Source organism: Nerophis lumbriciformis, linkage group LG15, assembly GCF_033978685.3.
Source record: "Nerophis lumbriciformis linkage group LG15, RoL_Nlum_v2.1, whole genome shotgun sequence".
Taxonomy (NCBI): Eukaryota; Metazoa; Chordata; class Actinopteri; order Syngnathiformes; family Syngnathidae; genus Nerophis; species Nerophis lumbriciformis.
In genome coordinates, this window is record NC_084562.2 from 36,065,297 (window position 1) to 36,137,385 (window position 72,089).

At 43.4% G+C, this 72,089-nt stretch overlaps 1 protein-coding gene across 1 annotated transcript; it reads right to left on the reverse strand.

The window, feature by feature from the left end:
- Positions 1–12,598: 12,598 nt before the first annotated feature.
- On the reverse strand, positions 12,599–50,819 carry LOC133616245 (voltage-gated potassium channel regulatory subunit KCNG4-like). The gene is made up of 3 exons (XM_061975431.1): positions 50,518–50,819; positions 18,229–19,078; positions 12,599–13,476 (listed from the first exon to the last, which is right to left on the reverse strand). The coding sequence occupies exons 2-3, from the start codon at positions 18,985–18,987 to the stop codon at positions 12,646–12,648; spliced, it is 1,590 nt and encodes a 529-aa protein (XP_061831415.1). The 5' UTR covers positions 18,988–19,078; positions 50,518–50,819; the 3' UTR covers positions 12,599–12,645.
- Between the last annotated feature and the right edge of the window lie 21,270 nt (positions 50,820–72,089).

The following is a 72,089-nucleotide window of genomic DNA, read 5'->3' on the forward strand; positions in this document are numbered from 1 at the left end:
GGTGGAAACTTTACACTAGACTACAGGCAACGTGGATCCTGTGCCTCTCCTGTCTTCCTCCAGACTCTGGGACCTCGATTTCCAAAGGAAATGCAAACCAAACCAGCCATGTCATCTGCTGGTGTCGGTCCACTCTGTTTCCTGAGATCCAGGGTCAACGCAGCCGTCTACCAGCAAGTTTTAGAGCACTTCATGCTTCCTGCTGCTGACCTGCTCTATGGAGATGGAGATTTCAAGTTCCAACAGGACTTGGCGCCTGCACACAGCGCAAAATCTACACGTGCCTGGTTTACGGACCATGGTATTTCTGTTCTAAATTGGCCCGCCAACTCCCCTGACCTTAGCCCCATAGAAAATCTGTGGGGTATTGTGAAAAGGAAGATGCAGAATGCCAGACCCAAAAACGCAGAAGAGTTGAAGGCCACTATCAGAGCAACCTGGGCTCTCATAACACCTGAGCAGTGCCAGAAACTCATCGACTCCATGCCACGCCGCATTAACGCAGTAATTGAGGCAAAAGGAGCTCCAACCAAGTATTGAGTATTGTACATGCTCATATTTTTCATTTTCATACTTTTCAGTTGGCCAACATTTCTAAAAATCCCTTTTTTGTATTAGCCTTAAGTAATATTCTAATTTTGTGACACACGGAATTTTGGATTTTCATTTGTTGCCACTTCAAATCATCAAAATTAAATGAAATAAACATTTGAATGCATCAGTCTGTGTGCAATGAATAAATATAATGTACAAGTTACACCTTTTGAATGCAATTACTGAAATAAATCAAGTTTTTCAAAATATTCTAATTTACTGGCTTTTACCTGTATGTATTTAATATTTATTTACTAACTCATTTATTTATTCATTCTCTGTTGTGTTACAGATTGAGTAATGGGAAATGGGTTATAATTGTATAGCACTTTTCTACCTTCGAGGTATTGTCTCGCTCAACGACACAACGGACGTGACGAGGATGGCGGAAGCCGGGGATCGAACCAAGAAGCCTCACGTTGCTGACACGGCCGCTCTATCAACTGCAACGCCGTCCCCTGTACAAACAGATGTGTTAGAAATTGCAATGAAACCAAAAGAAGTAGGAATAAACAACCTCTGCTTCTAAATACTCCTACCATTATTAATCTGATACTACCCTGGCCTTAAGTATGGATTGAATATGGATCGATCCATCTGGCCGAAAGTGCCATGATGTGTCGTGTTTATTATGAAATATATTTAGTTAGAATGTGAATGCCAAACTAGAGAGATGTCCTCCACTCATCCTCCATACTTGGACACATATGCTGACATATTTTGCTTTAAAAGAATGTATATATACAACAAATTGCTGCTGGAATCTTGCTTGTAGTTTCTGACAGAACAGCCGGCCGTGCAGTTGGAGCTGAGCTAAAGAAGAAGTGGGAGGGAAAAAAGAACATGATTGTAGTGGACTTTGATACTACTGTTTTTTTCTGGATTGAGTCATCAAGGCTGCCAACCTAAGTTTCTAGTAAAACACACAAAGATATATTGATACAGGCATATTTAGACATATTTCATGTTTGGTTTAGTAGGATTAGGGTTAGGGGTAGGGTTATGTTTATTATGTATTAATGTAATAGATGTCAGGCTTGTCCCTGACAGTTTGACTGTTTTAGTTTTTTCTCTGTTTGTCTTAGTTTCCTGTCAGCGCTTTTATTTTGTCTTCATTTCCTGAGTGTCTCCCTGAGTGCTGCTTCCCCTCAGCTGTGGCTGATTGGCACCTGGCCACACCTGGTGTCAATCAGCCAGCTACTATTTAAACCTGCCTTCTCCTCCAGTCATTGCTGGATCATTGTCGTTCCTACCTGTCGTGTCGTTGTTCTTAATACTTGTCGTTGTAGCTCTGTCTACTTTTGGTTTCACTCTGCTCATGTCCTAGTTCCTTCGTGTCACAGTAAGTGTTTTTGGTTTCTTGTCCACAGTTAGCCTCTGTGCTATTTTAGTTCATAGCCAAGTTTGTTCTCCGCCTTGTGCGCGCCTTTTGTTACCCTTTCGTTTGTTGTTTTGCCTTAGTGTATAATTAAATCATGTTTTCTCGTACAATGCCTTCCGCCTTCTCTGCATCTTGGGGTTCGTCACCTACAAACTCTGACATAATGATCCAGCCAAATTCGAATCTCGCAGAGATGTCCATGGCGGAGAGGCTTAACAAAGTTTTGGACTTAGTGGCTAATCTGAAGAAAAGTTCGGCCGCTTTTCAAGCCCTCTCCCTCCCACCCCTGTCGTCTGTGGTCCTATCTGGGGACGTCTGGGACCCGTCCCTTGGGGGAGGGGCTATGAGTAGCAGTGCAGCTGGGGAGGCACAGCTACTTCTCGCCCCAGTGGGTCTGCAAGAGACTGCGCCATCATCTCCGGTGGGTCTGCAACCTACGGCGCCACCATGCACTCCGGTGGGCCGGCAGACGCCACCATGCAGTCCGGTGGGCCGGCAGACGCCACCATGCAGTCCGGTGGGCCGGCAGACGCCACCATGCAGTCCGGTGGGCCGGCAGACGCCACCATGCAGTCCGGTGGGCTGGCAGACGCCACCATGCAGTCCGGTGGGCCGGCAGACGCCACCATGCAGTCCGGTGTGCCGGCAGACGCCACCATGCAGTCCGGTGTGCCGGCAGACGCCACCATGCAGTCCGGTGTGCCGGCAGACGCCACCATGCAGTCCGGTGGGCCGGCAGACGCCACCATGCAGTCCGGTGGGCCGGCAGACGCCACCATGCAGTCCGGTGGGCCGGCAGACGCCCCAATGCACTCCGGTGGGTCTACAACCAACGGCGCCACCATCCTCCTCTCCGGTGGGCCAGCAGCAGACGGCGCCACCATCCTCCTCTCCGGTGGGCCAGCAGCAGACGGCGCCACCATCCTCCTCTCCGGTGGGCCAGCAGCAGACGGCGCCACCATCCTCCTCTCCGGTGGGCCAGCAGCAGACGGCGCCACCATCCTCCTCTTCGGTGGGCCAGCAGCAGAGGGCGCCACCATCCTCTTCTCCGGTGGGCCAGCAGCAGAGGGCGCCACCATCCTCTTCTCCGGTGGGCCAGCAGCAGAGGGCGCCACCATCCTCTTCTCCGGTGGGCCAGCAGCAGAGGGCGCCACCATCCTCTTCTCCGGTGGGCCAGCAGCAGAGGGCGCCACCATCCTCTTCTCCGGTGGGCCAGCAGCAGAGGGCGCCACCATCCTCCTCTCCGGTGAGCCAGCAGAGGGCGCCACCGCCATCCTCCCCGGTGGGCCAGCAGAGGGCGCCACCGCCATCTTCTCCGGTGGGCCAGCAGAGGGCGCCACCGCCATCTTCTCCGGTGGGCCAGCAGAGGGCGCCACCATCTTCTCCGGTGGGCCAGCAGAGGGCGCCACCATCGTCTCCGGTGGGTCCTCCCATGCCGGCGGTCGAGCCGCCTCGCCAATTGCGGCGGCGTTCAACTCGCCGTTGCCACCTAACTCTTCCCCGCTGGTTGCGGGGACACTTGGCCTGGTGGCCCACCTCCTTGTCCTCCCTCCACCCTCCCGTGACTTTGGACCTTTTTGGGGGGGGGTTCTAGAACGTCTGGTATCCGTTATAGGAAGGGGGGCTACTGTCAGGCTTGTCCCTGACAGTTTGACTGTTTTAGTTTTTTCTCTGTGTTTGTCTTAGTTTCCTGTCAGCGCTTTTATTTTGTCTTCATTTCCTGAGTGTCTCCCTGAGTGCTGCTTCCCCTCAGCTGTGGCTGATTGGCACCTGGCCACACCTGGTGTCAATCAGCCAGCTACTATTTAAACCTGCCTTCTCCTCCAGTCATTGCTGGATCATTGTCGTTCCTACCTGTCGTGTCGTTGTTCTTAATACTTGTCGTTGTAGCTCTGTCTACTTTTGGTTTCACTCTGCTCATGTCCTAGTTCCTTCGTGTCACAGTAAGTGTTTTTGGTTTCTTGTCCACAGTTAGCCTCTGTGCTATTTTAGTTCATAGCCAAGTTTGTTCTCCGCCTTGTGCGCGCCTTTTGTTACCCTTTCGTTTGTTGTTTTGCCTTAGTGTATAATTAAATCATGTTTTCTCGTACAATGCCTTCCGCCTTCTCTGCATCTTGGGGTTCGTCACCTACAAACTCTGACAATAGATACATTAATACAGGCATATTAAGGCATATTTCGTGTTTGGTTTAGGAGTTATCTTTGAAACATGTTTTTATTGCTTCAAACAAGTTTTCTCCGTATTCTAAGAACATTACTGTCATATTGAGTTAAAAACTAATTTTTGCATTTGAAAAACTTGCTCTATACTCTCGGCAGGGTCCTTGAGGGTGCATGGGAGTTTGCCCAACCAGTCTACATGTGCTTTGTGGACTTGGAGAAGGCATTCGACCGTGTCCCTCGGGAAGTCCTGTGGGGAGTGCTCAGAGAGTATGGGGTTTCGGACTGTCTGATTGTGGCGGTCCGCTCCCTGTATGATCAGTGTCAGAGCTTGGTTCGCATTGCCGGCATTAAGTCGGACACGTTTCCGGTGAGGGTTGGACTCCGCCAAGGCTGCCCTTTGTCACCGATTCTGTTCATAACTTTTATGGACAGAATTTCTAGGCGCAGTCAAGGCGTTGAGGGGATCTGGTTTGGTGGCTGCAGGATTAGGTCTCTGCTTTTTGCAGATGATTTGGTCCTGATGGCTTCATCTGGCCAGGATCTTCAGCTCTCACTGGATCGGTTCGCAGCTGAGTGTGAAGCGACTGGGATGAGAATCAGCACCTCCAAGTCCGAGTCCATGGTTCTCGCCCGGAAAAGGGTGGAGTGCCATCTCCGGGTTGGGGAGGAGATCTTGCCCCAAGTGGAGGAGTTCAAGTACCTCGGAGTCTTGTTCACGAGTGAGGGAAGAGTGGATGGTGAGATCGACAGGCGGATCGGTGCGGCGTCTTCAGTAATGCGGACGCTGTATCGATCTGTTGTGGTGAAGAAGGAGCTGAGCCGGAAGGCAAAGCTCTCAATTTACCGGTCGATCTACGTTCCCATCCTCATCTATGGTCATGAGCTTTGGGTTATGACCGAAAGGACAAGATCACGGGTACAAGCGGCCGAAATGAGTTTCCTCCGCCGGGTGGCGGGGCTCTCCCTTAGAGATAGGGTGAGAAGCTCTGTCATCCGGGGGGAGCTCAAAGTAAAGCCGCTGCTCCTCCACATTGAGAGGAGCCAGATGAGGTGGTTCGGGCATCTGGTCAGGATGCCACCCGAGCGCCTCCCTAAGGAGGTGTTTAGGGCACGTCCGACCGGTAGGAGGCCACGAGGAAGACCCAGGACACGTTGGGAAGACTATGTCTCCCGGCTGGCCTGGGAACGCCTCGGGATCCCCCGGGAGGAGCTGGACGAAGTGGCTGGGGAGAGGGAAGTCTGGGCTTCCCTGCTTAGGCTGCTGCCCCCGCGACCCGACCTCGGATAAGCGGAAGAAGATGGATGGATGGATGGATGGAAAAACTTGCAAAAGCAAGTGTTTCTAGTAAGACTCAAAAAGACACATTAATAAAGGCATATTTAGACATATATCATGTTTGGTTTATGAGTTTTCCTTGAATAAAACTTTTGTATTGCTTCAAACGAGTTTTCTCCGTATTGTAAGAACAAGCAAGCAGACTTAACACCTTTTTCACCAGCATAGCCACAACACTAGTTAACAAGCTGTCAAGCCTACTATCAAAAGCTAGGAGTATTCAACAACGATTTCAAGTTAGAAATGGTCTCTGCTGACGAGGTGCTCAAAAAATTGAGCGCGCTCCACCAAAACAAGGCCACTGGCCTTGACAATATCCCCTCCAGATTCCTCAGGGACTCTGCCACCACCATTGCCCCAATCATCACACACATAATAAACCTCTCAATTAAACAAGGCTAAGTACCAAAAGATTTCAATATAGCAACAGTAACTCCTCTTTTTTTAAAAGAAAGCAAATTAGAACCTGGTAACTACTGACCTGTTTCTATTCTCAGTTCCATTTTGAAAGTAATGGAAAAAATAGTTTATGAACAGGTCGATAGATACCTTGCCACCAAAAAAACTCATGTACGAATTCCAATCCGGCTTCAGAACTAACTACTCCACTGACACATGCCTTCTCTATCTGACCGACCACATCAAACGTGAGGTGGACGCGGGCAAATACTGCGGCATAATCATGCTGGACCTTCAGAAGGCCTTTGACACCGTTAACCACGCTATACTGTTGGATAAGCTTAAAGCAATCGGATTTGATAAAACCTCATCGAGCTGGATGCAATCTTACTTGGAGGGGAGGAAACAGGTGGTAGAAGTGAACGGCACCGTGTGTCCTCCCCCCCTCTCAGTAAGCTGTAGAGTCCCCCAAGGCAGTATATTAGGGCCTTTACTGTTCCTAATATACGTAAACGACATGTCATCAGCATGGGACTGTGAATTGTTTTTGTTTACGGATGACTCGGCTCTGCTGGTATCCGGCAAGGACAAGTCACAGGTGGAAAAAATTCTCAGTGCCGAACTCTGTAGAATTTGCACCTGGCTTGCTGACAATAGGCTATCCATACACTTGGGTAAAACGGAATCCATCCTATTTGGGTCCCAAATCAACCTTAAGAAAGTCAGTGACTTCACTATTAAAGTGGTATCATCAAGAAAGATGAGGTCACCTACCTAGGTTCCATTCTAGAGGATAACGTTTCCTGTGATAAAATGGCAACCAAGGTAATCAAAAAGGTCAACCAACGAACAAGATTTCTCTACAGAATCTCCTCTTTGGTCAACAAATGCACCATGAAGATTCTAGCGGGAACTTTCATTCAACCCATTTTCGATTACGCATGCACCTCCTGGTACCCTAGCACCTCCAAAACCCTCAAATCAAGACTCCAAACATCTCAGAACAAGCTAGTCAGGTTACTTCTAGACCTCCACCCCAGATCACACCTCACTCCTACCCACTTCTCCAAAGTGGGCTGGCTCAGGGTGGAGGACAGGGTAAAACAACTTGCACTGAACCTAGTCTATAAAATTCGCTACACCTCCCTGATACCGAAGTACATGTCAAACTACTTTCAGAACGTAAATGACCGCCATAACCACAACACCAGGGGGAGCTCCACAAACCACGTTAAACCCTGATTCCGATCTAACAAAGGTCTTAACTAATTCTCCTTCTATGCCACATCAATATGGAATGCACTCCCAACAGGTGTAAAAGAAAGTGCATCTCTATCCTCCTTCAAAACCGCACTAAAAGAACACCTCCTGGCAACTACAACCCTAGACTAACACCCTCCCCCCACCGCATCCCACCTCCCCGGATTGTAAATAATCAAATGTATATACTTGTTCTTATGCTTTCTGAGCTCACTATGTTCACTGCTCGCTATACATATCCTACGAAGTGAGACTTACACTGTTACAGTGTCTATTTCTCAGATGATAAACTTGTTGATGACAGAAATATGCTGATAGCAACCTAACCTAACCTACCACCCCCCCCCCCAACCCCCTCCACATCCCACTCCCCGGATTGTAAATAATTCAATGTATATACTCTGATGATTAACTTGTGTGATGACTGTATTATGCTGATAGTATATTTTTGTACCAAGAATTGATTAACGTGGACCCCGACTTAAACAAGTTGAAAAACTTATTGGGGTGTTACCATTTAGTGGTCAATTGTAAGGAATATGTACTGTACTGTGCAATCTACTAATACAAGTTTCAATCAATCAATTACTGTCATATTGAGTTAAAAACTAATTTTTGCATTTGAAAAACTTGCAAAAGCAGATGTTTGTAGTAAAACTCACAAAGATACATTAATACAGGCATATTTAGACATATTTTATGTTTGGTTTAGGAGTTTTCCTATAAAAAAATGTTTATTGCTTCAAACAAGTTTTCTCCGTATTCTAAGAACATTACTGTCATATTGAGTTTAAAACTACATTTTCCGTTTGGAAAAACTTGTAAAAGCACATGTTTCTAGTAAAACTCCCTAGTTATAGTACTGTTTTGTTAATTGATTTTGACATACCCACAAATCTGCTTTTGCAAAAACATGTCAGTGATAACGGTCAACATAACCAAACCAAATTTTTATTGAAATTATCCTTTTGGGTCAACATCTCAATAATATTGCTGTAAGGATAATTTCTGATTATTGATATGGCTGCAACAATTCATATATTACAGAAAAAAGCTTTAATTTGTAGTTTGTTGCTTCAATGATTTGTTTAATGAGTAAAAACAACAACAAGGCAGAAAGAGAGTAAAGGTCCCAAAGAAAAAAGACAGACATTGTGGTGAAATATTTAAAGTGTCAAACAGAGTTGGCACAATAGCACTGCATCAATGATGCAGCACATTACCAGAAAGCATTTTGCATTTTTAAGAGGAGGAACAAAGTAAAAGTCTAGTTTGGCAGCTAACGCCATCCTTTATGTTTGACTTGCATAATGGAGGTGTTATCACATGGTGGCATCTGAGGACATGTTAGCATCTACATTTTGTATGCTACTGCGAACAAGTTGTTTATTGTTACTCAAGTTATCATACTTTATCAGGGAGTCTTTTTGTTTGTTTACTTCTTTAAAATGTTTCTTAGGCTTTTGTTCTTATTTATTAAAAAACTATTTATGTAAGTAATATACAGTGACGCTCCCATGGAAAAAAAACAGTTTCAATGCTTTGTGCATTTATAAGAAGAAAAAAATAAAAATAATTAGAATAATCCTTGTAAGTAAACAATATACAGGTAAAAGCCAGTAAATTAGAATATTTTGAAAAACTTGATTTATTTCAGTAATTGCATTCAAAAGGTGTAACTTGTACATTATATTTATTCATTGCACACAGACTGATGCATTCAAATGTTTATTTCATTTAATTTTGATGATTTGAAGTGGCAACAAATGAAAATCCAAAATTCCGTGTGTCACAAAATTAGAATATTACTTAAGGCTAATACAAAAAAGGGATTTTTAGAAATGTTGGCCAACTGAACAGTATGAAAATGAAAAATATGAGCATGTACAATACTCAATACTTGGTTGGAGCTCCTTTTGCCTCAATTACTGCGTTAATGCGGCGTGGCATGGAGTCGATGAGTTTCTGGCACTGCTCAGGTGTTATGAGAGCCCAGGTTGCTCTGATAGTGGCCTTCAACTCTTCTGCGTTTTTGGGTCTGGCATTCTGCATCTTCCTTTTCACAATACCCCACAGATTTTCTATGGGGCTAAGGTCAGGGGAGTTGGCGGGCCAATTTAGAACAGAAATACCATGGTCCGTAAACCAGGCACGGGTAGATTTTGCGCTGTGTGCAGGTGCCAAGTCCTGTTGGAACTTGAAATCTCCATCTCCATAGAGCAGGTCAGCAGCAGGAAGCATGAAGTGCTCTAAAACTTGCTGGTAGACGGCTGCGTTGACCCTGGATCTCAGGAAACAGAGTGGACCGACACCAGCAGATGACATGGCACCCCAAACCATCACCCAACCATGCAAATTTTGCATTTCCTATGGAAATCGAGGTCCCAGAGTCTGGAGGAAGACAGGAGAGGCACTGGATCCACGTTGCCTGAAGTCTAGTGTAAAGTTTCCACCATCAGTGATGGTTTGGGGTGCCATGTCATCTGCTGGTGTCGGTCCACTCTGTTTCCTGAGATCCAGGGTCAACGCAGCCGTCTACCAGCAAGTTTTAGAGCACTTCATGCTTCCTGCTGCTGACCTGCTCTATGGAGATGGAGATTTCAAGTTCCAACAGGACTTGGCGCCTGCACACAGCGCAAAATCTACCCGTGCCTGGTTTACGGACCATGGTATTTCTGTTCTAAATTGGCCCGCCAACTCCCCTGACCTTAGCCCCATAGAAAATCTGTGGGGTATTGTGAAAAGGAAGATGCAGAATGCCAGACCCAAAAACGCAGAAGAGTTGAAGGCCACTATCAGAGCAACCTGGGCTCTCATAACACCTGAGCAGTGCCAGAAACTCATCGACTCCATGCCACGCCGCATTAACGCAGTAATTGAGGCAAAAGGAGCTCCAACCAAGTATTGAGTATTGTACATGCTCATATTTTTCATTTTCATACTTTTCAGTTGGCCAACATTTCTAAAAATCCCTTTTTTGTATTAGCCTTAAGTAATATTCTAATTTTGTGACACACGAAATTTTGGATTTTCATTTGTTGCCACTTCAAATCATCAAAATTAAATGAAATAAACATTTGAATGCATCAGTCTGTGTGCAATGAATAAATATAATGTACAAGTTACACCTTTTGAATGCAATTACTGAAATAAATCAAGTTTTTCAAAATATTCTAATTTACTGGCTTTTACCTGTAATTGCTGAGACATTGTGTTTGCCAACTATTACCACACACAGATTTTTACAGCACAGGAACCTCACACAGGGCTTGAATAATATATAATGAGCACATGCCCTCCCCTAAAAAAACCAAACAATTTAAGTAACAATTAAGCACAAATATCCACTCAAGGTCCTCACTTTCCTATTTAAAGCACTTACACACATAGCTAAGAGAACACTGGTTTCCCAACAGCTAAATAAGATGAATACATAATAATATCATACATGGAGCTGTTTCTAACAGGAAGAAAGAAGAGGTCAGGAAGGAGCTGGTTGAAACCACAAGATATGCCAGCCATATCAGCGGGGTGAAGATATATTGCGGCGTCACATAAGCTTATCCTGTCTGGGCAGATAGGCAATGTCATGTTACAAGATGTGTGCAAGTGTGTTCGCGGCTCTTCCTGCAGCAGCCATTGATGTGAATAGACAGGTGTTATACTTATCATATTTTTATTGTGTCGATTCCATTTTTGACTCTTTCATCTTCCTTCTAAATTATGAAGACAGCAAAATGGATTTAGAATATGTCAATAAAAAACGAAGGGGTTGTACTTTGACATCACTGCACTAAAGCATCTATTCAACTTTTATCAGAACTGGTCACCGTTTCTTTGTTTTCTAAACATGTCACATATATATATATATATATATATATACACAGGTAAAAGCCAGTAAATTAGAATATTTTGAAAAACTTGATTTATTTCAGTAATTGCATTCAAAAGGTGTAACTTGTACATTATATTTATTCATTGCACACAGACTGATGCATTCAAATGTTTATTTCATTTAATTTTGATGATTTGAAGTGGCAACAAATGAAAATCCAAAATTCCGTGTGTCACAAAATTAGAATATTGTGTAAGGCTAATACAAAAAAGGGATTTTTAGAAATGTTGGCCAACTGAAAAGTATGAAAATGAAAAATATGAGCATGTACAATACTCAATACTTGGTTGGAGCTCCTTTTGCCTCGTTACTGCGTTAATGCGGCGTGGCATGGAGTCGATGAGTTTCTGGCACTGCTCAGGTGTTATGAGAGCCCAGGTTGCTCTGATAGTGGCCTTCAACTCTTCTGCGTTTTTGGGTCTGGCATTCTGCATCTTCCTTTTCACAATACCCCACAGATTTTCTATGGGGCTAAGGTCAGGGGAGTTGGCGGGCCAATTTAGAACAGAAATACCATGGTTCGTAAACCAGGCACGGGTAGATTTTGCGCTGTGTGCAGGCGCCAAGTCCTGTTGGAACTTGAAATCTCCATCTCCATAGAGCAGGTCAGCAGCAGGAAGCATGAAGTGCTCTAAAACTTGCTGGTAGACGGCTGCGTTGACCCTGGATCTCAGGAAACAGAGTGGACCGACACCAGCAGATGACATGGCACCCCAAACCATCACTGATGGTGGAAACTTTACACTAGACTTCAGGCAACGTGGATCCTGTGCCTCTCCTGTCTTCCTCCAGACTCTGGGACCTCGATTTCCAAAGGAAATGCAAACCAAACCAGCCATGTCATCTGCTGGTGTCGGTCCACTCTGTTTCCTGAGATCCAGGGTCAACGCAGCCGTCTACCAGCAAGTTTTAGAGCACTTCATGCTTCCTGCTGCTGACCTGCTCTATGGAGATGGAGATTTCAAGTTCCAACAGGACTTGGCGCCTGCACACAGCGCAAAATCTACCCGTGCCTGGTTTACGGACCATGGTATTTCTGTTCTAAATTGGCCCGCCAACTCCCCTGACCTTAGCCCCATAGAAAATCTGTGGGGTATTGTGAAAAGGAAGATGCAGAATGCCAGACCCAAAAACGCAGAAGAGTTGAAGGCCACTATCAGAGCAACCTGGGCTCTCATAACACCTGAGCAGTGCCAGAAACTCATCGACTCCATGCCACGCCGCATTAACGCAGTAATTGAGGCAAAAGGAGCTCCAACCAAGTATTGAGTATTGTACATGCTCATATTTTTCATTTTCATACTTTTCAGTTGGCCAACATTTCTAAAAATCCCTTTTTTGTATTAGCCTTAAGTAATATTCTAATTTTGTGACACACGGAATTTTGGATTTTCATTTGTTGCCACTTCAAATCATCAAAATTAAATGAAATAAACATTTGAATGCATCAGTCTGTGTGCAATGAATAAATATAATGTACAAGTTACACCTTTTGAATGCAATTACTGAAATAAATCAAGTTTTTCAAAATATTCTAATTTTACTGGCTTTTACCTGTATCTTGACCATTTCAAAACAACTGCAACCTTTTTTTAAATCGTTCCCCTCCTTAGGTTCCTAGAAAGCTGTACATGGAAGAGTAGCGTTATTATCTCTGTCTGTCCCTCCATCGATGTGACCAACTGTGCAAAGAGATGTGAGCTTATTTGCTCTGGAGCCCCTCTGCTCCAACTCCTCTGCCATTTCCTCGCCTCGCTCCTCCTTGGAAATCCTCTCATAGTCCTGCTTTAATTCCTGATAGGAGCGAGAGAAGGTATGGAAGATTGAAGTGGCTGGAAAGGCCATGATGAGTATTCCACTCAGGATACTAGTCAATGCCACCATCTGTCCGGGTATGCTGCGCGGAACCATGTCTCCATAGCCGACTGTTGTCATAGAGATGATTGCCCACCAGTACGTAGCCGGAATGCTGCTGAAGCTGTGTTGTGGATGAGTGGCAGCGTACGGCGCGAGCTCGCTCTCTGCAAGGTGCACCAAGGGTGAGTAGAGAGTGACGGCCACGCACACAAACAGCAGCAAGAGGCCAAACTCCCTCATGCTCCGTTGCATGGTCAGTCCCAGTGTCTGCAGGCCTAAGGAGTGACGCGCCAGCCTCATCACATACAGGATGCGCAGTGCTCGCAGGAGGCGAAGAATGAGACTTAATTTGTCCAGGTAGCCTCTGCCAGCTCCCATGATGGCTTCCTCCCGAGAATCATCTCCGACATCCACCACCAGGGACACGTAGTATGGCAGGATGGCGATAGCATCTATTATGTTGAGGGGACCACGAGCAAAGGCCAGCTTGCTCTGGGCGTTTATGAATCGCAGCATAAATTCTAAAGTGAACCAGGCTACGCAGATGGATTCCACCACAAACATGCTGCGGCACTTCTGGGAGCACTCGCCCTGAAAGACACAGGTTGAAGAGGACACTCAGAGGGGGTTCTACCTATATTTTGCAGCAAGTAGTAACAAGATTTTTGTTTCACTTTCAACAATCCATCCAAACATCGATAGTATCGATACCAAGGGTACTGCAAGAATACTATTAGTATTGGATCGATACTGGCATGATGAAATTCATATTTTTCAGTTCTCTACTAGGGCATCACAATCAATCGACATTGTTTTAATTGCCACAATAAGCTAAAGCGTCTGGGTTTTTTAAATTTTCTCTCTTTCGTTTTCAAATTAGAATTGTCACGCCTTTACCCTTCTTGCCAATCAAAAGCGGTTAGAGAAAACAGCAAGTTTGATGACGCAGACCATTGTACCCCTTGTGTAAGGCTGCACGATTAATCGACATCGAATTGACATTAAGGCTTTATTTATTGCGATAAATAACCGCAAGAGGCTTTTTTTTTTTTTTGGCGTGACAGCCATGTTCGCGTTTGTTCGTCTCTCCCTTCAAACCGGTAGAAAGAGGTCTCACTCTGTGCATCGCTCTCAGCACTTTCCATCCATCCATCCATCTTCTTCCGCTTATCCGAGGTCGGGTCGCGGGGGCAGCAGACTAAGCAGGGAAGCCCAGACTTCCCTCTCCCCAGCCACTTCGTCCAGCTCCTCCCGGGGGATCCCGAGGCGTTCCCAGGCCAGCCGGGAGACATAGTCTTCCCAACGTGTCCTGGGTCTTCCTCGTGGCCTCCTACCGGTCGGACATGCCCTAAACACCTCCTTAGGGAGGCGCTCGGGTGGCATCCTGACCAGATGCCCGAACCACCTCATCTGGCTCCTCTCGATGTGGAGGAGCAGCGGCTTTACTTTGAGCTCCCCCCGGATGACAGAGCTTCTCACCCTATCTCTAAGGGAGAGCCCCGCCACCCGGCGGAGGAAACTCATTTCGGCCGCTTGTACCCGTGATCTTGTTCTTTCGGTCATAACCCAAAGCTCATGACCATAGGTGAGGATGGGAACGTAGATCGACCGGTAAATTGAGAGCTTTGCCTTCCGGCTCAGCTCCTTCTTCACCACAACGGATCGATACAGCGTCCGCATTACTGAAGACGCCGCACCGATCCGCCTGTCGATCTCACGATCCACTCTTCCCTCACTCGTGAACAAGACTCCGAGTGAGGGAAGCACTTTAACGCGTTTATTTAACAATAGATTTAACCGAACACAGTGAGCCCTCTTTTTAGTCATTCACAATCCTTGTTGTGGTGGGCAGATAGCGAGGCACCAGCTTTACACACAAGAAGAACAAACCCCCTACTTGCGAATCGCCAGTAACAAAGGCCGCAAAGTAACACAAATTAGTAGGAAAAATATCTGACTACAAAGCCACATGTCCCGTTATGGTAATAGTTCAGCTTCAAATTGGATGGGAAATGCACGCCTATCAACGCGAACGAACGAGCGAGAATAAACTAAAAGACATTGTCCGACATAGTTTTTCCAACTGGGACAAACATGCACTTTACGATGTTCAATATTTATTTATTAAAGTTAAGATTTTGATGAAATGATTCCATTTTATTTTATTGTTCCTTAATTTATTCAGGCTAACAAAGCTTTTTTACCTGCGGGGCGGCATAGCTCGGTTGGTAGAGTGGCCGTGCCAGCAACTTGAGGGTTCCAGGTTCGATTCCCGCTTCGGCCATCCTTGTCACTGCTGTTGTGTCCTTGGGCAAGACACTTCACCCACCTGCTCTCAGTGCCACCCACACTGGTTTAAATGTAACTTAGATATTGGGTGTCACTATGTAAAGCGCTTTGAGTCACTAGAGAAAAGTGCTATATAAATATAATTCACTTTCCCTTCCGATTACATTACAAAGGTAAATTCTACAGTAATGGCTGATAAAAGTTTACATATTTTTAAATGGTTACTAGCAATATTACTATATATTATGATTACATTACTTTATAATCACAGTATAGGTTTTAATCGGTTATTTATTCAGTTTAAGAGCATGATGTAGACAAGCGCTCGGAGTTTGTCTGCATAAATATTTAGTACATATCAATAAGGGTGCATGGGAGTTTGCCCAACCAGTCTACATGTGTTTTGTGGACTTGGAGAAGGCATTCGACCGTGTCCCTCGGGAAGTCCTGTGGGGAGTGCTCAGAGAGTACGGGGTATCGGACTGTCTGATTGTGGCAGTCCGCTCCCTGTATGACCAGTGCCAGAGCTTGGTCCGCATTGCCGGTAGTAAGTCGGACACGTTTCCAGTGAGGGTTGGACTCCGCCAAGGCTGCCCTTTGTCACCGATTCTGTTCATAACTTTTATGGACAGAATTTCTAGGCGCAGTCAAGGCATTGAGGGGATCTGGTTTGGTGGCTGCAGGATTAGGTCTCTGCTTTTTGCAGATGATTTGGTCCTGATGGCTTCATCTGGCCAGGATCTTCAGCTCTCACTGGATCGGTTCGCAGCTGAGTGTGAAGCGACTGGGATGAGAATCAGCACCTCCAAGTCCGAGTCCATGGTTCTCGCCCGGAAAAGGGTGGAGTGCCATCTCCGGGTTGAGGAGGAGATCTTGCCCCAAGTGGAGGAGTTCAAGTACCTCGGAGTCTTGTTCACGAGTGGGGGAAGAGTGGATCGTGAGATCGACAGGCGGATCGGTGCGGCGTCTTCAGTAATGCGGACGCTGTATCGATCCGTTGTGGTGAAGAAGGAGCTGAGCCGGAAGGCAAAGCTCTCAATTTACCGGTCGATCTACGTTCCCATCCTCACCTATGGTCATGAGCTTTGGGTTATGACCGAAAGGACAAGATCACGGGTACAAGCGGCCGAAATGAGTTTCCTCCGCCGGGTGGCGGGGCTCTCCCTTAGAGATAGGGTGAGAAGCTCTGCCATCCGGGAGGAGCTCAAAGTAAAGCCGCTGCTCCTCCACATCGAGAGGGGCCAGATGAGGTGGTTCGGGCATCTGGTCAGGATGCCACCCGAACGCCTCCCTAGGGAGGTGTTTAGGGCACGGCCGACCGGTAGGAGGCCGCGGGGAAGACCCAGGACACGTTGGGAAGACTATGTCTCCCGGCTGGCCTGGGAACGCCTCGGGGTCCCCCGGGAGGTGCTGGATGAAGTGGCTGGGGAGAGGGAAATCTGGGCTTCCCTGCTTAGGCTGCTGCCCCCGCGACCCGACCTCGGATAAGCGGAAGAAGATGGATGGATGGATGGATGGATGGATCAATAAATATTTTCTTAAGTAAATTATTTCATATTGTTCTAATGTGTGGCACCTTGAGACAAGAATTTGATGATTGACAGTCTAAAAGTAACATGTCTTTTTTCCCTTGTTATTTTCGCATTTTTATGTACAAAATATAAAAATTGCGAATCGAATTGTAATTGCAATTGTTTGAGAGAAGTATTGCAATTAGTTTTTCCACTCATAACCTTGCAGCCCTACTATTCTTGTGGATGTTCCTTAAAGTCACTGAAATATATTTACAGTCAAACCTCAGTTTTTGTTAACATTCTGTTTGAAATGATTCTTTCCATAATGTAAATCTAATTAGTTCAGACGCTCAAAAATATAAAACCCAACAAGCATCTTATAGAGAATAATTACAGTTTTACATGCACAAAATCTGCTCAGTGACCTTGTGGTTAGAGTGTCCGCCCTGGGACTGGAAGATCGTGAGTCGTACCAAAGATTATACAAATGGGACAAATTCCCTCCCTGCTTGGCACTCAGCATCAAGGGTTGGAATTGGGGGTTAAAAAACCAAAATGATTCCCGAGCACAACCACCGCTGCTGCTCACTGCTCTCCTCACCTCCCAGGGGGTGAACATGGGGATGGGTCAAATGCAGAGGATAATTTCACCTCACCTAGTGTGTGTGTGACTATCGTTGGTACTTTAATTTGAACTTTTTAACAAAACAATATGAAATACATAGAAATGATGAATTTAGTATAATTTGTACTTTTATTGAAGACTCTTGTTGGCAAAAACGACGATGGTGAGGGAAGAGCCACACGCTTTCGTACTTTGCTAAAGTTAAAGTTAAAGTACCAATGATTGTCACACACACACTAGGTGTGGCGAAATTATTCTCTGCATTTGACCCATCACCCTTGATCACCCCCTGGGAGGTGAGGGGAGCAGTGGGCAGCAGCGGTGGCCGCGCCCGGGAATCATTTTTGGTGATTTAACCCCCAATTCCAACCCTTGATACTGAGTGCCAAGCAGGGAGGTAATGGGTCCCATTTTTATAGTCTTTGGTATGACTCGGCCGGGGTTTGAACCCACAACCTACCGATCTCAGGGCGGACACTCTAACCACTAGGCCACTGAGTAGGTGAACTACAATCTCTTTCTTAAATTCAATAGTGTTGCTCACTTTCTTTATCAAAGTGCTGACACTTGCAACTTTCTTTGGACCCATGGTGGCTTATTTTAGTTGTACTCAATAAAAAAGTACAGAGACTGAGTCACCAACCTGAGATGGTATACAAAAACCGGGGGAAACTTTTGCTGAATATTTTTGTCAAAAAAACAAATCATACGAAAAGTGAGGCGTACGAAACCCAAGGTTTGACTGTATCTATTTTTAGCAACTCTATTTCGGGTGACTAGTTTCATGTTCTCTACTGTTTAGCGGACTACTATGTCTCAGGACAGTGGTTTGGAATTACTGGTAAAAATCAACCTTTTGTCAAAAACCCTTGTAAAAAGTTGCTTGAGAGAAAAATGTCAGTGTTGCATACACACCCTAGTTTCTTCATCTCTGAGATCTGGCATGGTGCTGATACACAGGCTGATCACAGTGACAAGCACCATGATGACCGAGAGGCAGGCAAATATCTTCCCCGCCAGCCCAGAGTGAGGGTTTTCCACCACTTCACGTAGCATCCAGATCAGCTTGCGGTAGCCTCTCTCCATTTCTGCTGGGCTTTTCTTCAGAATCATCCTCTTTTGTCTCCACTCCTCTTCCTTGCGGTCTCGCTCTGCCACCTCGTCCACACGGGTGATCATGCGACGGCGGCAGCACCGCTCCATATGACCCGGATCGACGCCCCAGTAGTCGAGCTCGTCGTGCAGGGATACGGCGCACAGTTCCCGCAGCAGACGCAGCTTTCCCGCTGCAAGGAAGTTAAGGATGACCCGGAAAGCAGTCGGGTTGCGGTCAAAAAAGTATTCCTTGCATGTCTCGTCATAGTCGTCACAGAGGTGCGCGATCTCTTCCGGCGTGGTGCAGAAGCGCAGGCGTCCCAGGCGACTCTGGGGAAATTTCTCCAACGTGCTCCAGGGGAAGGTGTATCGATTGCCCCCGACGTTGATGAGAACCTGAAGAGTGTGATCAACCACATAAGAGGCCTTGGGGTCACGCAGTAACTGGGCCTGCTGAAAATATACTCCCTTGATGGTCTCTGTCTCGGGGATCTCAGTGAAGAATCGGTCGAGGCTACTGTCATCAGTGCTTATCGAGTAGGTGCTGAAGTCGTGGTTGGCATTGCTTATGATCGGCATTCTGTCTTCAGCGTATGAGGTGGGAATGAACAGGTTTCTGTACGAGCAGCTGACTGGATGTTATGGCGAGCAACCACAAAGAGGGCAACCGCTGTAAAGATAAACAAACAAAACACATTGAGGAATACTGTTTTTTCTGTTTTTACTTTTATTATGTCCTGGAATTGACAAAAGATCTGTCCAGACATCACACTTCTAAAGCTAAGACTGTGTCTCATATACAGGTAAAAGCCAGTAAATTAGAATATTTTGAAAAACTTGATTTATTTCAGTAATTGCATTCAAATGGTGTAACTTGTACATTATATTTATTCATTGCACACAGACTGATGCATTCAAATGTTTATTTCATTTAATTTTGATGATTTGAAGTGGCAACAAATGAAAATCCAAAATTCCGTGTGTCACAAAATTAGAATATTACTTAAGGCTAATACAAAAAAGGGATTTTTAGAAATGTTGGCCAACTGAAAAGTATGAAAATGAAAAATATGAGCATGTACAATACTCAATACTTGGTTGGAGCTCCTTTTGCCTCAATTACTGCGTTAATGTGGCGTGGCATGGAGTCAATGAGTTTCTGGCACTGCTCAGGTGTTATGAGAGCCCAGGTTGCTCTGATAGTGGCCTTCAACTCTTCTGCGTTTTTGGGTCTGGCATTCTGCATCTTCCTTTTCACAATACCCCACAGATTTTCTATGTAGCTAAGGTCAGGGGAGTTGGCGGGCCAATTTAGAACAGAAATACCATGGTCCGTAAACCAGGCACGGGTAGATTTTGCGCTGTGTGCAGGCGCCAAGTCCTGTTGGAACTTGAAATCTCCATCTCCATAGAGCAGGTCAGCAGCAGGAAGCATGAAGTGCTCTAAAACTTGCTGGTAGACGGCTGCGTTGACCCTGGATCTCAGGAAACAGAGTGGACCGACACCAGCAGATGACATGGCACCCCAAACCATCACTGATGGTGGAAACTTTACACTAGACTTCAGATCCTGTGCCTCTCCTGTCTTCCTCCAGACTCTGGGACCTCGATTTCCAAAGGAAATGCAAAATTTGCATGGTTGGGTGATGGTTTGGGGTGCCATGTCATCTGCTGGTGTCGGTCCACTCTGTTTCCTGACATCCAGGGTCAACGCAGCCGTCTACCAGCAAGTTTTAGAGCACTTCATGCTTCCTGCTGCTGACCTGCTCTATGGAGATGGAGATTTCAAGTTCCAACAGGACTTGGCGCCTGCACACAGCGCAAAATCTACCCGTGCCTGGTTTACGAACCATGGTATTTCTGTTCTAAATTGGCCCGCCAACTCCCCTGACCTTAGCCCCATAGAAAATCTGTGGGGTATTGTGAAAAGGAAGATGCAGAATGCCAGACCCAAAAACGCAGAAGAGTTGAAGGCCACTATCAGAGCAACCTGGGCTCTCATAACACCTGAGCAGTGCCAGAAACTCATCGACTCCATGCCACGCCGCATTAACGCAGTAATTGAGGCAAAAGGAGCTCCAACCAAGTATTGAGTATTGTACATGCTCATATTTTTCATTTTCATACTTTTCAGTTGGCCAACATTTCTAAAAATCCCTTTTTTGTATTAGCCTTAAGTAATATTCTAATTTTGTGACACACGGAATTTTGGATTTTCATTTGTTGCCACTTCAAATCATCAAAATTAAATGAAATAAACATTTGAATGCATCAGTCTGTGTGCAATGAATAAATATAATGTACAAGTTACACCTTTTGAATGCAATTACTGAAATAAATCAAGTTTTTCAAAATATTCTAATTTACTGGCTTTTACCTGTAGAATACTTCTGTCAGTCCACTTCAAGATGTGTACACTGTGCACAAATCACTGACAATTGCTATACAATTGCAAGGGAATCTCAGCTTCCCCTAAATGTAAAAAAAAAAAAAAGTGGTCAAATGTGCTTTTGAGTTTGAATTTAATTTACTAAATAGGCCCTTGAATGTGTTTGAATTTTGTTCGGAATCAGCAACATTCGCCACAGCTGATGCAAATGTCTTCTCATTCATATTTGTGCATTAAACAGTGTTGAAGCTGAGCCTCCACTGAATTCAATGGGGGAGCATAGAGTGGGGTTTTCCACTGCAGCCAAACTAGAGAGTCATTGCGTTGAGCATCTCTGGAAGTGTATAGAAAGTGGGCTTGGCCTCATCTGGCCTGGACGCTTAGCTTCCGCATTATGATTGGATGATCTGTCTGAGGCTTAAACCCTTTTTGATTGACAGCAAAATGAGCAAATCAGTGATCATGAAATATAAACCAATGCCAAAGCATTTTTCAAGTTACACTCTGTTGTTCCGAATAGATATGGAGAATTTTGTACTTGAACTCCTCCACTTGGGGCAAGATCTCCTCCCCAACCCGGATATGGCACTCCACCCTTTTCCGGGCGAGAACCATGGACTCGGACTTGGAGGTGCTGATTCTCATCCCAGTCGCTTCACACTCAGCTGCGAACCGATCCAGTGAGAGCTGAAGATCCTGGCCAGATGAAGCCATCAGGACCACATCATCTGCAAATAGCAGAGACCTAATCCTGCAGCCACCAAACCAGATCCCCTCAACGCCTTGACTGCGCCTAGAAATTCTGTCCATAAAAGTTATGAACAGAATCGGTGACAAAGGGCAGCCTTGGCGGAGTCCAACCCTCACTGGAAACGTGTCCGACTTACTACCGGCAATGCGGACCAAGCTCTGGCACTGATCATACAGGGAGCGGACTGCCACAATCAGACAGTCCGATACCCCGTACTCTCTGAGCACTCCCCACAGGACTTCCCGAGGGACACGGTCGAATGCCTTCTCCAAGTCCACAAAACACATGTAGACTGGTTGGGCAAACTCCCATGCACCCTCAAGGACCCTGCCGAGAGTATAGAGCTGGTCCACAGTTCCACGACCAGGACGAAAACCACACTGTTCCTCCTGAATCCGAGGTTCGACTATCCGGCGTAGCCTCCTCTCCAGTACACCTGAATATTTTTTGTTGGCCAACAAAAAATATTTGTTTTTCAGCTTTGGCTCGTATGTGCCACAGCGGTACTCAGTTGTAATATACTTTTTCACCACCTGTGGCAGTAATGATAATCTCAAACAAACATAAGAAGTTTGGAGCTAATGTCCTAGAGGAAGTTTCTTAAGCGCAAAAATGATGACTAAATTGGTGAATCTGTGTTTTTATTTGCACTTTAAGTTTCTTGACAGTTAGTTAAGAAACAAATTCAATATTAATTGAGTTTATTTATTTTGTCACAACATAATTGTATGGAAATGTATATTTTGGTTTAAGTGTTAAATAAATAATCATATTTGTGAGTAACACTTGGTTTCATATGATTTGACAAGGTTGTAAACCAATTACACGACTAGCCCATTACATCGATCACAAGCTACCAGTCTACCTTAGAGGGGGTGTGGGGTGATCGCCAGGCACTAAAACCATAGACTTTAACCATGATCAATCTTCACTATGACATCACAATCGTCACTTCATTGGCATACACGGCAACAGGTCTTGCCAACAGACAGGAATGTGTGAAAAACTTTTTTTCAACGCAGGCTCTCTCTCCCAAACACGTGCCTTCAAAAGTGAACAGTTCCTGTCTTCACAATAAAAGTGCTGCTCCATCGTGCCTGTGTTAACAAAATAGGGTCTCAAAAAAACAAGTGCGCTCAAGCTAGCGAGCTACAGAGTTAGCAGCCAATGTATTTTTTATGAAGGTATAAAATCGAGTATGGAAGCTGGACAAATAAGTATCTTAAAACCGACTCCTTCCATGTGGTACTGGAAAGAGAAGAGGACTTTATTTTCCTCCATAATGTAAATTCGAAGTTGGGGACCTTATCAACAACTACTGTAAATCCTGTCTGATTCCAATCAATCCAAATCATAATACGCCAACATATACAGCATACTTGCCAACCCTCCCAAATTTTCCGGGAGACTCCCGAAATTCAGCGCCTCTCCCAAAAACCTCCCGAGACTAATTTTCTCCCGAAAATCTCCCGAAATTCAGGCGGAGCTGGAGGCCACGCCCCCTCCAGCTCCATGCGGACCTGAGTGACGTGTTGACAGCCTGTTCTCACGTCCGCTTTCCCACCATATAAACAGCTAATGATCGAGGGCGAGTTCTTGGTTTCTTATGTGTGTTTATTGCTAGGCAGTTTCATTAACGTCCTCCCAGCGCGGTAACAACACACATCAACAGCAGTCAAGTTTTCGTCCCCCGTAAAGCAGTTCGTCTGCCGTAAACAGCAATGTTGTGACACTTTTAAACAGGACAATACTGCCATCTACTGTACATGCATATGTGACCCACCCATAATGTGTCACATTTTTGTGTTGATTTATTTATTTTATTTTGTGGTTTGAATTCGTTTTTGGAGCTGTCATCACAGATTTATCAGTATTCACATTGGTCAGTAGGGGGCAGTAGGGCGTTTCTTCCCAATTTAATGCTATCACCTGCAGACCGGAAGTGTCTTGTCATTCTGATGAGCGCGACCAGTCTGTGAACAATTGAAACGTCCTGTGTGCTTTTTCCTCCTGTATAACAGGTTAGTTTTGGTGAATCAACTCACTGAATAATATCCATGTGATCTTTATAAGTTTAAGTACACATTCTGACGGTGGAGCCTAACTCTAAAGTGTTTGTGAGTTGTAGTTTGTATTTGTGAATGAATCCAGTGCACAGCTGCAGTAATCAATACAACGACGTGAGTGCGCAATGTTTATATAGGAACTTCTGATCCTAATTCAGACTCCCAAATTAGAGCTCCCGTTTTTTTTATTGATTTTATAATGTATATTAGTATAATGTGTGTGTTCTGAAATAGTGACAGAGAATAGAACAAGGATGGACAATTCAACCCTTAACTCAACAATGAGTAGATGAGTGTTATGTGTGTGTATATGTGTAAATAAATGAACACTGAAATTCAAGTATTTCTTTTATTTATTTATATATATATATATATATATATATATATATATATATATATATATATATATATATATATAGCTAGAATTCACTGAAAGTCAAGTATTTCTTATATATATATATATATATCTTAACCACGCCCCCAACCACGCCCCCCGCCCCACCCCCGTCCCACCCGCGACCACGCCCCCACCCCCCACCTCCCGAAATCGGAGGTCTCAAGGTTGGCAAGTATGATATACAGTATTCTTGTCTTCAAGAAAGAAGGAACTCTATATGAATTGTTACATGTTGGTACTTTCACTAACACCTTTGACATGTTAATAAAAAATATCTGAAGGAAAAAGCAGCTTAGATTTTATATATATATACATGTATATATATGTATATATATATATATATATATATATATATATATATATATATATATATATATATATATATATATATATATATATATACAGTATATATATATATATATATATACTGTATATATATATACAGCCTTTCATTTGTTAACAAATGTCTGCCGAAATAAAACGTTACATTTCTTCCTCTTTTTGTTGAGTATGACATAAGCATGTTGTCATGCCTTTAGAGTTAGCGTTAAATAAACCATTCGTCGAGGCAGAAAAAATAAAACATTTTAAAGAAGTAATCTGGTAGAATTAGCTTTAACTTAAAGTTGTGTAGACGTCACGATAGATGACTCACCTGCTGATGGCATGATAGAAATAAAAATAAAACGTGTCCGTTTCACTTTCTCCCAAGTGTACACATATTACGATGTGGAACATGTTAAATCCATACATATATGTTGGTACAGAGGTTGATTCATCAAACTTCCTTATCTCACCAGGAAAATCATCTGATTGACTCTCATTTGTAACTAATTCCCCACCCCACTTTCACATGACGCTGTTAAAGAGAACTTGTCCCACCCATCTACAAGACTATTATATATGACTGGATTTCGCTTGTGTCTACATTTTCGTCTCATTTTTATTCGTTAGCTAAAATTTCAGTTAATTGTGTTATCAATTTAGTCCACATGCCGTTGTTTTCATTTGTTAGTTTTATTTTTACCTGCTCCGAAAACTAACCCAAATAAAATAAACAGCTTTCAGTCCATGGCGGGCGTGGCTGACTCTGTGGGCGGTCATGGCCATGGACTGGGACTGGATGGTGACCTCTGCGGAACCAGACGAGGTCTGTTAGTTCGGCCTTCTTGAGCGTGTCCTTTTCTTCTTTGTTGTGTCTGCCAGAGAGGAGATGTTTTAGATGGGAATGTTTGGCGTAAGAGTTTTTGTTTAGCCAGCAGATGATGGCAAGTCTTGTTGCGGTGTCAGTAGTTGTCTTATCTTGTGGTGATTTTGAACTTTTTTTGGCTTCTGTGTCAGCTAGTTCATTGTACGGGAAATTGCAGTGTCCAGGGATCCACTCTATCTGCAGCTTTTTACACCAAGTATCTTGGAAGATGGTAGTCTGTAGTGCGAGCACAGAAGGGTCAGATGAAAAGGGATTGCCAACTGCTTGGACCAGAGATTTCTAGTCACAGGCAATAATTGCAGAGTGCCAGTCCTGAAGCTTGTTCATCCAGGATAATGCATTTTCGAGAGAAACTTTTTCTGCCTGGAAGGAACTGCTCCGGAGACCAGCTGTGGATGACGTTGTTTTGGATGAACACCATGCCCGCTCTACCGTTGCTTGTGCCTCTACAGTTGAACCATCAGTGGAAACTTGGGGGTCAGTTGGGCCCAGTTGATTGAGAGTTTGGCGGGCCTTCTCAAGTTGCATGGTTTGGAGCATCATGTTATTAGCATGAGTGATCACAATGGAGTTGGGAGGGGGCTGATTCCAAGAAAGTGGAGGCCACTTTTCCTCCATAGTCTGGATTGGGATCAACAGCATTTGGTAGAGTCTGTGTATGGTCGCAGATCACCAGTCTTTCCAGGCCAGGCGTCGTGGGACTCTGCTTGCAGCGGCCAGTCTATGTGGGTTCGTCTTCGCCACGTTGTCTTGTGATGCAGCTGTCAATGTAATGATGTCACAATGCTGCGTAAATCCACGGACCCCTTGTCCAAGGATCACCCAAAAAAGGTGTCTGTTTGGATTCAATTAATTCATTACAGTAATGGAAAAATCATTTGTCTGAAAAAAACGTGTCTTTTTTTGCTCAATTTAAGGGCCAGGTGGCACCAAACAGGATTAGTTTGTTTTTACAAAGAAATGTTGTTTGGAGTTATCTGTTTTTGCTGCAAAATGCAAAACTCCACATAAGCACGATGGCTGTTTCATAAAAAGCTCCAAAAAAAACATTGATTTACTTAAAATAAGGAAATATGTGTCTGAACTCTTAACGCAACAGTCTTGCCTTTGCTCCCATTTTTCATGAGTTGAACTGGAAGATCTAAAACTTTTGATTTACACACAAAAGACCTAATTCTCTCAAATATTGTTCACAAATCTGTCTAAATCTAAATCAAGATAATCCATCTCACCTCACAAGTGTTGCATATAAAGATGCTGATTAAACAGCATGATAATTGCACAGGTGTGCCTTAGGCTACCCACAATAAAAGGCCACTCTGAAATGTGCAGTTTTGCTTTATCAGGGGTCTAGGGCGGGTGAGAAAAGCAGTCAGTATCTGGTATGACCACCATTTCCCTCACGCAGTGCAACACATCCCCTTCACATAGAGTTGATTAGGTTGTTGATTGTGGCCTGTGGAATGTTGGTGCACTCCTCTCCAATGGCTGTGCAAAGTTGCTGGATATTGGCAGAAACTGGAACACGCTGTCGTTACACCGATCCACAGCATCCCAAACATGCTCAATGGGTGACATGTTCGGTGAGTATGCTGGCCATGCAAGAACTGGGATGTTTTCAGCTTCCAGGAATAGTGTACAGATCCTTGCAACATGGGGCTGTGCATTGTCATGCTGCAACATGAGGTGATGGTCTCGGGTGAATGGCACAACAATGGGCCTCAAGAATTTGTCACGGTGTCTCTATGCATTAAAAAATGCCATAAATTTAAAAAATGCACTTGCGTTTGTTGTGCATAACATACGCCTGACCATACCATAACCCCACCCCCACCACGGGCCACTCGATTGACAAAGTTTGGCATCAGCAAACTGCTTTCCCACACAACCTCACACACGCTGTATACCATCTGCCCTGAACAGTGAAAACCAGGATTCATAAGAGAAGAGAACCACTCTCCAACGTGTCAGACGCCATTCAATGTGAGCATTTGACGACAAACTGCCGTCAGGTCGAGAACCCGATGAGGACGATGAGTATACAGATGAGCTTCCCTGAGACGGTTTCTCACAGTTCGTGCAAAAATTATTTGGTTATGTAAGCCAATTGGAAAGCACAGTGGAACAGGGGTTAGTGCGTCTGCCTCACAATACGAAGGTCCTGAGTAGTAGTGAGTTCAATCCCGGGCTCGGGATCTTTCTGTGTGGAGTTTGCATGTTCTCCCCGTGACTGCGTGGGTTCCCTCCGGGTACTCCGGCTTCCTCCCACCTCCAAAAACATGCACCTGGGGATAGGTTGATTGGCAACACTAAAATTGACCCTAGTGTGTGAATGTGAGTGTGAATGTTGTCTGTCTATCTGTATTAGCCCTGCGATAAGGTGGCGACTTGTCCAGGGTTTACACCGCCTTCCGCCCAATTGTAGCTGAGATAGGCTCCAGCGCCCCCCGCGACCCTGAAGGGAATAAGCGGTAGAAAATGGATGGATGGATGGATGTAAGCCAATTGTTGCAGCAGCTGTCCGGGTGGCTAGTCTCAGACGATTACAGAGGTGCACCTGCTGATGTGAAGGTCCTGGGCTGGTGTGGTTACATGTGGCCTGCGGTTGTGAGGCTGGTTGGATGTACTGCCAAATTCTCTGAAACTCCTTTGGAGACCGCTTATGGTAGAGAAATAAACATTAAATTCACGGGCAACAGCTCTGGTGGTCATTCCTGCAATCACCATGCCAAATGCACGCTCCCTCAACACTTGCAAAATCTGTGGCTGTGTGATAAAACTGCACATTTCAGCGTGGCCTTTTATTGTGGGCAGCCTAAGGCACACCTGTGCAATAATCATGCTGTTTAATCAGTATCTTGATATGCCACACCAGTGAGGTGGGATGGATTATTTTGGAAAATAAGAAACGCTCACTAGCACAAATTTTGACAGATTTGTGTACAATATTTGAGAGGAATATGTCAGGACTTGGACTATGGCGTGGTTTGTTCTCCTGTGGTGCAAATGAACATGACAGAGCCCCTCCCTTAAGGACAGATACCAGATGTCCATAAAAAAACAAAAAAAAACAATGATCACTAGTCACGGGAGGGCGGGTGGGGGACATGGTGGTGGGTCGCCAGACCACGTGTCCCCGTATCCACCGAGGCAGAGTTAGGTGGCGGCGGCGAGTGGAACGCCGCTGCAGCAGGCGAGGCGGGCGCCCAGGGAATGGCCACATTCGTGGCCGACGAGGAGGTTGGCGAACTTGGCGTGGCGGGCGACCAGGTAGCAGCCATATCCATGGCCGACGAGGAGGCTGGCGCGTCGTCATCGTGGCAGGCGTGGAAGCTGCAGATGAAGCAGGCAGCGAAGCTCGGCGTGGCGCGTCAGGCGGCGAAGCTCGGCGTGGCGCATCTTGGTCTTGGCGTGGGTCTTGGTCTTGGTCTTGGCATGGCGGGTCTTGGTCTTGGCATGGCGGTTCTTGGTCTTGGCATGAATCTTGGTCTTGGCTTGGCGGTGCTTGGTCTTGGCTTGGCGGGTCTTGGTCTTGGCATGGCGGGTCTTGGTCTTGGCATGGCGGGTCTTGGTCTTGGCATGGCGGGTCTTGGTGTTGGCATGGCGGGTCTTGGTGTTGGCATGGCGGGTCTTGGTCTTGGCATGGCGGGTCTTGGTCTTGGTTTGGGTCTTGGCGTCGTGGAGCTGCGACTGGCGGCACTTGGCGTCGTGGAGCTGCGACTGGCGGCACTTGGCGTCGTGGAGCTGCGACTGGCGGCACTTGGCGTCGTGGAGCTGGTACCGGAGCTTGGCGTGGTGGGTCTTGGCGTGGTGGGTCTTGGCGTGGTGGAGCTGGTGCTAGCCTTGGTGCGGCGACAGGTGCTAGCCGTGGAGCAGCTACAGGTGCTAGCTTTGGTGCAGGTGGAGGTGGCCTAGCTGGGGGTTGCGGCTTGGCATGGCGAAGCTGAGTCACCCCACCTGTACAGTTCCCAGCCCTAGCCCCCCCCCCCCCCCCCCCCCTCAAGGAGCGGATACCAGACGCGCTCCCCGCGGTCGGGAACCGTTTTTAGGGGTGGGTGGAGGGAGGTCAGGAGGGGGGCATAATCCTCCCCACTAAATTGTCCAAAAAATATTTCTTTTTCCCCCACCTGGGGTTGTGTGGGCGGAAAAAAAGAAACATTTTGTGACGGGGGCGGGGCTTGAGTCTTGGGGGGCAACGGGCAGTCCCAGTGAGCGGGTCTGTGAAAAAAATTTCTGGAAGTGTCTGATTCTGGCAAAAAAGTCCTTTGCTGGTGGCTGATAGACAAAGTTAACAGAATTTAAAAAAAAATCTTGGTCTCTGACATCATCACCAGTGGGCGGGGTGACGTCATGACAAGGCGGCGGCGTGATGTCATCTGCGGGAAAACTTATTTGCTGGCGACATCTGTCAGGACTTGGACTATGGCGTGGTTTGTTCTCCCGTGGTGCAAATGAACATTTTGACCAGACATGGCGTGAAGGTGAAGACATGATTTATTTAAACACTATAACTACAAAAAGAACAAACTAAAGGCGCGCACAAGGCGGAAGTACAAACTTGACAAATGAAACCAATACTTGCACGTGGGCAAAAAAACTAAGGACATGAACAAAAGTTGCTAACTGTGGCATGAATAGAAACAACTTACTTGGGCATGGCATGAAGTGCGCAGAGGTAAACAAAGTGTGAAGCAGAGAGTCAGGGGTATGATGTCGCCATAAGACTTCCTGGCAACAATGGGTTTAAATAATAGTGACATGATTAAAGACAGGTGCGGGAGTCGTGAGGGCAGGTGAAAACTAATGGGTTGCTATGGTGACAAACAAGAGTGCACAATGAGTCCAAACGTGGAACAGGTGAAACTAATGGGTAACCATGGAAACAAGACAAGGGAGTGAAAAGCCAGAAACTAAAGAGTCCAATAACTAAACAAAACAAAACATGATTACACAGACATGACAGAATAGGTCTTTTGTGCGTATAGTAAAAGTTTTAGATCTTTGAGTTTCACTCATGAAAAATGGGAGCAAAAACAAAAGTGTTGCATTTATATTTTTGTTCAGTGTATATTCTAGGTAGATCACCTCGACTTGGTCATTTGATAAGTAACTCACCAGCTAAAAAAAAGTGTGCACTGTTGTAAACTGTAAGTAGGTTAGATTTGGTTATTGAATATTATTAAAATCAAGAGTAAAATTACTAATTCAGAGCAAATATTTGAGTGAGCTCCAGGCCCCGCTGTAGTGGAAAAGTTGGGTCTAAGAGGTTAAGAACCCCTGCTCAAAGTGACGTTTTCTGTGGAAAATCATCATCCTGGGGTCATGCCAAAATGTAACATGACAGTGAAAAATAGAAATGAAACCACCACAGTACGTGATTAAACTGATTGAAAATGTTTTATCGTTTAACAGCACTATTTTAAATTACTGTTCTGTTCAACTAGCATGTCAGAGCCTCCCAGAAAAATAAAAGGGCATTGTTTTTCAACTAAATATGTATGTTTTTCTTTTTTTCAAGATTTGGCCAGAGCGCCGTTTGAGCACCAGCAGTATTATCAGATAATATGTAAGCAATACCAAATCCTACTGACAATATTATTCTCAACTGTGCCTGTTGTCTGGGGATTAACTCTTATCCAAACTGGGAGAGTATCCAGCTAGCGCATGACCACGGCTGTGTCACAATACGCACACTAAAGGAACTGTTTGCAACCATTAAGCGGATGCCTAGAGGGCGCTAACTTTCCAATGTATTTTAGGCATTATATATCACGCCCTTTTAGGGCTTTTAGTAAGTAATGACGAGGGCTGTGTATTTTTTAAATCAATTCCATTTTGAAAAATCGATTACACAGTTTGATTCAAAGTGTGAACTCTTTTTTTTTCTGGCACACTTGACGCTGCCTCATGTGGGAGATGAAAATGGAAACAGAAGTACCTCCCATCCCATCCATTTTTCAGTTACAAATAAAATCAATAATAATAACTGTTTCAGTCATATGTTTACATTGTCTGATCAAAACATAGTATGGTACAGCTTTGGCTTGTGAAGCCGTAAATCTTTGCCAACAAAAGTTGCAATAGCCTCTCTTACTGTTTGTATCTTAGACGTCCGTGAAGAATTGGGTGACAATATAATGAGTTAGTCCCTCACTCTCTTTTGTTTTTACTAGCTTGTTGTTGGCAGCTAATGTTAGCATAGTCAGCTTGACACTGCTGCTGCAAACGCTCCACTATGGCTGGGCTGATAATACAATATCAATATATATCGCGATAGACACATACCGTATTTTCCGCACTATAAAGCGCACCGGATTATTAGCCGCACCTTCAATGAATTGCATATTTCATAACTTTGTCCACCAATAAACCGCCCCGGATTATAAGCCGCGCCTACGCTGCGCTAAAGGGAATGTCAAAAAAACAGTCAGATAGTTCAGTCAAACTTTAATAATATATTGAAAACCAGCGTTCTAACAACTCTGTCCCAAAATGTACGCAAATGTGCAATCACAAACATAGTAAAATTCAAAATGGTGTAGAGCAATAGCAACATAATGTTGCTCGAACGTTAATGTCACAACACACAAAATAAACATAGCGCTCACTTTCTGAAGTTATTCTTCATTCGTAAATCCTTCGAATTCTTCGTCTTCGGTGTCCGAATTGAAAAGTTGCGCAAGCGTGGGATCCAAAATGGCCGGTTCCGTCTCGTCGAAGTCATCGGAGTCAGTGTCGCTGTTGTTGTCCAGTAGTTCTGTGAATCCTGCCTTCCGGAAAGCTCGGACCACAGTTGTGACCAAAATATCTGCCCAGGCATTTACGATCCACTGGCAAATGTTGGCGTATGTCGTCCGGCGCTGTCTGCCTGTTTTAGTGAAGGTGTGTTCGCCTTCGGTCATCCATTGTTCCCACGCCGTTCGCAGTCGTGATTTGAATGCCCTGTTGACACCAATATCCAGCGGTTGGAGTTCTTTGGTTAATCCACCCGGAATGACGGCGAGTGTTGTATTTGTGTGCTTCACTTGTTTTTTGACACCATCTGTGATGTGGGCGCGCATAGAGTCGTATATCAACATGGACGGAGCTGTGTGAAAAAAGCCACCCGGCCTCTTCGCGTAAACTTCCCTTAACCACTCGCTCATCTTTTCTTCATCCATCCATCCCTTCGAGTTAGCTTTTATGATGACGCCGGCTGGAAAGGTCTCTTTTGGCAAGGTCTTCCTTTTGAATATCACCATGGGAGGAAGTTTCTGGCCATTAGCATGGCAAGCTAGAACCACAGTGAAGGACGACTTCTCATTCCCTGTGGTGCGAATATTCACCGTACGTGCTCCCGTTATATCAACAGTGCGGTTCACAGGAATATCAAAAGTCAGTGGAACCTCGTCCATGTTGATAATGTGCTCTGGCCGGATCTTTTTTTCAGCTATCTTGTTTTTACAGATGTAAACACACAAAGGAAATGAAACGAAATATCCGCGCGCTTCTTTTTCTTCCGGGGGCGGGTGGTAGCTTACAGTAGAAGAAGAAGCGCTTCCTGTTCTATGGGGGCGGGTGCTTACCTTGGCGGTTGCTTGCGTAGAAGAAGAAGCGCTTCCTGTTCTACCGGGAAAAAAGATGGCGGCTGTTTACCGAAGTTGCGAGATCGAAATTTTATGAAAATGAATCGTAATATTAATCCATATATAAAGCGCACCGGGTTATAAGGCGCACTGTCAGCTTTTGAGAAAATTTGTGGTTTTTAGGTGCGCCTTATAGTGCGGAAAATACGGTACTTGATATCGATATAAAATGTGTCCGATAAAATATTTTACATATATTTATATTTTTTGTTCACAATAAACCAGGAATTATGAAGCAAGATTCGTTTCATGAAGTCACACGCGTTTTGGGAACCCAGCGAACAGAAAACAGAAAGTGCCACTAAGCAATGGAAGGGACACGCTAACAGCCAATCAGTTAACAGTATTCACTGAGTAACGGGAGGGACACGCTAACAGCCAATCATGTAACAGTATGAACTACCAAGTGTTACACCTTTCCTGCTGTTCGATTCCCTGTCCCAGACCGTAGTCGAGGAGTGATTGGGAGAAGTTCCCTCCAGGACCAACGTTTTCGTCGGGGGTAACCCCCTTTTACTTTAACCAACAATGGGTCTGTTAAGCTCGGCTTTTGAGTTGAAATGACCAGGCCGTGACAATTTAGTCGCTTTATTCTTGATTTTACAGGACACAACCGGATACATTCGCCAGTCGCCACTAATTCTGCACGTGCATGCTACTGCTTGCTCTGTTCACTCCTCTACTCACTCATTGACATCACTTACCCAACAGTACACACTGCCAATCTTAAAAGAGCACACATACGCTGCTTTCATAACGCTAGTGTGGTTGCGCCGTCTTTCTGTCTTGCTGTGGATTCACTGCATGTGTGACCCACCCATAATGTGTCACATTTTTGTGTTGCTATATTTATTTTATTTTATGGTTTGAATTCGTTTTTGGAGCTGTCATTCCACATTTATCAATATTCACATTGGTCAGTAGGGGGCAGTAGGGCGTTTCTTCCCAATTGAATGCGATCACCTGCAGACCGGAAGTGTCTTGTTATTCTGATGAGAGCGACCAGTCTGTGAACAACTGAAACGTTCTGTGTGATTTTTTTCCTCCTGTATAACAGGTTAGTTTTGGTGAATCAACTCACTGAATAATATCCATGTTTTTTTCTAAGTTTAAGTACACATTCTGATGGTGGAGCCTAACTCTAAAGTGTTTGTGAGATGTAGTTTGTATTTGTGAATGAATCCAGTGCACAGCTGTATTAATCAATACAAAATGGTGACGTGAGTGCGCAATGTTTATATAGGAACTTCTGATCCTAATTCAGACTCCCAAATTAGAGCTCCCGTTTTCTTATTGATTTTATAATGTATTTTTGTATAATGTGTGTGTTCTGAAATAGGTTTGACATGCTATTTTGTTGTGTTTAGACATGGTTATATAAGTTAAGCTCTCAGGAATGGTCAATGAACATTTCAAGTACAGTAACTTAAAGCTGCTATATAAGAAGAAGAATATGAAGAAAAGTAAAGTATTTAAATGAATGTTGCTAAATTGTGCATTAAGTTAAAGGTGAATAATCCTGAGAAAGACAAGACAGTGAAATAATGTCTAATTGGGCACTATATTGTATGTTTTGGAGTGATGATATAGAAATATGAAAATATATGGCAGAGGCATACAGTATTGTTATGGTAATTATAACTCCAGTGATACAGTAACAGTTTAATGATAGTTTATTGAGTGTTTTGATGAAAATAGAGGTGAAGATAAAGTAAAAGACATTGACATGATAATACAAAGTGACAAAATATATGGGAAATTAAGTGAATTGTAGATTTGTAAATTCTGTTAATAAATTCTGATGAGAGCGACCAGTCTGTGAACAACTGAAACATTCTGTGTGCTTTTTCCTCCTGTATAACAGGACATTATTATCTGACTGCTTGTCCTGGTTACCTGGGACCTGCAACAGATATTTGGGGGCTCGTCCGGGATCGGCAACGCCATTGATGGTTTGACGGTTGCTGATCCAGTGATATATATGAACCCAAAGGCCAGAGTGACTGCACGTTACTGAAGTGAGGTGGCGTGTCTGCGGTGCGGCGACAGAGCAGAGGTGGTGTGTCTACAGTGCGGCTACAGAGAAGAGGTGGCGCGACTGCAGGACATCTACAGTGCAGAGGTGGCGTGACTGCAGTGCGACTTCAGTACAGAGGTGACGTGCGACCATGGAGCCAAAGCGACTACAGAGACTGCAGTGCGACTACAGAGACTGCAATGCGACTACAGAGACTGCAGTGCGACTACAGGGACTGCAGTGCGACTACAGTGACTGCAGTGCAACTACAGGGACTGCAGTGTGACTACAGGGACTGCAGTGCGACTACAGGGACTGCAGTGCGACTACAGGACTGCAGTGCAACTACAGTGACTTAGTGCGACTACAGAGGCGAGGTGAAGTGGCTGCAGAGCGACGACAGAAGCAAGGTGTCATCACTGCAGCTAAGGCCATGTCTGAAGGACGAAAATAACTCTTATGGAGCATTAAAAAGCAACTATACCATCTCTCAGGCACCGAAGCCTATGAGGTTGCGATGTCCATCGGAATTGATCATCCAGGCACAGACGAGCTGAGCTTAACCGATGAAGAAAGCTGCATCGACCATATCCTTTCCTTTATGCAATCTGATGATCTGTTTAATTCTAATGATGAGGGTATTGGTCGTTTGATGATATTGAATGATGTAATATTGAAGGTTATCAAAAAACATGATTGTTTTGAATTGCCTGTTTTTGTTTCAAATGATGAGCCATCTTGTTCAAATGCACCACCCACACACTCAGGTGATACTACATATCCACACACTAACCCCAGTACACACACCCACACAACCACACCAAATATGAAGCAACTACAAGCCATGTATGAAGAACTAGGCAGGAAGTTACAGGAATGTGTGACTCCCACCACATCTTCTGGCCTGACAACCACAACTGACCCACACCTGAACGATCATGATGCAAATGACCCCCTAAAGACTCAAAGAACCCCAGCACAAGGTGGCAGCCAGCCACGTCACCATAGTGATATCGAACCCACACCACGCCAAACCTCAGAGAGGTTGGTCTCCCTACAAGATCTTGCTTATCTCCAGCGAAAAGAGTACAGGATACATGGGGGCCAAATAAGTGACACTACATCTGATCTCAGCTACAACAGCTTATGCAAACAAATAGATGAAGGTCTCAGAGAGAAACACACTGAGGGTGAGGTCATTAGAGGCGTGCTCCGTACAATCAAACCTGGCAACTTCAGAGATATGTTGACAAACAAAGACGACCTGACTGTCACAGAACTCAAAAGCTTCCTCCAGTCACACCTAGGTGAGAAGGGATGCACAGAGCTCTTTCAGGACTTGATGTGTGCCAAGCAACATGAAAATGAGACACCACAGCAATTATTGTATAGAATGATTGGCCTCAAACAAAAGATTATGTTCACTAATAAACAAACAAGCTCAGTAGTTAAGTATGATACCTCCACAATACAGTGCATATTCTTGAACACATTATGTCAGGGAATAGGAGAGAAGTATGATGATGTCAGGCGTGAGCTCAAGCCTCTCCTTGCTGACCCAACAGTATCTGATGAAGCTTTGCTGCGACAGGTGATAAAGACCACCACAGAGGAAAGTGAGAGAAAGCGCAGATTTGGTCGCAGCTCTGCCCGTAAAGTAAGTCAGGCCCATAGCACCCAGGCTGAACCTGAAGAGAAAGTTAAGAGTGAGGTAAAAGTCAACACTGTTAATAAAGATGACACAATACAGAGACTTAGCTCCCAGGTTGAAGCATTGACCCAGGCAATGGAGACCCTGAAACAGCTGGTCACACAGGCTCATGCACCAGATCAGCGCTGTGCACCAACCTCTTACTGTGACCCTGAAAAGCCCAGAACTGAGAGAAAGACACAGAGACCCTATGGCTGCACACAGTGTGTCGCCCAGTCCAATCCAAATTGCAACCACTGCTTTGCATGCGGAGAAGAAGGCCATCGTGCAGTTGGGTGCTTGAAGAAAGAAAAACCGTCGGGAAACGGGGTGCGGTCAAGACAGAGGGACAACCTTTGACCGCTCCTGCACCCATGTCCCAACCCCAAATAGGCCTAAAACAAAAACCAGCTAAAATCAGTGATGCCAACACAATACAATCTCAAAATACCTCACAGCCATGCAAGCTAGTAGCCCCACTCATTGGCCGCAAATCCCTGCTGAAATGTAGTATGGGTGGCTACGCTGTCACTGTCCTGCTGGACACAGGAGCCAATGTGAGCCTAATTGACCGCACGTGGAAGAACAAGTATCTACCTAGCCAAGATATTCGACCTCTCTGTGAGCTACTGGACAATGAGCTGAATGTTTCGGCAGTCACGGGTGATGAAGTGCCTTACGACAGATGGGTTGAAGTGGTGGTAAACCTGCAAGGCAATGATGATCCAGACTTATCCATCCGTGTACCCTTCCTAGTGAGTTGCCTGAAACTAGACAGACCATTAGTTGGTTTTAATGTAATCCAAGAACTCATTAACAGTAATGAAGGCCGGCCTAAACTCATGTCCATTCTGTCTAACCTCCTTGCAGGTGCCATGGAGATTGATGATGATAGTGTTGGGGCCATAGTGAGTTTTATTCACTCAGAACTCCCCAAAAGAGGAAAATGCTGCTGTAAAAGTGGGTTTCAAAGAGGTCACAATTTGTTCAGGTCAGGTAGTTCACATTAAGTGCAGGGTTCCAGCCAATATCAACCCCTCAGAGTCATTTGTGTTGTTTGAACCCAACTTTGACAGTGTACAGCTGGAGTCATTGAGCATTGGAGCAGGCTTAATGGAGATTCACCAGACAGACAGGTGTTTCATTAAAGTGCCAGTGTCAAACCACTCCCAATATGATGTGACCTTGCCAAGCTTCACAGTCCTAGGCAGCATTGAGCCCATTGACAAAGTCATAGAGACAGACAGTCCCCACAGTGACCATAAGAGTATTCATGTTAACACTGTTGACTCCTCACCTCCTCCCAATTATAATCAGGTCCCACCCACTGCAGACCTGTGGCACCCACCAGTGGATGTCAGTCATCTGACAGATGATCAACAAGAGGAGGTGAAACAAATGTTGATAGAGGAATCGGGAGCTTTTGCTCGCAATGATGATGACATTGGGGACATCCCAACCCTCCATATGACCATCAGTCTGAAAGATGACATTCCAGTCCAAAAAACATATTCATCCATTCCCAAACCACTCTATCAAGAGGTCAAACAGTACATCCAAGAGCTGCTTGCAAAAGGCTGGATCGTCAAGTCAAAATCACCCTTTGCAGCACCTGTTGTCTGTGTCAGGAAACGTGATGGATCTCTAAGACAGTGTATTGATTACAGGCAGTTGAACCAGAAAACAGTGCCAGATCGCCACCCACTGCCTCGCATCCAGGATCTCTTGGACACCATGGGCGGCCACAGCTGGTTCACCATTCTTGACCAAGGCAAAGCCTATCATCAGGGCTACATAGCTGAAGGATCCCGCCACATGACAGCCTTCATATCGCCTTGGGGTCTATATGAGTGGGTGAGAATACCGTTTGGTCTCAGTAATGCCCCTGCTGCTTTCCAACGCAGCATGGAGGAGATGCTTGTCACCTTGCGTGACGACTGCTGTATTCCTTACCTTGACGACATCCTCTGCTACTCCAAGTCGTTTGCTGATCATGTCGATGCAGTGCGTCGTGTCCTGAGAGCCCTGCAACGTCATGGAGTCAAGCTGCGACCCACAAAATGTGAGTTGTTCAAGCCAGAGGTCAGGTATGTGGGGAGGTTAGTGTCAGCTAATGGGGTGAGAATAGACCCAAAAGACATCGAGGCTGTAATGTCACTGAGGGAGAAAAGACCCACTACAGTGGGGGATGTCCGTAAACTGTTAGGTTTTCTGAGTTACTATAGGATGTACATTCAAGATTTCTCCCGCATCGCTCAGCCAATATATAGGCTGCTACAAGTGAAAGGAAATCCTGATGCAACACAGGGGAAGATAAAGAAAGGTAAAGGAGCACAGTTGCCTTCAAAGACCCCCATACAGTGGACTGATTGTCACCAGACCATCCTCGAGCAGCTCATTAACGTCCTGTCACACCCACCTACACTAGCGTACCCTGACTTTGAACTTCCCTTTACTCTACACACAGACGCCTGTCAGCAGGGACTCGGTGCAGTCTTGTACCAGCGACAGAGTGGAAAGCTGAAAGTCATTGCATATGGTTCAAGGACATTGACCCCCGCTGAAAAGAACTATAACTTTCACTCTGGAAAGCTGGAGTTCTTAGCCTTAAAGTGGGCGGTATGTGAAAAATTCAGGGATTATCTGTTTTACGCCCCATCCTTCACAGTGTATACAGACAATAATCCACTAACATACGTGATGAGTACTGCAAAGCTGAACGCCACAGGCTACAGATGGGTTGGAGAGCTTGCTGACTTCAGATTCAACCTAAAGTATAGGCCAGGAAAAGCAATGTGGATGCTGACACACTGTCTCGTCTCCCACTGGACATAAACCGTTATGTTGAGGAGTGTACTGAAGAGCTCGACAGAGATGCAATACGTGCTACTTGGGAAGGAAGTGAGGCTGCAAAAAGGTATGACATCGCCTATGTTGCTTCTCTTAACCTGGCCCAAAGTTCAGAGTCTCAAGTTAAGTCCCCAGTACCGACCATTAGCCAAAGTGAACTAATCAGATCTCAGAGGCAGGATGCAGCCATCAGTGAGATAATCAAGCTGAAACAGACAAAAACAGCACTGACAAATGATGACAGGAAGAAAGCAGGTGTCCCTGTGAAAAGACTCATGCATGAGTGGGGTAAACTGTATATGGAATGTGGCCTACTGTACAGGAGTGCAGGGGGTCGACAGCAGCTTGTCCTTCCTTCTGAATATCGGCCCCTTGTATTGAAGCATCTCCATAATGACATGGCTCATCTAGGATCAGAGAGAGTCATTGGGCTGGCAAGAGATCGTTTCTATTGGCCCCTCATGAAAAAGGACATTGAGGTTTATGTCACAAAACAGTGCCCCTGTATCAAGAAAAAGAAACCTGTGGTCCACGATAGAGCACTAATGGGCGGTTATCACGACCAGTGCACCTCTTGAGCTTGTGTCTATCGATTACATGCACTTGGAGCAAAGCAAGGGTGGATACGAATACATCTTAGTAGTCATAGACCACTTCACCAGATTTGCCCAAGCATATCCAACACGAAACAAGTCAGGCAGAACAGCTGCAGAGAAAATATTTAATGACTTCATCCCTCGGTTTGGTTTTTTATCCAAATTGCACCATGATCAAGGCAGAGAGTTCGAGAACTCCCTGTTTAAGACCCTTCAGCAACTGTCTGGATTGGGACACTCTGCCGAGAGATTAAATCGGACATTGCTTCAGATGTTGAGAACACTGCAAGAGGAGAAAAAGAGCAACTGCACTAGACACGAGGCCACAGGTTTCTCACCCCACTACCTCATGTTTGGGCGCCACCCCCGCCTCCCTGTTGATCTGCTCTTTGGTCTGTCCTCTGAAGAGGAGGGTGAAACACCCCAAGGGTACGCCGACAAATGGGCTGTGAGAATGAAAGAGGCCTACCGCATTGCATCTGAGAACAGTCAGCAGTCCAGTGCACGAGGCAAGAGACGATATGACCTTCATGTGAAGGGGATTGTTCTACAGCCTGGTGACAGGGTTTTAGTTCACAACATGAGTGAGAGAGGAGGCCCAGGAAAGCTCAGGTCCTACTGGGAACAAACGGTAAACATTGTTAAGGAACAAATAAATGACAGCCCTGTTTACAAAGTGTCTCCAGAGACAGGTGGTGGCAAAGTCCGTACTCTACATAGGAATCTCCTCCACCTTGTAAACGACTTACCTGTGAGTGTGGCTGAACAGTCAAAGAACCAAGCACCGACTAAAGAGAGACAAAGGAATAGGAGTCAGGTTGAAAGGAATGCAGAGAGAGAGAGACATTCCAAAGCAGTGCTTCATCTGACTCTGATGAAGATGGCCCAAGACCACAGTACTGGCTCAGAGTATCAAGGCCAGCCGAGTCACAAAGGTCAAATATAACAACCACCCATGTGCCTCATAGAAACCATGTTACTTCTCCATCCTTACATGAACAAGCAAGGCTGGCCACACAAGCAGGAGAGCACAGACAGCCTCCCAGCTTCACAGCAGAGGAACCTGAACTGATGGAGCAAGAACAATCCAGTGAACACGAATATGAACAGAATGCTGAAAATGAACATTGCCAAGCCAGGTATGACACTAACCAGGACAGTCCTACTTCCCCTCAGTGTGGTTCAGTCAGGAATCCAGTGCGAGACAGGAGACCACCCAGGACACTGATTACGAGTCTCTTGGTCAGCCATCCTACCAGTCAATTGGGTCAGTCAACAATATTGGACTTTGTGGGCCACAGACATTGCCAGCATGGGGAATACAGTCAGGCCCAACACCACATTACCCACCCTATCCCACACTATACCCAACACTGCCATACACTGTCATGATGCCATACATTGTACCTTCCTTTGCATACTAACATACACGTTTTGATTTGAAAAAAAAGTGTATTGAAAAGAGTATTTTGTTTTGAATGCCGGGAGTCATTTTCTTTGTCGGGGAGCGTGTGACCCACCCATAATGTGTCACATTTTTGTGTTGATGTATTTATTTTATTTTATGGTTTGAATTCGTTTTTGGAGCTGTCATTCCACATTTATCAATATTCACATTGGTCAGTAGGGGGCAGTAGGGCGTTTCTTCCCAATTGAATGCGATCACCTGCAGACCGGAAGTGTCTTGTCATTCTCATGAGAGCGACCAGTCTGTGAACAACTGAAACGTTCTGTGTGCTTTTTTTCCTCCTGTATAACAGGTTAGTTTTGGTGAATCAACTCACTGAATAATATCTATGTTTTTTTCTAAGTTTAAGTACACATTCTGATGGTGGAGCCTAACTCTAAAGTGTTTGTGAGATGTAGTTTGTATTTGTGAATGAATCCAGTGCACAGCTGTATTAATCAATACAAAATGGCGACGTGAGTGCGCAATGTTTATATAGGAACTTCTGATCCTAATTCAGACTCCCAAATTAGAGCTCCTGTTTTCTTATTGATTTTATAATGTATTTTTGTATAATGTGTGTGTTCTGAAATAGGTTTTTCATGCTATTTTGTTGTGTTTAGACATGGTTATATAAGTTAAGCCCTCAGGAATGGTCAATGAACATTTCAAGTACAGTAACTTAAAGCTGCTATATAAGAAGAAGAATATGAAGAAAAGTAAAGTATTGAAATGAATGTAGCTAAATTGTGCATTAAGTTAAAGGTGAATATTCCTGAGAAAGACAAGACAGTGAAATAATGTCTAATTGGGCAATATATTGTATGTTTTGGAGTGATGATATAGAAATGTGAAAATATATGGCAGAGGCATACAGTATTGTTATGGTAATTATAACTCCAGTGATACAGTAACAGTTTAATGATAGTTTATTGAGTGTTTTGATGAAAATAGAGGTGAAGATAAAGTAAAAGACATTGACATGATAATACAAAGTGACAAAATATATGGGAAATTAAGTGAATTGTAGATTTGTAAATTCTGTTAATAAATTCTGATGAGAGCGACCAGTCTGTGAACAACTGAAACGTTCTGTGTGCTTTTTCCTCCTGTGTAACAGGACATTATTATCTGACTGCTTGTCCTGGCTACCTGGGACCTGCAACACATGGAGTGAGAATGCAGACATGTGGTAACATCCTGACACTTCCAATGAGTCCGTTTAATGAGTAGCTTCTCAAACTAGTCCGTGTAATGTTCAGTAGCTTTTATACTACTGCCATTTAGTGTCTCAAATCTGCAACTACCTTCAAATATCCTTTAATTATTTAAAGTTTTCTGCCATATCGCCCAGCCCTACGCTCCAAGCATAAGACTAGGGGTGTGAGGGAAAATAATATTTTGCCTTGTGAATCGATATTGTAAACACTTAAAGATAGCAATCTATAATCGATCAAATTGATTATTTTACTCAGCCCAAGTAATGACATTATCTACACACATATATATATATACTACGTGCATGTGCATTAACTTTGTCTGTTGTTAGTTAATGATAGCGATTTGGCTATATATATATATATATATATATACATATATATATATATATATATATATATGTATGTGTGGGAAAAAAATCACAAGACTATTTCATCTCTACAGGCCTGTTTCATGAGGGGGGTACCCTCAATCGTCAGGAGATTTTAATGGGAGCATTCGCATACCATGGTTTATATAGGGCACAGAGTGGGTGGGTACAGGCTGGCCTAGGGGCGTGGTGATTGGCTCATGTGTTACCTAGGAGGTGTTTCCGTCTATGGCGGCATGTTGTTACAATTTCGCTGCGCTTGTTGAGGGATGACAGGTCTGGACGGTAAATAATAAACAGTTTCTCTTTCAAGCATAGGTTGCATCTTTTATTACCACTATTGTAAGGTGTGCTGGATGCAAGAATTTGCCATGTTATTGAATATTCAACATTATTGTCTTTGAGGTCCCAAATGTGTTTGCTGAGTTCTGTGGTATTTCGCAGGTTTTTGTTCCTGAAAGAAGCCTTGTGATTGTTCCATCTGGTTTTGAATTCACCCTCGGTTAATCCTACATATGTGTCGGATGTGTTAATGTCCTTGCGTATTACCTTAGATTGGTAGACAACTGATGTTTGTAAGCACCCCCCGTTGAGGGGGCAATCAGGTTTCTTTCGACAGTTACATGCTTTGTTGGTTTTGGAGTCGCTCTGACTGGGGGTCGACGGCTCATTTGCAATTGTTTTGTTGTGGTTTGAAATGATTTGTCGTATATATATATATATATATATATATATATATATATATATATATATATATATATATATATATATATATATATATATATCCTATCGTAACAATTTGACTGCTGCTTTTCAGGAACTGCTTTAGTGTCTGTGTGCACATGCCGGTGTTATATGGTTTGGTTTAAAAAATCTAGTATGAAGAAAGGCGAGATTGTTTTATAGATATCTCCGCCATGCCTCCATGGTTTTATTTCAAATTTCTAGGACTTATGCAGATCCTCAATACGTAAAATTTTTTACAAGTGAGTAATAAAAGTCGGTTTTGCACAATAGGTCTCCTTTAAAACAAAGAAAAGAAAAATAAATATTGTGCTCGTCATTCCTGGTGAATGCACATTGACATTACAGTGTTCTGTCGCCACTTATCGTTCACTTATAGAACTGCGGTCTAAGAGCCTGATTAACTAAAGGTTTGCGTGTACTAAAACATGTGCAAACTTGAAAGCACACACAAAGATGATCTACTAAATGTATGCAAAGTAGACTGCATCTGTTAATTGAGCAGAATAAGGCGTGCAACCCATTTTGCGTCTCTGTCTTCATTAATATGCAAGATATACGCTAATCATCAAAACGCCCACAATACTGGGAAGAGAATAGGCAAATACAATTACTTAGAATGCGCAATTTTGCGAGCAATATTTAGCGTTTTATTTAGCGTGTGTCAGAAGGACGTGGAAACTGGCACTGTTCCACAACATGGCTGCAGAATATAGACAGCAAAGTCCTGTCTACACTTTTTTGAAGCCTCTTTCTCTGTGCTGTCCTCCAAATCTAAACATCAGACATGGAATTGATTAGCTGGATTCTCGACTCAATTGACAAAATCTTTTCGACGAGGAAAAGAGGTTCTGGGAGCCTGGCTGCCCTGACGGAACCATTGCTGCGGGGTACGTGAGAGATTCCTGGGACAAATGGAGAATCATGTGCCTCTCAGTCCCTTCCGTCGAGGACGTGGAAGACATCTACCTATTTAGAACCGTGATCGCAGGACATGTGCTGATCGGGCTATGAATTGCTCTGTTGCATCGTCAAATTCGTAAGACGATGGCAGCCACTCAAGGAGCCCAAAGGCTGTTCGTCGCAATGGAAGGCTTGGGTCGAGCTGTGGGATCACAGACTGTGGCGATTTCTGAACTGAATCGCAAAATGGATCACATCATGGAGAGGCTTGTTGAATTGCGAAGATTGGATATGAGGGCCAGCATTGACAAATAGAACAGACAAGCCATTGTAATGTCTGCTCGCTTGGAAAAACAACAATCCTAATCTACGATTTGACTCCCTCGAATGGCCTTGACGCTGCTCAAAACAGAAGAAGGCTGTTCTGAAAACATCCCCCGAAGACACCTCAATGATGAACGCTTTTGACCTCCCTCCCACCTCAACAACACCTGGGAGTCGAACTTTGCTTGCATGGCATGCAGAACGGCTCCAGGCCTATAGACACAACATCACTACACCCAGGACAATGGGCATACACACACACACATCCCTACCCCAACCCCACGCCTTCACCACAGCTTGATTCCCTTTCGGGGTGATGGACGGCTGAGTAGCGCTTTTTAGCGGCAGCTGGCCTCCATGGCTACAACTCTCCCCCTCTGTGCAAGTATTTGTGATTATATGTAGCATGTTTATGTGTGCTATGGCAAATTAGGTTTTTTCCCTTGGCCTCAGTCTGGACCCCCTTCCAGGTGTCCAGCCTTTGACTGATATTTTTTTTTTTACTCTTCCCCCCTTCCCCAATATCACCTGTTTCCCACCTTTTTTTAAGGAGCGCCGTAAGTGGCTGATCCATTGGCGGTCCTGTTCTTGTCTCCCTGTCTGCTCTTAGTGGGACTGTGCCGAAAATTTAATTTCACTTCTTATATGTCTTGTACATGTTAAATAATGGACAATAAACAGCACCTTGAACTTGAAAGACAGATGATTGACGGATAAGTATTCTCCGTCCTACATGTGTGTGTCAACATTTTGGACGGTCAGAAATAAAAAATATATTAGACACATTGTCTATTCAGCAACATTCTTTTATAATGTTATTGCTGCTGGATAACTTATGGGGCTGATTAAAACAAATTCAATTGATGCATGTTGGTGTCTGCTGGCGTTTTTCTAATGTACTTTTTTTATTTATTTAGGAAATATATATTACTATAAAAAATCTCCTACACGAAAAGACGTCTTTCATGGTGCATTTTCTTGCGCTTGAGTCATTCCAGACGAACAAATGCTCTGGTTATGTGATCCACAGCCTCACACACAGATTTAAGTGCAGTGTGCATACGTTTCTATTGTCTAGATTGCAATTCAAAAAAGGTGTTGCAGATTACAGATGTGTGCTGCTGGTTCAGCACATCGCAGACAGGTAGGAGCACGATAACGTGAATGTGCAGAAAATTATCAAGCGTCTCCATGGTATACATGCAAAATCCTCATTTAAATAATTTTCAATTGCACACACAGTGTTAGTAGATAACAAGCAACACGCCCACTCATAATACACATTATTTAATTTTTTGCACACGTTGTTTAGGACCTTAGTGTATGTAAAAGCTGTGTGGAGGGCTTATAAAGACTTTAGGGGGTCATATTATGATTTAAACCACTTCCTTGTGGTAATGGTGATTCCTTGGTCAAAATTTTGCATAGATAATGTTTTACAGAGCATCTTCAAGCCACATTCTGACCGTCTCTTCAGGATGCGGCGTTTTGTGGGCAGTCTTATTTACGTGCCTCCACTTCGACTGTGGCCCTAGTGTGTGGATGTGAGTGTGAATGTTGTCTGTCTATCTGTGTTGGCCCTGCGATGAGGTGGCGACTTGTCCAGGGTGTACCCCGCCTTCCGCCCGCTTGTAGCTGAGATAGGCTCCAGCGCCCCCCGCGACCCCAAAGGGAATAAGCGGTAGAAAATGGATGGATGGCACTTCGACTGCGTCTTCTCCCTGTCAGCCATGTTGTAGTTTTTAGCGCTTCCATTGGGAGTCTATTGACAGATATATACAGTATATAATGGCGAACTCGCGCAAAGCTCTTCGGTTAAAACTTTAACAAATATGGTGATATCCACTGACGTCACCAAATAGGAAAAACGTCAGAAATTGGGCAAATTCCAAACGGCTCATTCGAAAGAAGTATGAAGGAAGGCAAGATTGTTTTATAAATATCTGCGCCATAGCTCCATGGTTTGATTTGAAATTTTTGGGACTTGTACACATCCTAAATTGACAAAAAAACAGGTACCAAAAGGTAAGAATAATAGGTCTCTTTTAAAATGCAAATAATATTCATAAAAACTCTTAACTCTTAAAATAAATAGCATAATGTGTGCCCTCAGGAGTTACATACACAGTTTGAGAAACAGCCCAAGTCTTGCTTGTAGGTTTCTCCTTAAATGGGAATTATTCTTAAGTATAAATAACAATGTCACGTTTCATAATTGATGTCTCTTTGTGTCAAGGAAAATAAGGGTGAATATCATTTAACAGTGATATTTTCCAACAAGTGCTGTCTTTTCCACCACGCAATGTCATCTCTGTCACAACACATATTTTTCACATAAATTAATTATAATAAGTTAACTGTACATATGAATACATCAATGTGTGATCATATGTGTAACCAAATGTTTCCGAAACATTTTGCTTTTGTAGTCATTTAATTTGAATGATGTTATGGTAATGATACTTTCCTCTACATATTGGACTGAAATGACGAAAAATATACATTATTTTAGTAATTCCAACACAGCCACTATTAGAAAGTGAATCCACACATGATGTGAAGCAAAACATTGAAAAATAGATCTAAAATAAGTATGACTGTATTTATACAGCATGTTTGCCACTGTACTGTATTACAAAACCATGGTCAAAATACATCAATAATTAAACCTTGTGATGCAAGTATTTTGGTGAATACGTTAATAATTGAGGTGTTCTGAGTTCTCAATTCTAATAATACGCTACACACCACTACTGTAAGTCAAAGGTGTAAGCGAGGGTTGAATGCAGAAAAATTAAATGATGCGATTGGCAACTTTGATACATTTCGTACATTAAAAATGCCATCCATCCATTTTCTACCGCTTGTGCCTCTCGGGGTCATGGGGGTGCTGGAGCCTATCCCAGCTGCATTTGGGCGGAAGGCGGGATACACCCTGGACAAGTCGCCACCTCATCGCAGGGCCAACTCAGACAGACAGATAACATTCACACTCACATTCCCACACTAGGACCAATTTTTAGTGTTGCCAATCAACCCAACATGTCTTCGGAGGTGGGAGAAGGCCGGAGTACCTGGAGGGAACCCGCGCAGTCACAGGAACTATATTAATTCAATATAAGCTATCTAAAAAAACATCCACGCTTACATTTGCATTATAGTTGACAAAATTGTCTAATTAATCATCCATCTATCCATTTTCTACCGCTTGTCCCTTTTGGAGTCGCGGGGGTGCTGGAGCCTATCTCAGCTGCATTCGGCCGAAAGGCGGGGTACACCCTGGACAAACCGCCACCTCATCGCAGGGCCAACACAGATAGACAGACAACATTCACACTCACATTCACACACTGGGGACCATTTAGTGTTGCCAATCAACCTATCCCCAGGTGCAGTCACGGGTAGAACATGCAAACTCCACACAGAAAGATCCCGAGCCCGGGATTGACCTCAGGACTACTCAGCAGAGGTGGGACCAAGTCATTGTTTTGCAAGTCACAAGTAAGTCTCAAGTCTTTGCCCTCAAGTCCGAGTAAAGTCCCGAGTCAAGACAGGCAAGCCCCGAGTCAAGTCCAAAGTCAAGACTGGAAAGTCTCAAGTCAAGTCCTAAGTCCTGCATTTTGAGTTTCGAGTCCTTTCAAGTCCTTTTAACCACAGACTAATATATTAACACAGATTGTGTATGCTTTTCAAACGCTGTATTTATTTATTAAAACAAGTGCATTTTAAATTGCAGGAAAGAAAATTGTGCTGACATTGCACTTTATAATAGCACTATTAACCAGTCATTTTAAACATTAACTCATTCCTTTACAGAACAAACACATTGAAAAATAAAGTGCAAATGTACTTATTTGTACAAAAGTGTTAACATTGAAAAAACATGACATATACGTGAACATAACAAAAAAGTTGTACTTTTTATATGTCAGGGCCCTATGCTGCATTGCATTTGCAAAAGACCAAATTAGCCAAGAGTCTGTCCGTCATTTGTGCACGATGGGGGCGTAGTATGATGCCACCATGGCTGAAAACTCGCTCCACTGGAGCACTGGAGGCAGGCACTGCCAAGACTCTCATGGCCACTCGGAACAGTGAAGGAAGAGTCTTCATGTTCAATGCCCAGAACAAAAGGGGGGAGAGAGTTGTTTTGGGTTCGTGCACTACTTGTAAGTGTATCTTGTGTTTTTTATGTTGATTTAATTAAAAAAAGAAAAGAAAAAAATATATATTTCTTGTGCGGCCCGATACCAATCGATCCACGGACCAGTATCGGGCCGCGGCCCGGTGGTTGGGGACCACTGAGGTAAACAACCAACAGTATGTCAGAAAGCTAGCTAAAACGGTACACATATTCATAATATAGTATACATTTTAACTGACCTTTATTTTACTATTTTTGTCTTTTTTTAGGTGGCTAAAATACGCGGTGCTGCTGACCGCCGTCTAACGTTACGTGTGATATATTGACTAACGTAACCCTGCTTAAATAAAATCACTGAACAAAAAGTATGAATAAGGTAGTGAACTGCAACAGATTCCCGTGTTTGCAATAACGTTATAACGTTAGCAGTGAGTTTACAGCCTCACTGATTTAACTACACAGCAAATAAAAGTCACGTTACTTAGCCAATAAACGTTATCTTACATTCAAAACTTACCGTTCTTTGTGCAACTTCAAATGCCGGACGAAGTTGGAAGTTGTTGCCTCTCCATCAGTAATTTTGGAACCGCATGTGTTGCATACTGCAAACCGTTTTGTGTTGACCACCTCGTAATTTTTACACCCAAACAAAATTATTTTAGGTATCATTTTTTGTTCACTGGCGTGTGGTTTGGACATGTCTTCTTCGTTGGTTGTCCTGCAATTTGATTGGATGAATGCTGTGTGATGAAAACAAAGTAGATCTAATTTGATTGGCTGTTGTACTGAGAGCACACCAGCTGACACACGCAACGCTGATAGACAAGTACACAATGAAAAATACGGAGCGCTCCCGAATAACTTTTTCATCTTTGGGTTTTGGGGAAAGTAGCAAGTCATGTCAAGTCATGTCAATTCAAAAGGCTCAAGTCCAAGTGAAGTCACAAGTCATTGATGTTAAAGTCTAAGTCGAGTTGCAAGTCTTTTTACATTTTGTCAAGTCGAGTCTAAAGTCATCAAATTCATGACTCGAGTCTGACTCGAGTCCAAGTCATGTGACTCGAGTCCACACCTCTGCTACTCAGGACCTTCGTATTGTGAGGCACATGCACTAACCCCTGTGCAACCGTGCTGCCCCTAATTAATCATAATTTAAGTTATTTAAAAAAACGAGCTGGGTTCCAAAAATGACCCTTGTGCCACACTTTGGACAACCTGTACATAACCTGACAATTTCAATGATAACTGTTTATTTCTTTTAATACAAACTATACAAAGTTATAAAAAAAACAACCTATAAATTCCGGATGAATACTGGAAAATAACATTTAGGTTCAAAAGTTCGACAAAACAGTCAAATTTACTCACCTTAGAGTACGCATGCGTGCAGTCTCGCCAAGATCTTTGTTTTGTGTCTTGTACATTTTCTAAACTGTTGCCCGGTCAAACGAAAAACCTTCACCTCGTTTGCCCAAAACCCACAGTTTGCGGCTTGAATCCCACCGTTGTTATAATATTCTGCCGGCAATTAAATGACGGCTAAAGTTTCCATAGTGGACGATGTGCTCCTAGCTGTGACGTCCGCTTGGGTCTTAAAGCGAATACATGTGATTTTGTATCGCTGTGGCCAATGCTCGTCTGTGCCACTCAGGACAAAATAAACAGGATTATGTGTCCTTCTCAAACCTACTGCTGTATTTCCATCTGTGACAGCAGGACCGTCCTCTTCTTCCTCCTCCTCTTCCACCTCCTCCTCCTCCTCCTCCTCCGCCCGCGGCACCAACTTGCTTTTCTGCCACACAGAATTTTGACAAGTGAGAGAGTATTTACCATAAACAGAATTAATTTACCTGATTATCGTTTCTAAAGTTGTAACATTTATCTTTTATCCTTCCATTAAACCAGCGGTCCCCAAGCTACGGCCCACGGGCCGAATCCGGCCCACCGGCATCCAAAATCCGGCCCGTGGGAAGTCCCAAGGATAGATTTAAAAAAAATAATAAGTACAAAACTGAATTATTATTTTTTTAAATCTGTCCTTTTCTAATCCATTTTCTACCGTTTGTTACTCTCTGTGTCTTTGGCGTAGTGTGGTCATGTGACTATCCCAGGATATGGCTTACCCAAAATGGCAGCATGTCAGGTAAGATAGCTCATTTCCAAAATCTTTTTGGTATGATCCGTTGCCCGGATCATAGTTTATTTACGTTTTCATTAGGGATGTCCGATAATATCGACCTGCCAATATTATCGGCCGATAAATGCTTTAAAATTTAATATCGGAAATTATCGGTATCGTTTTTTTTATTATCGGTATTGTTTTTTTTTTATTAAATCAACATAAAAAACACAAGATACACTTACAATTAGTGCACCAACCCAAAAAAAACTCCCTCCCCCATTCACACTCATTCACACAAAAGGGTTGTTTCTTTCTGTTATTAATATTCTGGTTCCTACATTATATATCAATATATATCAATACAGTCTGCAAGGGATACAATCCGTAAGCACACATGATTGTGCGTGCTGCTGGTCCACTAATAGTACTAACCTTTAACAGTTAATTTTACTCATTTTCATTAATTACTAGTTTCTATGTAACTGTTTTTATATTGTTTTACTTTCTTTTTTATTCAAGAAAATGTTTTTAATTTCTTTATCTTATTTTATTAAAAAAATTTTAAAAGTACCTTATCTTCGCCATACGTGGTTGTCCAAATTAGGCATAATAATGTGTTAATTCCACGACTGCATACAGGTAAAAGCCAGTAAATTAGAATATTTTGAAAAACTTGATTTATTTCAGTAATTGCATTCAAAAGGTGTAACTTGTACATTATATTTATTCATTGCACACAGACTGATGCATTCAAATGTTTATTTCATTTAATTTTGATGATTTGAAGTGGCAACAAATGAAAATCCAAAATTCCGTGTGTCACAAAATTAGAATATTACTTAAGGCTAATACAAAAAAGGGATTTTTAGAAATGTTGGCCAACTGAAAAGTATGAAAATGAAAAATATGAGCATGTACAATACTCAATACTTGGTTGGAGCTCCTTTTGCCTCAATTACTGCGTTAATGCGGCGTGGCATGGAGTCGATGAGTTTCTGGCACTGCTCAGGTGTTATGAGAGCCCAGGTTGCTCTGATAGTGGCCTTCAACTCTTCTGCGTTTTTGGGTCTGGCATTCTGCATCTTCCTTTTCACAATACCCCACAGATTTTCTATGGGGCTATGGTCAGGGGAGTTGGCGGGCCAATTTAGAACAGAAATACCATGGTCCGTAAACCAGGCACGGGTAGATTTTGCGCTGTGTGCAGGCGCCAAGTCCTGTTGGAACTTGAAATCTCCATCTCCATAGAGCAGGTCAGCAGCAGGAAGCATGAAGTGCTCTAAAACTTGCTGGTAGACGGCTGCGTTGACCCTGGATCTCAGGAAACAGAGTGGACCGACACCAGCAGATGACATGGCACCCCAAACCATCACCCAACCATGCAAATTTTGCATTTCCTTTGGAAATCGAGGTCCCAGAGTCTGGAGGAAGACAGGAGAGGCACAGGATCCACGTTGCCTGAAGTCTAGTGTAAAGTTTCCACCATCAGTGATGGTTTGGGGTGCCATGTCATCTGCTGGTGTCGGTCCACTCTGTTTCCTGAGATCCAGGGTCAACGCAGCCGTCTACCAGCAAGTTTTAGAGCACTTCATGCTTCCTGCTGCTGACCTGCTCTATGGAGATGGAGATTTCAAGTTCCAACAGGACTTGGACCCTGCACACAGCGCAAAATCTACCCGTGCCTGGTTTACGGACCATGGTATATCTGTTCTAAATTGGCCCGCCAACTCCCCTGACCTTAGCCCCATAGAAAATCTGTGGGGTATTGTGAAAAGGAAGATGCAGAATGCCAGACCCAAAAACGCAGAAGAGTTGAAGGCCACTATCAGAGCAACCTGGGCTCTCATAACACCTGAGCAGTGCCAGAAACTCATCGACTCCATGCCACGCCGCATTAACGCAGTAATTGAGGCAAAAGGAGCTCCAACCAAGTATTGAGTATTGTACATGCTCATATTTTTCATTTTCATACTTTTCAGTTGGCCAACATTTCTAAAAATCCCTTTTTTTGTATTAGCCTTAAGTAATATTCTAATTTTGTGACACACGGAATTTTGGATTTTCATTTGTTGCCACTTCAAATCATCAAAATTAAATGAAATAAACATTTGAATGCATCAGTCTGTGTGCAATGAATAAATATAATGTACAAGTTACACCTTTTGAATGCAATTACTGAAATAAATCAAGTTTTTCAAAATATTCTAATTTACTGGCTTTTACCTGTATATCGGGTTAAGATCGGTATCGGTTGATATCGGTATCGGTTGATTACGGTATCGGTAATTAAAGAGTTGGACAATATCGGATATCGGCAAAAAGCCATTATCGGACATTCCTAGTTTTCATTCACTTGTTGTTTAAGTTCTGTTTCAGCACCCCGGTTTTGTGGCTAATCATTGTTTTCACCTGCCTCTGATTAGTGTTTGTGACGCTCACCTGTTCCCGAGCACTAATCAGAGAGCTATTTAGTCCTGCCTTTTCCCGTCACTCAGCCTTGTGCTTTTGTTTGCTTTCATGCAACTGTTACATGTATCCCCGTGTGTTTCTTGTGCTAAGTTCCGCCTTAGCTTCCCTTGTGTCAGGCACGCTTGTTTTATTTGTTTCCTGCCTTTTTGTTTGATTTATATAAATAAATCATTCTTCTTACCTTCAAGCTGCTCGCTATCGTTCCACAGCATCCTGAAAGGACGACGTCACCCTTTTTTTTTGCCACTAATGCACATTTTTAAGTCATTCAACAATTGTATATTTTTAATTCCTTGTCAAATATTACAATTTAACTGTTGTTAATGTAATTAATAATAATATAACCATCACCTAATTTATATCAAATAAGAGTAGGCTAAGAAAATAGGACTATCTGGCTTTTACTCTTAAAGCAGTCGTGTCAAACTCGTTTTCATTGAGGGCCATATCACAGTTATTGTTGCCCTCAGAGGGCCTCTTGTCACAGTGAATAATGAATATTCATTTGTACACACAAAACATATATTTAATTGCCGTTTGATTATTCCATATTTTTTTTACGTATGCTGTAAAAAAAGAAATCTATAGATTTTACTGTGAAAATAACTGTCTCATAAAATTGGGCAATTATTTTGACTCGGGGGCCACATTTAGAGGAAAAAAATGTGTCTGGGAGCCGGTATATCTATTTTTAGGAACACTAATACAAAACCTCACAATAATGTCTGATTGAATGCTAAAAACGTTATGACAGACCGCCTTAAAAAACGTAATTGAATTTTACATTTTTCTATGAACGATAAAACACTAAAAATATAGACAAAATATGAACATCACACCCCCTTTCGATCGACATATTTTACAATCAAGTGAAACGCAACAAAAATGCAACAAACAGTGAAATATGAACGCGAAGGGTACAAAATAAACCCACCTACAATCTGATATATCTGATATTTGCTGAATTCCCCCCAGGGATCAATGAATTACTTTCTATTCTATTATATTCTATATATCACTAAGCTTTAGAACTTTGTTGTGAAAATCTCCTTCCGCGTCTGTGGAAACGCTTCCCGCCCACACTGCTTGGTGCCTTGTCTGTGCTGCTGTGACGTAGATGACCTTAGTAACTAATTAGATGACCATAGTAACTAATTAGATTAACATAATAACTAGTATATCATCCATAAGCGCAGATTCCAACCATTCCAGTTCAAGACTTACGATCATTTGAAAACATCACTGCACATCATAATGGCAGCTACACTTTCCATCCTAAAGATCTAAAAAAAATTTTTGGAAATGTCCGGCGGGCCAGATTGAAAAGCTCAACGGGCCGCATGTGGCCCCCGGGCCTTAATTTGCTCAGGTCTGCCCAAGTGGGTCACACTGATAATATCATGTCATAATAACTTAAAAAGAAAGACAACTTCAGATAGTTTTCTTTGTTTTACTTTGGAGACAAATAGAACAAGCACATTCTGAAAATGTACATCCATCCATCCATTTTCTGCCGCTTGTCCCGTCAGGGTCGCGGGGGGGTGCTGGAGACTATCTCAGCTGCATATTAAAAAAAAATCATCCTGGAAAAACACTTAAAGTTACCGGTAGTTTAAAATTCTGAGGAGAAAAAAAATTGGTGCAGTTACAAAAACACAATAAAAAAATAGAATGAACATAGATTTTGTCTCAGTGTATCTACAAAGCCGTACCCTTAACTCACAGCCTATCTGGGATTGGAGAAAATACAAAATAAATAATAAGTAAATAAGAACTCTTTTAAGTATCAAATACCAGAGGTGTGGACTCGAGTCACATGACTTGGACTCGAGTCAGACTCGAGTCATGAATTTGATGACTTTAGACTCGACTTGACAAAATGTAAAAAGACTTGCAACTCGACTTAGACTTTAACATCAATGACTTGTGACTTCACTTGGACTTGAGCCTTTTGAATTGACATGACTTGACATGACTTGCTACTTTCCCCAAAACCCAAAGATGAAAAAGTTATTCGGGAGCGCTCCGTATTTTTCATTGTGTACTTGTCTATCAGCGTTGCGTGTGTCAGCTGGTGTGGTCTCAGTACAACAGCCAATCGAATTAGATCTACTTTGTTTTCATCACACAGCATTCATCCAATCAAATTGCAGGACAACCAACGAAGAAGACATGTCCAAACCACACGCCAGTGAACAAAAAATTATACCTAAAATAATTTTGTTTGGGTATAAAAATTACGAGGTGGTCAACACAAAACGGTTTGCAGTATGCAACACATGCGGTTCGAAAATTACTGATGGAGAGGCAACAACTTCCAACTTCGTCCGGCATTTGAAGTTGCACAAAGAACGGTAAGTTTTGAATGTAAGATAACGTTTATTGGCTAAGTAACGTGACTTTTATTTGCTGTGTAGTTAAATCAGTGAGGCTGTAAACTCACTGCTAACGTTATAACGTTATTGCAAACACGGGAATCTGTTGCAGTTCACTACCTTATTCATACTTTTTGTTCAGTGATTTTTTTTAAGCAGGGTTACGTTAGTCAATATATCACACGTAACGTTAGACGGCGGTCAGCAGCACCGCGTATTTTAGCCACCTAAAAAAAGACAAAAATAGTCAAATAAAGGTCAGTTAAAATGTATACTATATTATGAATATGTGTACCGTTTTAGCTAGCTTTATGACATACTGTTGGTTGTTTACCTCAGTGGTCCCCAACCACCGGGCCGCGGCCCGGTACTGGTCCGTGGATCGATTGGTATCCGGCCGCACAAGAAATAATTTTTTTTCTTTTCTTTTTTTAATTAAATCAACATAAAAAACACAAGATACACTTACAAGTAGTGCACCAACCCAAAACAACTCTCTCCCCCCTTTTGTTCTGGGCATTGAACATGAAGACTCTTCCTTCACTGTTCCGAGTGGCCATGAGAGTCTTGGCGGTGCCTGCCTCCAGTGCTCCAGTGGAGCGAGTTTTCAGCCATGGTGGCATCATACTACGCCCCCATCGTGCACAAATGACTGACAGACTCTTGGCTAATTTGGTCTTTTGCAAATGCAATGCAGCATAGGGCCCTGACATATAAAAAGTACAACTTTTTTGTTATGTTCACGTATATGTCATGTTTTTTCAATGTTAACACTTTTGTACAAATAAGTACATTTGCACTTTATTTTTCAATGTGTTTGTTCTGTAAAGGAATGAGTTAATGTTTAAAATGACTGGTTAATAGTGCTATTATAAAGTGCAATGTCAGCACAATTTTCTTTCCTGCAATTTAAAATGCACTTGTTTTAATAAATAAATACAGCGTTTGAAAAGCATACACAATCTGTGTTAATATATTAGTCTGTGGTTAAAAGGACTTGAAAGGACTCGAAACTCAAAATGCAGGACTTAGGACTTGACTTGAGACTTTCCAGTCTTGACTTTGGACTTGACTCGGGGCTTGCCTGTCTTGACTCGGGACTTGACTCGGACTTGAGGGCAAAGACTTGAGACTTACTTGTGACTTGCAAAACAATGACTTGGTCCCACCTCTGGAAGGTTGTGGTCATGAGAAAAAAAGTTGGTCAATTTTAAAATTCTACTTACAATTAAAGACATTTGCTAGGAAAACGCAACAAGATGCTTGTTTTCTTCCTGTGTTTTTTTCCTGAGGAGTGAGGATTATGATACATGTATCTTCTAAGCGCTGAAGACAAGTCTTGTGCTGAAAGATACAAACATCCCATCAGTCCTGGTGAGAGCAGACATTGTACAGTAAGTGTAACATTGTAAAGTGAAGTGTAAGTGTAATGTTCGTGGTTTGTATTTTTTGTTTAGCACTTAGCAATATTACTACATGATGCTTAGTATTTCAATTGAGATTGATCTGCTTATCATCTAGCTTCTAAAACTTGTAGACTAGCTCATCCTCCTTATTGTCACGACTTGGTCTTTGGAGTTTGCTTTTCCGGGATGCAACGGAAAGTTGGCACGGGCGAGACGGGAATGGAGGTACATGATTTATTTATTTTTATCAAAAAAAAAGGAAGAAATGAAAGCGCGCACAGTGGCGGAGAATAAACTATGAAAAAACAAAAGGACTATAAACATGGAACCAAAACTTACTGTGACAAGGGACATGAAGCAGGATCATAGAGGAATGGACAGAGCATAAATGTGGTGCGGTATGGGGTGCGTGACTCCAAACGTGAAACAGGTGCGTGACGTGACAGGTGAAAACTAATGGTTGCTATGGTGACCAGACAAGGGAGTGAAAAGACAGAAACTAAACAAAACATGACTTAAAACAAAACATGATTACACAAACATGACAGAGCCCCTCCCTTAAGGACAGATACCAGATGTCCATAAAAATTAACAAGAGTCATGGGAGGGCGGGAGGGGGACATGGCGGTGGATCGCCAGACCACGTGTCCCTGTATCCACCGGGGCAGAGTTAGGTGGCGGCGGCGAGTGGAACGCCGCTGCAGCAGGCGAGGCGGGCGCCCTGGGATTGGCCACATTCGTGGCCGACTGGGAGGTGGGCGCACTTGGCGTGGCGGGCGACCAGGTAGCGGCCATATCCGTGGCCGACGAGGAGGCAGGCGCGTCGTCAACTTGGCAGGCGTGGCAGCTCGGCGTGGCAAGTCAGGCGGCGAAGCTCGGCGTGACGCGTCCAGCGGCGAAGCTCGGCGTGGGTCTTGGTCTTGGTGTGGGTCTTGGTCTTGGCATGGCGGGTCTTGATCTTGGCATGGCGGGTCTTGGTCTTGGCATGGCGGGTCTTGGTCTTGGCATGGCGAGTCTTGGTCTTGGCATGGCGAGTCTTGGTCTTGGCATGGCGAGTCTTGGTCTTGGCATGGCGAGTCTTGGTCTTGGCATGGCGAGTCTTGGTCTTGGCATGGCGAGTCTTGGTCTTGGCATGGCGAGTCTTGGTCTTGGCATGGCGAGTGTTGGTCTTGGTCTTGGCATGGCGGGTCTTGGTCTTGGTCTTGGCATGGCGGGTCTTGGCGTCGTGAAGCTGCGACTGTCACGACTTGGTCTTTGGAGTTTGCTTTTCCGGGATGCAACGGAAAGTTGGCACGGGCGAGACGGGAATGGAGGTACATGATTTATTTATTTTTATCAAAAAAAAAAGGAATAAACGAAAGCGCGCACAGTGGCGGAGAATAAACTATGAAAAAACAAAAGGACTATAAACATGGAACCAAAACTTACTGTGACAAGGGACATGAAGCAGGATCATAGAGGAATGGACAGAGCATAAATGTGTTGTGGTATGGGGTGCGTGACTCCAAACGTGAAACAGGTGCGTGACGTGACAGGTGAAAACTAATGGTTGCTATGGTGACCAGACAAGGGAGTGAAAAGACAGAAACTAAACAAAACATGACTTAAAACAAAACATGATTACACAAACATGACACTTATATTCAAGCTCAAAAAGATATGGTTCTGTATCATCATTTGTCCCAAAGTAGTCAGCGTTATCTCTCATTAAGTCTGTCATGTTTAGCAGTAACTGTTATTGTTGAAAGAAAAAATGAACTTTGCGATGCATCTGTGAAATTACTGCGCCCAAAAATAAGTCCCATCAATGCTTAAAATGACTAAAATACAGTAAATATTAAATGTTATGAATGTGCCTTTTACTACATTATATACATACTTACAGCATGAATATAAAACGTTGTTGGAAGTTTTTGGATGTTTTTAAAAGGCATTATAGTAATTATTTTGAATTACTGTATGTTTTTTCCTTTGCTTCAAAGTACATTTATATATACACAGTATATTTTTATATACAAACCCCGTTTCCATATGAGTTGGGAAATTGTGTTAGATGTAAATATAAACGGAATACAATGATTTGCAAATCCTTTTCAACCCATATTCAATTGAATGCACTACAAAGACAAGACATTTGATGTTCAAACTCATAAACTTTTTTTTTTTTTTGCAAATAATAATTAACCTCGAATTTCATGGATGCAACACGTGCCAAAGTAGTTGGGAAAGGGCATGTTCACCACTATGTTACATCACCTTTTCTTTTAACAACACTCAATAAAGGATTGGGAACTGAGGAAAATAATTGTTGAAGCTTTGAAACTGGAATTCTTTCCCATTCTTGTTTTATGTAGAGCTTCAGTCGTTCAATAGTCCGGGGTCTCCGCTGTAGTATTTTAGGCTTCATAATGCGCCACACATTTTCGATGGGAGACAAGTCTGGACTGCAGACGGGCCAGGAAAGTACCCGCACTCTTTTTTTACGAAGCCACGCTGTTGTAACACGTGCTGAATGTGGCTTGGCATTGTCTTGCTGAAATAAGCAGGGGCGTCCATGAAAAAGACGGCGCTTAGATGGCAGAATATGTTGTTCCAAAACCTGTATGTACCTTTCAGCATTAATGGTGCCTTCACAGATGTGTAAGTTACCCATGCCTTGGGCACCCCCATACCATCACAGATGCTGGCTTTTGAACTTTGTGTCGATAACAGTCTGGATGGTTCGCTTCCCCTTTGGTCCGGATGACACGATGTCGAATATTTCCAAAAACAATTTGAAATGTGGACTCGTCAGACCACAGAACACTTTTCCACTTTGCATGAGTCCATCTTAGATGATCTCGGGCCCAGAGAAGCCGGCAGCGTTTCTGGATGTTGTTGATAAATGGCTTTTGCTTTGCATAATAGAGCTTTAACTTGCACTTACAGATGTAGCGACAAACTGTATTTAGTGACAGTGGTTTTCTAAAGTGTTCCTGAGCCCATGTGGTGATATCTTTTAGAGATTGATGTCGGTTTTTGATACAGTGCCGTCTGAGGGATCGAAGGTCACGGTCATTCAATGTTGGTTTCCGGCCATGCCGCTTACGTGGAGTGATTTCTCCAGATTCTCTGAACCTTTTGATGATATTATGGACCGTAGATGTTGAAATCCTTAAATTTCTTGCAATTGCACTTTGAGAAACGTTGTTCTTAAACTGTTTGACTATTTGCTCACGCAGTTGTGGACAAAGGGGTGTACCTCGCCCCATCCTTTCTTGTGAAAGACTGAGCATTTTTTGGGAAGCTGTTTTTATACCCAATCATGGCACCCACCTGTTCCCAATTAGCCTGCACACCTGTGGGATGTTCCAAATAAGTGTTTGATGAGCATTCCTCAACTTTATCAGTATTTATTGCCACCTTTCCCAACTTCTTTGTCACGTGTGGCTGGCATCAAATTCTAAAGTTAATGATTATTTGAAAACAAAAAAAAAAGTTTATCAGTTTGAACATCAAATATGTTGTCTTTGTAGCATATTCAACTGAATATGGGTTAAAAATGATTTGCAAATCATTGTATTCTGTTTATATTTACATCTAACACAATTTCCCAACTCATATGGAAACAGGGTTTGTGTATATATATATATATATATATATATTAAAAAAAAAAAAAATATATATATATATATATATATATATATATGTATGTGTGGGGAAAAAAATCACAAGACTATTTCATCTCTACAGGCCTGTTTCATGAGGGGGGGTACCCTCAATCGTCAGGAGATTTTAATGGGAGCATTCGCATACCATGGTTTGTATAGGGCACAGAGTGGGTGGGTACAGGCTGGCCTAGGGGCGTGGTGATTGGCTCATGTGTTACCTAGGAGGTGTTTCCGTCTATGGCGGCATGTTGTTACAATTTCGCTGCGCTTGTTGAGGGATGACAGGTCTGGACGGTAAATAATAAACAGTTTCTCTTTCAAGCATAGGTTGCATCTTTTATTACCACTATTGTAAGGTGTGCTGGATGCAAGAATTTGCCATGTTATTGAATATTCAACATTATTGTCTTTGAGGTCCCAAATGTGTTTGCTGAGTTCTGTGGTATTTCGCAGGTTTTTGTTCCTGAAAGAAGCCTTGTGGTTGTTCCATCTGGTTTTGAATTCACCCTCGGTTAATCCTACATATGTGTCGGATGTGTTAATGTCCTTGCGTATTACCTTAGATTGGTAGACAACTGATGTTTGTAAGCACCCCCCGTTGAGAGGGCAATCAGGTTTCTTTCGACAGTTACATGCTTTGTTGGTTTTGGAGTCGTTCTGACTGGGGGTCGACGGCTCATTTGCAATTGTTTTGTTGTGGTTTGAGATGATTTGTCGTATATTGTTCATGCAGCTGTAGCTAAATTTGATGTTGTTCTTGTTGAATACTTTTCTTAGGTTAAATGATAAATGATAAATGGGTTGTACTTGTATAGCGCTTTTCTACCTTCAAGGTACTCAAAGCGCTTTGACACTACTTCCACATTTACCCATTCACACACACATTCACACACTGATGGAGGGAGCTGCCATGCAAGGCGCTACCAGCACCCATCAGGAGCAAGGGTGAAGTGTCTTGCTCAGGACACAACGGACATGACGAGGTTGGTACTAGGTGGGGATTGAACCAGGGACCCTCGGGTCGCGCACGGCCACTCTACCACTGCGCCACGCCGTCCGGTTGTTGTCTTTGGGAAAGTGTTTGTCAATCAGATTGAGGAATTTGTGTCCAATGTTCGTTGAGACGTTTTTGCTGTATGGGGGGTTGTACCAGATGATGCCGCTTTGTTTTCTGTTCTTTTTTGGCTGGTTTCCTGGCGTGGGTTCATAGGTGAGGGTGAAATTGTATCCGCTTTCATCAAGGGCTTTTTGGTACGGGGGGGTTGCTTGGTCAAATTCAGCTTTGCTAGATGACAGCATCGATAGCCTTTTATTGATTCCGGTAGGTATTCTTTTCGTGGTGGTGGGTGGGTGGTTGCTGTCATGGTGCACGTATTGGAGTGTTGTGTTGGGTTTCGTGAATGGTTGGTAGCTGTTATTTCTCAGGTTGAAAGTGACGTCAAGGAAGTTGACGGTTTGCTTGTTGGCTTCAATCGTGATATATATATATATATATATATATATATATATATATATATATATATATATATATATATATATATATATATATATATATATATTCATACTCTTATTAGAAACTGTGTAACCCTTGTTTTGATGGCTACTGACAAGGAGTGCAGGTGGACATCTACACACATAAAGTGCACACAAACATATTATGTCCAGACACACATACAGGATTAATATCAACGAAATAAAATAAAATAAGAGCCTGTGTGTCAATCTAACTCACACATGCGCACATTACGCACACACACACACACATGACTTGTGATTTGCATTGCTGCTTTACAAGAAGCAGGTGGTTGTTTTGGTCCATGTCTAATAAGCAGCACAACAGCTGCAGTAAAGGTGACCTCCACCCACACTGTGTCAAATAAACGTCGGGAACATTTTGTGAAATGACGTAGTAACGTTCATGTTCTGGAAAAATTCTCTTCATTTTTGCATTTACATTCTACTGATGTAAGATGAAAAATGAGCTTTCAGAAATGAGCTATCTTACCTGACATGCTGTCATTCTGGGTAACCCATATCGTCGGATAGGAATGGATATCGTTTACATTTTACCCGATACTAGTATCAAACTACTACACCGTCAGTGCTTAATCAGTGCCCAAACAAGTAATGCCTTTTTATATTTATGTAATTTTTTGACATTCCAGTTGAACAGACTATACTTCAGTTAAATTAATTAAATCATAACCAAGTAATACATTAAAAAAGAAGAAATACAGTCTACAACAAATTGGCATCATTATTGTAACAATACAGAACATACTACCTACTTCTATTGTAATGTTGATGCTCAGAATTCCGGGTGTTTGTGAATGCATCCTCGCTTGATTTATTTGCCATTGGTGCATAATGACGAAGTGCTGTGTTGTTGTTGTTGTGGCTACTGGCTCGCGGTGTTGTGAACTCCATTAGCTGTTCAAGTTGGCAATAAAGTTTAAAAACAGCATCAGACTCCATGTGCTTCTGTCGAGACGCTACATTACTTACGAGACGCTACTTGCACAATACTATTGTGAAACCGATTCTGATACAATGGGTTTTGTGTTAACATATTTGCATGTCTGCAAGGTATTAATTGTATTCACATGATTCCTTACTGGAAACATTAACTTGGGTTTTATTCATCAAATTATTATGTGGAGGATAATCAGTAAATGAACAAACACTACTATTGAATGAGTAGTCGTAAATAATTTTCAGAGTACAGAACGTCGAACTAAACAGATCATCCTTTTGTTGTGAAACTCTTTGCCCAGCTGAGCTTAGTGTCTCTACACTGAGAGCATTATTTGTAGCATTATAAGAAAATGACCTCTAATCTTTTGGTTTGATGAATACCAGGGATTACATGGTAATCCCAAAGCACAAAGGGTGTAAAGGGCACTGGGAAAGTGTCGGGACACTGCAGCACCATAATCATTGTTGCTAAAGCAGTTTTGATATGGAAAGTTTAAATAATTACTTCATACTCACAATCTCATAAAATCCTCAAGATTATGTTTCACTAAACTCAGGCCCGGCCCTAATCAATCTGGCGCCCTAGGCAAGATTTTAGGTGGCGCCCCCCCCACATCGGCAGTGAAGTGTATATACTCACAAGAACCCGAATAGCTTTGTCTTTGACCTTTTTTTTTACTTACAACTATACCTAATATATAAAGGGGTGGAAAAGTGACTATTACCTGCAGGGCAAACATTAGCTAACCAGAAGGCAATAACAATGTAAACAAAAAGTCAGAACTTGTTTACTATCTCCGAGTGCTTTTTGAGTTTTAAAAGCAGCATCATCATTACTGTTTGCGTAGTTTTGCAAATGCAGATTTGTGTTTACGTCAAAATAGATAAAAGCAAAACAGTATAAGAAACACGAGGAAAGGAACTGCCACTTAGCTTTAAAGCAGGGGTGCCAAACTTATTTTAGCTCAGGGTCTTCATGGAGTGGGCCGGACTGGTAAAATCATGGCATGATAACTTAAAAACAAAGACAATTTCAGCTAGCCAGTCACTTCCTATTTAATTTCAACAACTAAAGATTTAAACTTCATAGTAAACAAACCCACCCTCTATGTTGTGCTCATTCATCAAATCAAATCAAATCAACTTTATTTATAGAGCACATTTAAAATTTACCACAGGGGTAGCCAAAGTGCTGTACAATGAACAGGTTAAAAGATAAAACGAGTACCGAGCAAACACAACACAACACAAACAGAACACGATAAAAAAATAAATAATTAAAATAGAATTAATAAAAACATAAAAACATAAAAACAGGATCACAGCAGGTGTATTATGGGGCGCCATTGCAGGATGGATATCACTCAGTGTTAAAAGCCATGGAATAAAAGTATGTTTTTAAGAGAGATTTAAAAACAGGAAGAGAGGAGGCTTGTCTAACACTCAGGGGTAGGTCGTTCCAGAGCTTGGGAGCAGCAACGGCGAAAGCTCTGTCACCTCTAAGCTTCAGCCTTGTGTCAGGGACCGTCAACAGCAGCTGATCGGCTGATCTTAAGGATCGGGTGGGGCAGTAAGGCTGAAGGAGGTCGGAGAGATAGGTTGGCGCGAGGTTGTTTAGACATTTAAAAACAAATAAAAGGAGTTTAAAATGTATTCGGTAACGCACAGGGAGCCAGTGAAGGGACGCTAAAATAGGGGTGATGTGCTCACGTCTGCGGGTCTGTGTTAGCAGACGAGCAGCAGAGTTCTGCACGAGCTGCAGGCGGGCGAGGGAGGCCTGGCTAATGCCAACATACAGGGCATTACAGTAATCAAGACGAGTCGAGATAAAAGCGTGGATTAATTTCTCAAGATCATGTCTTGATAGAAGCGGTTTCACTTTCGCTATTTGGCGTAATTGATAAAAGCTTTTTTGAACGACGCTGCTGATTTGTTTTTCGAATTTAAAATCTGAGTCGAACTTTACCCCCAGGTTTGTGACAGAGTCGCTGAGATACGGGGTCAGAGTGCCGAGGTCAACGTTGGGGGAGGGAGAGCGACTTGGACCGAACAACATAACTTCTGTTTTATCTTCATTTAGGCTCAGGAAGTTAGCTGAAAGCCAGACTTTGATGTCGTGCAGGCAGTCAATAAGACGTTGAACCGTGTTATTTTGTGCCATGGGAAAATAAATCTGGCAATCATCGGCATAAAAATGAAATGCAATACTGTACTTCCTAAAAATAGAACCAAGGGGGAGAAGGTAAAGCGCAAATAAAATTGGGGCAAGGATTGAGCCCTGGGGGACCCCATGTGGTAAAGGAGCTGTGGACGACATAAAACTGTCTACTTTTACACAAAAACTCCTGTCGGTTAGGTACGACCGGAACCAGTTGAGGGCGGCGCCCTTAATGCCCACACAGTTCTCAAGACGAGTGATTAAGGTGGCGTGGTCGACGGTGTGGAACGCAGCAGACAGATCTAAAAGCACCAGGACAACATATTTACCAGAATCAGTGGACAGGAGGATATCGTTAAAAACTTTTAGAAGCGCTGACTCTGTGCTGTGGAGGGCTTTAAAACCGGACTGGAACAGCTCAGTGATACCATTATCCTCTAAGAAGGGCAACAACTGACTGTAGACAACCTTCTCTAATATTTTGGAAATGTATGGAAGATTAGAGATAGGTCTGAAGTTAGAGAGGAGAGAGGGGTCGAGGCTGGGTTTTTTAAGTATTTTAATGTTTAGGGGACGTGCTGTAATGAAATAAGCCAACATACTCTGTTGGTGGTGATGAAAAATGGTGTAGCGGCTGGCTACCGGTTCTAGCCAACGGCTTTGACTGAGGGGTTGGACTTCCGGGACAAGGATGTGAAGTGATGTGTGTTGTGGGGTGAAAGGTAGTTTGAGAGTTGCCCTAAAAATTAGAGCCACAGACTTGGTAGGGTGAAACACTGCATTTTAGTGAAATTAAGAAAGACAAACTGGGAACCTGTCCAAGCCTCCAGTTCTTGGAATGTTACAATACTTTGAATTGTAGTCTCTGTTTTTGTGTTTGCGCTCCAGAAACAGTTGGCAATTCTTGCCACATTGGACTGCTCAGCTAGGCTAACCCAGCAGACGACTAAATAAAAAACTCACCCCCTGTTCCCCTCCACACACGCAACTCAGCACAAACACTCAAGTGGGGATTAGATCGGAACAGAATGACTATTTGTGAACTGATGAATGTTTTTTTAACTGAAATAGAAACAAATATTTAAAAATCTAAAATAAAATGTTGCTGGGGCTTAAGTAGGACTATACAGATTTTTGACAGGTTAGTGCTGTCCCTAATTTTGGGGCAATGAGGGTGCTAAAGAACGATGTGTTCGAAGGAGAGGACGTACAAAATTTTACGACCTATTTGGTTCTATCAAAACACGTATTGGTATGTCAGACTTAGCTTTGTCGTGGTTTAACTCTTATCGTACTGACAGGATGCAATGCGTCTCCCATAATAATGTGACCTCGGACTATGTTAAGGTAACGTGCGGAGTTCCTCAGGGTTCGGTTCTTGGCCCTGCACTCTTTAGTATTTACATGCTGCCGCTAGGCGACATCATACGCAAATACGGTGTTAGCTTTCATTGTTATGCTGATGACACCCAACTCTACATGCTCCTAAAGCTGACCAACACGCCGGATTGTAGTCAGCTGGAGGCGTGTCTTAATGAAATTAAACAATGGATGTCCGCTAACTTCTTGCAACTCAACGCCAAGAAAACGGAAATGCTGATTATCGGTCCTGCTAAACACCGACATTTATTTAATAATACCACCTTAACATTTGACAACCAAACAATTACACAAGGCGAATCAGTAAAGAATCTGGGTATTATCTTCCACCCAACTCTCTCGTTTGAGTCACACATTAAGAGTGTTACTAAAACGGCCTTCTTTCATCTCCGTAATATCGCTAAAATTCGTTCTATTTTATCCACTAGCGACGCTGAGATCATTATTCATGCGTTCGTTACGTCTCGTCTCGACTACTGTAACGTATTATTTTCGGGTCTCCCTATGTCTAGCATTAAAAAATTACAGTTGGTACAAAATGCGGCTGCTAGACTTTTGACAAGAACAAGAAAGTTTGATCATATTACGCCTATACTGGCTCACCTGCACTGGCTTCCTGTGCACTTAAGATGTGACTTTAAGGTTTTACTACTTACGTATAAAATACTACACGGTCTAGCTCCGTCCTATCTTGTCGATTGCATTGTACCATATGTCCCGGCAAGAAATCTGCGTTCAAAGAACTCCGGCTTATTAGTGATTCCCAGAGCCCAAAAAAAGTCTGCGGGCTATAGAGCGTTTTCTATTCGGGCTCCAGTACTATGGAATGCCCTCCCGGTAACAATTAGAGATGCTACCTCAGTAGAAGCATTTAAGTCCCATCTTAAAACTCATTTGTATACTCTAGCCTTTAAATAGCCCCCCTGTTAGACCAGTTGATCTGCCGTTTCTTTTCTTTTCTCCTCTGCTCCCCTTTTCCTTGAGGGGGGGGGGGCACAGGTCCGGTGGCCATGGATGAAGTGCTGGCTGTCCAGAGTCGGGACCCGGGGTGGACCGCTCGCCTGTGCATCGGCTGGGAACATCTCTGCGCTGCTGACCCGTCTCCGCTCGGGATGGTGTCCTGCTGGCCCCACTATGGACTGGACTCTTACTATTATGTTGGATCCACTATGGACTGGACTCTCACAATATTATGTCAGACCCACTCGACATCCATTGCTTTCGGTCTCCCCTAGAGGGGGGGGGGGTTACCCACATATGCGGTCCTCTCCAAGGTTTCTCATAGTCATTCACATCGACGTCCCACTGGGGTGAGTTTTTCCTTGCCCGTATGTGGGCTTTGTACCGAGGATGTCGTTGTGGCTTGTGCAGCCCTTTGAGACACTTGTGATTTAGGGCTATATAAATAAAGATTGATTGATTGATTGATATTTGTGAACTGATGAATGTTTTTTAACTGAAATAGATACAAATATTAAAAAATCTAAAATAAAATGTTGCTGGGGCTTAAGTAGGACTATACAGATTTTTGACAGGTTGTAGTGCTGTCCCTAATTTTGGGGCAATGAGGGTGCTAAAGAACGATGTGTTCGAAGGAGAGGACGTACAAAATTTTACGACCTATTTGGTTCTATGGGGAGGAGCCATAGCCAAGCTTTACTGTGTACCTTTGCTTGGCCCCGGTATAAACCGTTTGCTTGCCCAACAGAATCTAATGTGAATCCAGTGGACACATTAGTTTCTGTCATTCAAAAATGTTAGCTCATTTTTATACTTGGCAAACTAATCTCGCGGCCCAGGCCAGATAAAACCTGTCCGTGGCCCTGATCCAGCCCGCCGGACATACGTTTTTGACACCTCTGCTTGAAAGCTTTAGCGTTCTTTGATGATTTCTCAGCCATTCTTTTATTCCATCCATCCATCCATTTTCTACCGCTTATTCCCTTTGGGGTCGCGGGGGGGCGCTGGAGCCTATCTCAGCTACAATCGGGCGGAAGTTTATTCACTTTATAAAAATAAAAAAAAGCGTTGATTAATGCGGACGCTGTATCGATCCGTTGTGGTGAAGAAGGAGCTGAGCCGGAAGGCAAAGCTCTCAATTTACCGGTCGATCTACGTTCCCATCCTCACCTATGGTCATGAGCTTTGGGTTATGACCGAAAGGACAAGATCACGGGTACAAGCGGCCGAAATGAGTTTCCTCCGCCGGGTGGCGGGGCTCTCCCTTAGAGATAGGGTGAGAAGCTCTGTCATCCGGGGGGAGCTCAAAGTAAAGCCGCTGCTCCTCCACATCGAGAGGAGCCAGATGAGGTGGTTCGGGCATCTGGTCAGGATGCCACCCGAGCGCCTCCCTAAGGAGGTGTTTAGGGCATGTCCGACCGGTAGGAGGCCACGAGGAAGACCCAGGACACGTTGGGAAGACTATGTCTCCCGGCTGGCCTGGGAACGCCTCGGGATCCCCCGGGAGGAGCTGGACGAAGTGGCTGGGGAGAGGGAAGTCTGGGCTTCCCTGCTTAGGCTGCTGCCCCCGCGACCCGACCTCGGATAAGCGGAAGAAGATGGATGGATGGATGGCGTTGATTAAATTTTGCACAATTGGACGTAAACAATTTCCCCAAATTATTTCAAAAATCATTTGTTATTGCAAGTTCTTTTGACATATCTGGCAAAAGTCACCAGTAAATGTGCAAGAAATGGCTAGTTTGGGAATGTTAACGTGAGTCAGCCTATGAGCCTAAACAGGTTCCACCGTATAAGTCAGTCTACCATGAAAAGGTATACCTAACTGTGTTCTTTAAAGGAGCATTTTAACCAGTTGCTTTCAGCAGATTGAACAGAATGAAATGTTCCTGCTACAGCTGGGGGTTACCATGGTTCAGTCGAAGGAGTCTGTCGGAAGAAATTAAACCAAATTCCTAGGGAATAGCTTTCCTCTCTCAATTTGTGCCGAATCACCAAGGGAGCTGTGCAGCGAGGCAACTGATAATTCACCCTTGATTCAGCATAATCATTCTTCTCAAACATTGGTTAATTAACTCCTGCTTCAAATCCCAGTCTTATCAGCTGACTGGGAGTCGGCTGCCACAGGCTGCCCTTGCTTTGAAATGTTGTTGTGAACTATACTTCATTAATATGCAGGGCTTTACTTAAGCATGCTGGCGTCGTTGGAGCAGTTATCCTGCTGTCTCCTCTTTCTCGTAATGTAACAAGAAGAGGGAAGAAATAGGAGAAGGAAACACTCAGAAAGGAATCAGAGTAATTCAATCTGGAATCGTTTTACAATTATTGATGTTCAGGTCTTTGGACTCACCTTACAAACTGTTTAACAGATACTGCAAACACATGGCCTTGTCCATTTTGGTTACTCAGATTAGTAGACAATTTTACTGCCAAGAGAAATACATAAATGTACTTTTTTAGTGTTTTATTAAAGCTCTTTAATATATTTTTTCCAAGAAGGATCAAATCAACAGAATTCCTTTTTTGGTAGGGGTTTGCGAATTTTAGCATCCATCCAATACCATGTAAATATAGGACCAATATTAACGATACCGAGACTGTACTTTTTATGAGAAAATGTAAGGTCGTAAATTATTTTGTGATCAAATGAAAAGGACAGAACAAGATTTAAGTTAAAAATGATCAACAAACCTATTTGTGAATCAATATTCAATCAATCAATGTTTATTTATATAGCCCTAAATCACAAGTGTCTCAAAGGGCTGCACAAGCCACAACGACATCCTCGGTATAGCCCACATAAGGGCAAGGAAAAACTCACCCCAGTGGGACGTCGATGTGAATGACTATGAGAAACCTTGGAGAGGACCGCATATGTGGGTAACCCCCCCCCCCCTCTAGGGAGACCGAATGCAATGGATGTCGAGTGGGTCTAACATAATATTGTGAGAGTCCAGTCCATAGTGGATCCAGCATAACAGTAAGAGTCCAGTCCACAGTGGGGTCAGCAGGAAACCATCCCGAGCGGAGACGGGTCAGCAGCGCAGAGATGTTCCCAACCGATATACAGGCGCGCGGTTCATCCCGGGTCCCGACCCCGGACAGCCAGCACCCCATCCATGGCCACCGGATCTGTGTGTCTCCCCTTCCACAAGGGATAGGGGGGAACAGAGGAGAAAAGAAAAGAAACGGCAGATCAACTGGTCTAAAAAAGGGGGGCTATTCAAAGGCTAGAGTATACAAATGAGTTTTGAGATGGGACTTAAATGTTTCTACTGAGGTAGCATCTCTAACTGTTACCGGGAGGGCATTCCATAGTGCTGGAGCCCGAATAGAAAACGCTCTACAGCCCGCAGACTTTTTTTGGGCTCTGGGAATCACTAATAAGCCGGAGTTCTTTGAACGCAGATTTCTTGCCGGGACATATGGTACAATACAATCGGTAAGATAGGCTGGAGCTAGACCGTGAAGTATTTTATACGTAAGTAGTAAAACCTTAAAGTCGCATCTTAAGTGCACAGGAAGCCAGTGCAGGTGAGCCAGTATAGGCGTAATATGATCAAACTTTCTTGTTCTTGTCAAAAGTCTAGCAGCCGCATTTTGTACCAACTGTAATCTTTTAATGCTAGACATAGGGAGACCCGAAAATAATACGTTACAGTAATCGAGACGAGACGTAACGAACGCATGAATAATGATCTCAGCGTCTATTAGTTATCTTCCATATTTATTTTCACAAACATTTGTGTTTTTGTTATGTTTTCACCTTGTTAGATTGTTGATATAAGGAATACATTTTTGGACTCAAGAAAGTTTTGGGAACAAAAAGAAAAAAATATTTGAAGTAGGACCAGTAGTAGTTTTTACTTTTCAAATGTTAATTTTGCACTATTGACTTGATTTTGCTCAAATATTAGTGCAATTGTAACTAAGTTAGTTATTAAA

Coding starts and splice junctions, on each gene's coding strand:
- LOC133616245 (XM_061975431.1), bottom strand. CDS start 18,987: ATGCCGATCATAAGCAATGCCAACCACGACTTCAGCACCTACTCGATA. Junction 13,477..18,228: donor TCAGAGATGAAGAAACTAGG/GTGTGTATGCAA, acceptor TGTGTCTTTCAG/GGCGAGTGCTCCCAGAAGTG.